Source organism: Sceloporus occidentalis, unplaced genomic scaffold (genome assembly GCF_023333645.1).
Source record: "Sceloporus occidentalis isolate IW3139 unplaced genomic scaffold, rSceOcc1.0.p SCAF_5, whole genome shotgun sequence".
Lineage (NCBI taxonomy): Eukaryota > Metazoa > Chordata > Lepidosauria > Squamata > Phrynosomatidae > Sceloporus > Sceloporus occidentalis.
In genome coordinates, this window is record NW_028316985.1 from 139,343,076 (window position 1) to 139,415,164 (window position 72,089).

The 72,089-nt window shown below is 39.9% G+C and overlaps 1 protein-coding gene across 2 annotated transcripts; it reads right to left on the bottom strand.

The window, feature by feature from the left end:
• Positions 1-1,277: 1,277 nt before the first annotated feature.
• On the bottom strand, positions 1,278-49,001 carry GUCY1A1 (guanylate cyclase 1 soluble subunit alpha 1). Of its 2 annotated transcripts, XM_089525624.1 has the most exons (9): positions 48,889-49,001; positions 26,838-27,238; positions 20,954-21,015; positions 20,286-20,344; positions 17,056-17,765; positions 14,546-15,031; positions 10,516-10,659; positions 7,040-7,194; positions 1,278-5,204 (listed from the first exon to the last, which is right to left on the bottom strand). In XM_089525624.1, the coding sequence occupies exons 2-9, from the start codon at positions 27,081-27,083 to the stop codon at positions 5,003-5,005; spliced, it is 2,064 nt and encodes a 687-aa protein (XP_089381750.1). In that variant the 5' UTR covers positions 27,084-27,238; positions 48,889-49,001; the 3' UTR covers positions 1,278-5,002. The 2 variants fall into 2 exon arrangements, with proteins under 2 accessions (XP_089381750.1, XP_089381751.1); XM_089525625.1 differs by lacking the exon at positions 7,040-7,194 and having other exon boundaries at positions 5,063-5,204.
• Positions 49,002-72,089: the final 23,088 nt, after the last annotated feature.

Below are 72,089 nucleotides of genomic sequence, written 5' to 3' on the forward strand. Positions count from 1 at the left end.
CTATTGGAAGACTGATGGCTTTTGGAGCTTTCTGTGTCCTGTCATCCTCTGATCCTACACCCACAACAACGTAACTAGTATTATATCTGAAGTCTGATATAATTCCATAAATGCATCTGGATTGAAATCCATGAAAGCTCATGCTAAAATAAATCAGCCTTAAGAGTGCTGCTAGATTCCTCCTTCCCCTTCCTTTTTCAATTGTGTATGGCTCTTCTCACAGAAGTTTGCTGGCCATAGCTACAGAGCTTATATGGTTCGTAATTAATAAACAAGTATACAAAGGAAGTTAACAACAATAACAAATGTGATTGACAAGATAGATGGAGAAAGTGTTCACCTAGTTGGCCAAGACTATTGGCAAGTTACTATAATTGTTGGTCCCAAATAAAGGATGCCAATGGAATCAAAGAGAACTTGGAAAATCAACACTAGTGTATGTTCCATTAATTCACATGGGCTAACCCTTGAATTTAGGCTAGAATATGTGTGTGTGTCAGTGTCTACCAATACAACTTTTTTAAGGTAAAATTTAAGATTTGGAAGTCTCTCCTTTGGTAGAACCATGCCAGATCAACTGGACTTAGCAGACCACAAGCACAGTTTCACCAAAGTTGTAAGCCATGCTATGCAAATGTAGAAGCAGTCAATTTGGCCACAAATGATTTGCGCTGGATTCTGTGAAAAGCAGGATGCAGCAGTTTATCTAATCTTTGATACTCTAACATTAGATAAGCTGCTGAGTCCTGTTTTGCACAAATCTGACAGATGATTTGTGGCTAAAGCATTTACACCTTTTTAATTCAGAAGAAAGATGATGGAAGAAGGACTTTATTAAATTAAGAAGCTTCAGAAGCTGGGTTTCTTAATAGTATGCCCTAAGACTGCTGGATTTCTAATGTCTTCATGTACAACTTTGTGGAATTCCCAGAAGAATCTCATTAGACCTTGTGATAAACAGGATACTGGCATGCATGGACCTTTTGTATGATACTATATAGCCCCATATGTGTTCTTATCATTTTATGGTCTTGGCTACTGATAGTCTAGTCCAGAAAAACATAACTTTCTTACAGTCTGGCTGTGACAATGGAACGCACCACTGGGAGTTTTTTGACAGGGGGTCTACCGTTTTCTGAAATAGATAAGCATTATCATAACATGTACCACACATATCTTTACTCATACACAATCAGGATTGATGAAACCTCCAGAGTTCACAGAAGGTGGACAGGAATTACAAAGGATTTAGAGAAGTAGTAGGCTGTTGTTTTATGATTCATCCTTTAGTAGGACAGACCTTGTGTATGTAACTATTATACAAAATGTTCTGTACACCATTCTAGTGTATTTCCTTTTATTGACTTCACCATATATCAAAACACACCCACAGCACATCCAAAGCCTATATATACATATTTAATTTGTACCTCACCTCATTTCCTCTCTTTTGTGGTGAATGCTTAGAAATATTTAATACTGTGAATTGGTTTAGTTTACATCTTTTAATCTAAGCAATTAAAACTTAAATATAGCAACTATAAGAAAACATATATTGCTATAATACAGAATAGTCAAGATTTGGTCTTGAAATAAGATTTTTAACTCTAAGAATTAAGATGCTTTGAACATAGAGGCTTTGACATTGATTGTATATTTTACATATATTTAATTTATGAACAGTGAAAAAAGTTCAGGATGCAGTAAGTGGCATATTCTGTATACTAACACTGAAAACAACTGATAATTATGTATGCAGAACAATCCTATGTAGGTCTACTCAGAAATAAGTCCTACTAATTTCAGTGAGACCTATTGCCAAGGACAAGATTGCAGCCTAAGAGAATTGCTTAACCTCTTAACATCTCATTAACATCTTCTGATGCTGCCCTGACCAAACTACTCAGGGTGATTTTGATATGGAGAATGAATTTAGGAAGGGAGACATCTAAAGAAAGAATAGATAGAATAAATGTGTGTTCTGATTATGACAAAGATGTAAACATTTATAGATAGCCTAAATTACTGCAATAGAACAGTTGGTTATGGAACTTACAAAGAGAAACCAACCTTGGACTTAATCATAAGTTATGCCTAAAACATAAAGTGAAATGTAGATGTAGTTGAAGCCATTTGAAACCAGAGTTCCAGTGCTATCAACTGTGATTCATATGTAGGTGGGAAATTGCCACTGAAGTGCAAGCCAGTCACACTTCACTGCAAAAGTGGAAATGTCTTTTTAAAAGAAGAATATAGAGATTGGTTTTAAAAAAGTTGGAAGGAAAAGTCAGGAGGTTAAATATCTCCAGGACGGTTGGGAGTTACTCAGAAACATAACAGAAACTCAGCTAGAAGTTCTTCTTCAAAGACTTCTTTGCTCCCCAGGAGTCATGCGATAAGAGAGCCTGTTATGGACTGGTGATTGAACACAGAACAAGATGCAGGAACAGACAAAGAAGACATGTAAACAGATGCTGCCAATAATATGTGTTGCAGCTGCTGCTTTTTAAGTTAACATGTTTTACCTGGACATAGCGGTGACAGAGAGGCAGTTATATTTTCAAATATTCCAAATTATTTTGGATGGAGAACACATAGAGTTTCTAAAATCTGAGGAAAAGGGTATTAAAATGGCAAAAGTGTTCAAGAGAAGCAAGTTAAAGTGATGCACTCTGGAACAAAACAAAAAAACATCAACAACCCTAACTCACCTTGTCTGGTGCCCCTCAACACCAGTTGCTATGGGCAAAAATAAAATTAGCCAAGTCATTTTTGATGTAAGTGCAAATGCATGGGTTATCAAAGTGCATGCATGTACATTAAGACATTGGAACTGGGCCTAGATCTGAAGTGGTTTATGTGTGCATGCAATGTGAATGCTAACTACTGTGAATGTTTACTGCACTACCCCGTGAAAATCTGCCACAAATGAAAAGTGCATAGAGATCTAGTACTGGAAGAAACAGAGCTGAGATTAATCATTGCTTGGGGGAAAAAGTAAAACATTACAATGTGTTACCTTCATTTTCTGTGAATTCTGTTTAAATTTCTGTTTATAAATATGACTATAGCAATAACAGTCTACAAATGGACATTCTAAAAACATATAAAACCCTTATAAGAACCACTGCATCAGTCATTGAATCCATGGACTGAGGGTGCATGCTTTTGCCTCTGCAGATCCTGCTCCTTTATCCATCAACTCAATGTCTGCCTATCATCTCACTCCTCTGTTACCAGTGTCCATAAGTTCAATGTTCATCCAAGATTCCACTTTCACCTAAACCAGTAATTTCCAAGCTTGGGTTCCCAGATGTTGCTAGATGACAAATTCCAGTATCCATAGCCAATATGACATATAGTATAAAATTCTGGGAGTTCCAACAACCTATGGAGACTTAGATTTGGGAATCATTGTTCTAGACAAGCAGTGCATTCTCTTCACAACATATTCCATGTGTATCTTAATAAAGTATTTCAACAAAGTGAGCTCCCATTCCATCACAAATTGCTAGTTTGAACAAATAGCCACATAAGGGGAGAAACCAGGCCTAGTTGCCTTTCCAAAGTCTCCAGGAAAGCTGCTCACAAGAGACAAGGTGAGATAAAAAATGAACAGTGTAAAACAACCTGCAACTCATCCTTCCTAATGCATATGGGTTTCTCACTCTCAACATCATTTTTTCCCCTTTGCCTATTTATGGGGCAGGCTTCAGAATTAACTAAGACAGGGGTAGGCAACCTGCGGCCCGGCAAGGCCTTGGGACCGGCCCCAGCCCAGTCCTGCCGCCGATTGCCGCCGGGGCCTTTGGCCTCTCGCGCGCAGGTGCAAGAGAGGCAATTGTCTATAGACGCCTCAGAAACGTGCATTTATATTAACATTTTTTTAAGAATCAGCAAATTTTTTTGCGTGTCCTCCACTTTTTTTTAAAAAGTGTCCACCATTTGAAAAAGTTGTCTTACATCTGTCCCAGTTTATTTAGTTATTTAATTTTTTAAAAAAATATTTAATTATTTATTTTTTGGCTTCAGCCCCCCAGTTGTCTGAGGGACAGCAACCCGGCCCCCGGCTCAAAAAGGTTGCCTACCCCTGAACTAAGAGATGGTAACATATACTAGCAATAATTTGAAGTTGTTACCATCCATTAAAAATCATTAAGGAAACTTTCATTATAATAACCAACAACATTTTACTTACTCATAGTACAGGGCCTGACCATATAATTTGCATGCAAATAGCTGAGTTGTAGGTCTCACAAGGCAAGTGCATTGGCTCTGTGTAGATAGAATGCTGGAGAGTCCTGTTGCTTTCTTTGAAAGCTATTTCTAAATGCTGAACAGGGTGGAAAGATATAAAAAAAGATGCTCTGGTTCTGGGAAAAAGTGGGTCCCTATCAGACTAACTTTTGGCCAGGTAGCTTTTGGCTAGAGGGGAAGATTTTTATCTACTTCGATTTCTGTCATCTGTTGGAGCACTGCAGGCTCTGAATCCAAAGTGAGCCTTTCTGTGGTTCCGTATCATGCCTTCTGCCTTCCCTGGATGGCAACATCCCCTCCCCATTATTTGGTAATTTTCCAGTTTTTACATTTTCCTCTATTCTAAAAAGTTGAAATCCTTCTCCTATGGCTTAATTATTGGCAGTAAAAGCTATCAAGTAAACTATGCTAGTATTTTTGGTTCCACTCTCCATTGAGACACAGCACCAAATAACTTTTCTGAAACTGAATGTAACCTTCTGATTAAAAGACTTCTCTGCACTTGTGAGAGACTAATCTGTCTTGGTCCTGCTTTTTTCGTTCCCAAATTACTATACACAAAATGTATTTCCCATATAAAAGAAACATTACAAGCAGTATGTGACATGTTTGTTGTAATTTTAATACTGGCTTTTAGGTGTTAAGAAGCTAAAGTGCTGTCACATTTCATTTTTTTTAAAAAATCATTTTCATTAATACAAAAGTTGGAGCATATTTTATCCTCAGAAAAGCATGAAAACACCATTTAGTGTATGCTTGTGGGTGTCCCCAAGAAATTTGTTTTTCCATCTTCAGCATCTTCCTTTTGACACCAGGGCTTTGTATGTGTTCCTTGAAGATAAGTATCAAGAAAGTAGCAGATCCCAGGAATGTCACTTGGAAAGTTGGGAGGAAGATCATGTCTTGAACGTGGAGTAAATACAAAGCCCGGATAATCCTTCAGCAACCTGCAACAAGTATAAAAATGCTGTTATGAAATATAAAATAAATTTAAGTTATATATCATAGATAACAGATGAAAATGATTGTCAACTAAGCACAATAACATGTTTTAAACACTATGTGCTCGAGTGAACAACTCTCTTACCTGAACGGTATGGGTTACTAAAACATAAATGTTTATATATAACTCGGCAGATGAATTTCTGCACAGAGGTTCCTTTGAATATCTGCACAGGTCTGTCCCTGACCATGGAAATAATTAAGAGGCCTCTGTGGAGTTGTGCATATCCATCAATGGGTTCCCCCTGCCCCCCACTCACCAAACCAGAGCCAGTAAAAATAATGAAACTAATGGTATGTCTTAATTTACTTAGTTATGAGTAAAATTCTATTCTGCTCCTGAAAACTGCATATACATGGATGTGCTATATCTGTGATCAGTACAACAAACACTTAAAAAAAAACAAACTTTCATGTCCGCACCTCAGTTGTTCTGATATTTTACAAATAAGCTAAACTTTTAAACAGGTAAAGTTTTTGTGTTTTCTTTGATAAGACTATTCCAAATTGCTGCCCAGCATCCTCTTCAGAAAACACTTCAGAGTTAGACTGGTTAAGGATGATGAAAATCATCGTCTAACGAATCTGGAGGATGCCAGTTGAGAGAAGAATGGCTTACACTTATCTCTCCCTCCAAAGCCCACAGACAGAAAATAAATCAATAAATAAACAAACAAATAAATAAAATTACTGAGAACATGAGGTGTAAAGCTCAAAATAGATTGTTGGTCTAAAAACATGTAAGAAAACAAAAGATGATCTAAGATTGTGCTGAAATGGCAAAGTAAAAATATTTGAACTAACCACCCCAACTCAAATGAATAAGGGAATATATTGCACAAGTTATACGTTTATGTACAGTCTTCTTTCTTCACATTAAGAATAAGTATCTCAATACAGGCACCACATGTTTCATGTTTGTCAGATGAAATTCAGATCTAAAAGCAATTAATTGCAAATGCATAGCTCTCTTTCATGTCACTCACATCTAGGAACTATCAAATATATGACACTTGTTTTGAAATGCTACCACTTAATGTGAAAGAAAAGGTTCATTTATACTTATGGCACCAATTTTGTAACAGTTGCACAAGAAAAACTTTTTACTGGAATTTCTGTCAGAAGCTGATGAAAAGGGGAACCTCAGATTTTCTTCTATGTACTTGTGGCCTTGTTGGACTTTTAGTGTCAAGGGACCTAAGTACAACATATTTTCCAGGGCTTGGGGGCAATAATTTGTTGTCACTTAAGCCTTGTTCAGAATTACTCACTGTACTTTTCCTAAATATGAGAACAGGGGAGCACTTATCAGTACTCCATTGTCACTTTCTTCAGGTGGAAAGTTATACATCTCAAGGGCAAAAATGCTTGAAAATTATGGATTGTGCTTACATGGGAAGTCTTCACATGAAAAGGCATTTTTCTCTTCAGATGTGTCATTTTCCACATGACTAAAGCAATGATGGAGAGGGTGAGGCCAAGCCCTCCCCTATTCTTGTGTTTAGGAAATCATGGTGAGTAACAACTGAGCAGAGCTCTAGTTCATTCAACATCAAGATGGCTCACAGAAAGGAGGACACCACTTTTGTGAAAGAAGTTCAGCACTGAGATATGTAAGACACCAAAAGCCACACACAGGAAGACAGAAGGTCAAATCAGATGAGAGTCAAACAGAATGTGATGCAATACGGTCAAGCAGAAAAAGATGCAGATAACTGTGGAAATGATAAAAAGGCCATCACTAGCATAACATGAACCCCAGACATTTAAACTACTATACCTGTAGGTTGTTGGACTGACATTTATTTTCCTTGGTACACTGCAGGACTCAAATTTGTTGGCTAGTGTTACATTGTTTCCAAACAGACAATATCGTGGCATTTTAACACCCACAACACCAGCAAAGACTGAGCCAGAATGTAAGCCTATACGCATCTTAAAAAAAAAAAAAAACACAGAGTTTAAAAACAAACTATTATATTTGAGAAAAATGAAATCATTAATGGCACCTCATGTCATTCCTATCATAATGGAGTGTAATCCTAAATAAGTGGTGCAATATGGAAAACAATACTCAGTAAAAGAAGAGAATCCTTTCAGTGGTTCATTTCCATAACAATTAATGAAAACAAAGCATATTTATGCAGAAATAAGAGTGAGTATAGTCCAACAGGTATTACTGATGCATCATAACAATTTAAAGAAAGAATGTGTGGGTCTTTTGAATGAACCCTGTTGAAATAAATGGGAGATAAGCTTACAAACTAGAAGTGTTTTGTTGAGCCTTCTGAAAATCTCAGCCCACTTAGGGCAGCAGCTGATTTCCTGAGACTGAAGAGGGCTATAAGTTACCAGACTTGCCACCTTACCTTTTAAATGAAAGTACTTCATGCGCTTGTGAATGAATGGTGATAACCTTCACATAACTTGATTTCAAGCAGTTATAACATGGCTAGTCTTAAGTGAACAAGCTGCTCCCTGAAAACCAGGAACTCCTTTTATCAAACATACACTTATCACAAATCATCTTGCCCTTCCGCCCAAAAGAAAGCACTGTTTTCAATGTTCTGATGCCACCATTACATTTAAATGGTAAATGCATTACAGCCTGTTTATTCTTTTTTTATCCAACAAAATATTTTGCTGCATGTTGTCTGTTTCCAGTGAGAAAAGTCAGCTATTTGTATTGTAACCTCAAAAACAGATGCCATGTTTAAATATGCACTGCACATCCCTAAGGTTTCTGCATGAACAATGACATGTTGCTTAATAAAAGATTATGCTCAAACTTGAAATCAGAGTACTATGACCTCAAAAAAATCCTGGAGAAACCTCATACACCTCACTGTGACAGAGACTATGGCCCTGTACAGACCAGCAGTTTGGGCAAGCCTGGGGGTGGAGTTGGGGCATAGCATCTACACAACACACCCCCAGGATGTCATGGCACTGTCCGCCACACAGCACAGTGTCATGGTGCTCTTCTGGCACTGTATCCACACGACGCAGCACCAAAGGAGCGCCTTCAAGCTGTGGTGCTGTGGCTATCGCACCCTTTCCAGGATGCAAAAAGGAGCTTCTTTTTGCACCCTGGAAAACCAGATTGGGCACATCTGAAAGCGGCTGCAGGCTGCCCCTTAGGACCCCAATGATATGATTTAGAGATGCAAAGTTTTATATTGAAAACAAAGAAACCTATTCAAGAAACTGAAATTATACAGGAAATGTGAGAAAATGCTGAATCGGAGATAGAGATAAATAGATGATGATGATGATGATGATGATGATGATGAAGATGATGATGATGAAAATGACAAACAGAGAGACAGACAATGCAAAAGAAAATGACACAATTTTGACGTATTTGATCCCTCCGGTGCATACATTCCATCAGTTTAGTGGCTGATCTGCAATAGTCAGAGCTGCAGTGATTTCAGTGAGTTCTCTCCCCCCCCCCCCCATGTGTATGTGTGTGTGTGTGTCTGTTGTTGTGTGATGGAAGAAAGCACAAAGACTATAAGATGAGCTCAGCACACCAGTAGCTGCTCTTTTGAGTTTTATTATTGTCCACTTGGTGATTCATATTCACATGCTGCCTGGGCTGAAAATAAACTATCCACATTTAATTGTTTCTGTGGAGGCATTCATCTTTTTTCTGGAGGTTTGCATTTGGTTCAGTGTTGAAATCTGCATGTAAAAATTTCTTGGCCCTTACTGTCCTCTCCAGAGTTGCCAGGTGAAAATGTTGAACCCAGAAGTGCCAAAAATGTTTCTATCAAAGCTAACTCCAGATTACCCTCCCACAGCCTGAGCCTTTCCATGTGTCTTGGATGACAACTGTACCTTCCTTTTCTACCCTCCTGTGCAGTTAAGAGCAGTTTTAATGGAAAGGGATTATTTAGAGTAAAGAAATGCAGAGAAGGGTGTAAAAAAAGTAAAACTCCTCCAATACTACTTCCCTATCCAAATTATGACCTAATATGGCTTTTATTTTCAAAAATGTAAGCAATCTGATTACACATCTCCCATGTTACATTTCATTTGGCCCTGATGCTGCACTGAAAAGCACTAGTTATTATGGAACACTGTTCACAACAACTGGTTTAATTCATGGGTGAAAGAAAAACATTTTAAGGTGCTAGAATTCAAAGACATAGCCATGTTAGTCTATTATATCAATATGCAAGGGGATCTTGTAGCATCCTTGAGACTAACTGTGTGGGAAAAAAGTTGTAGCATGATCTTGGTCTATTTCCTCAGATGCATGTAGTAAACCGTTGCCCAGGAAGGATATTTATATTCTGACTATATGAATAGCCATAGAAATGCAAAACTTTTGAGTATGGTGACAAGTTCCATTTTAACTAAGGTCACCGATGAACAAAGACAGGAGTAAAGATGTTGCCTAAGGCCAGGGTGGGTGGATGACCATGTAATGGTGGAGGGAGGTTTGGAACCATATTTTATGCAGGCTAGGAATCAGAAAGGAGATATAAACTGGGTAAGAGTGTCCTGTACTATAATGAGACATATCTCCTTTCTATTTCCCAGGCTGCACATACCACGTTCCAAACCTCCCTTCACTATTCATATGGTCATCCACCCACCCTGGTCTTAGGCAATATCTTCCTCCTACCTTTGTCCCTCAACATCCATAGTTAAAACCTCATCACCACCTAAGTTTTGCATTTCTATGAGGATTCATACAGTCTACAAAGGTCCTTCCCGGGCACTAGTTCACTCCATGGATTTGAGGAAGTAGACTAAGGCCTTATTCAGACAGGCAGAAACTGCCGGCCTGTGGGCGGAGTGAGGGTGCAATGTCCTCATTCTGGATGCCCTAATTCTACCCCTATGGTACCATTTGGGCACCCACCAGTCCTCACGGCATGCACCATCATGATGCACCTCTCGTGCTGCATCCACATGATGCAGTACTGAAGAAGCATCATAAAGCCGCACCACCACGGCTATGGCACCCCTTGAAGGGTGCAGAAAGGAGCTGGATCGGGGCTGCAGTGTGAGCTTGCTGCAGCCCTGATCTGGCCAGGAAAGGGGCAGCATGCAGCTGAATATCCCCATAGTCTACAAAAGCTCATGCTACAACTTTTGTACAGCTAGTCTCAAAGGGACTGCAAGATTCCTTTGCATTTTAAAGTGCTATTTTACAAAACAACAAAAATAAGAGGTATTTTCAACATAATGAAGGCAGTGAAAAGCATCAATAGTTGAAGGATTTTGAGGTATCTTTCTAACCTTGATGAGTTCTCCATGTGGAGACATCACTTCATTGGACAGCTCCATCATCTTCAATGCCATCAGTGCAATCTGCATAGCATGGGTCTCACTTTCTTTGTGCAAGCCTCCGGCCACACAGTATGCATCCCCAATAGTTTCAACCTAAAAAAAGTAAAATGCAAATATTATAAAGCAAGTCAAATTAAGAAAGTACAGAAGGGCTTTTAAAGGTCTCTCATTGATACTGTTCACTCTAATATCCAACAAGTTCCTTTACTAAAAGTACATGCAAATTGAAGTGGAAGTGTCATGCGTATTTGTCAACTGCTGAAGGAGATTATTCTGAATTGTAAGGTCTGATTTGTGGTGGATATTCATTATTACAGTGCAATAGTGTTAAAATGTTTATTTTACCATTTATCTATTTACCATTTACGAGGTTCTACAAGTATTTCTTGAAAAAATACTTGTTGGTAATGATGCTTAATATCTATCTCGTCTTCCAGTCACCCTGTTAACCTGAAAGAACCAAGAATCGTCCCAAACATACTACAGACCCTTACCTTGCTCCTATGCAATGCCAGGTCAGTGAGAAACAAATCTCATGTTATATACGATCTACTGGATGAACATGATGCTGACCTGGCATGCATCACGGAAACCTGGCTGGGAGAGGATAGCTGTGTGACCTGGGCTAAAGCCCTCCCAGCTGGGTATACAGTAAAGGAGCGGGTTAGGGAAAGTGGACGAGGGGGAGGTGTGGCTATAGTCCATAAAAACCATATTACCTTGACCAGGAATCCGGTTCCAAAACTGAGACACATCGAGTGTGTTTACCTGACTCTGAAGGCCAAGGACAGTCTGGGGATTCTGTTGGTCTACCGTCCACCCCGTAACCTAACAGACTCCCTGGCTGAGCTGACACAGCTGGTCTCGGAGCTGGTGCTGGAGTCCCCCAGGCTTATAGTCTCGGGGGACCTCAACATCCCCTTCAAGGCCGGCGTATCAGATCCAACAGGTGCGGCTCGGTTGTTCATGGATTCAAGGACAGCCATGGGCCTGTCCCAATTGGTCTCAGGCCCTACACATTGTGTTGGTAACACACTCGATGTAGTCTTCAGTACGGACCGAGAACATCCATGGGTGGATATAAATGATATCTCCCCCCTGTCATGGATGGATCATTTCCTGATCAAGGTAGGACTAAAAGTCATGATCCAAAAACCTCTCGGGGGTGGAGGGCCTATTAGAATGGTCTGCTCTCGAAAGCTGATGGAACCTAAAAGGTTCCAAGAAGCCTTAGAGGGTGTTTTGTTTGGGAACGATGGCAATTCTATTGACACCCTGGTCGATAATTGGAACAGGAATCTTACCGGGGTAATAGACAGTATCGCTCCCGAGCATCCTTGCCAGCTTGCTTCAAATAAAAGACCCTGGTACACAAAAGATCTTCGCCAGATGAAGCGGGCTGCGCAATGACTAGAGCGCTACTGGCGGAAACATGGGAACTTATCTGATAAGACACTCCATGAGAACATGTTACGTTCCTATGGAGTGGCAATTGATGCAGCAAAGAACTCGTTCTGTGCTGCACAGATTGCATCAGCAGAGTCCCGTCCAGCAGAGCTGTTCAGGGTGGTTAGGGAATTAACACAACCCCCGGCCACGCTGAACCCTTTATTAGAACCAACTATAGCTTGCTGTGATGCTTTTAATGACTTCTTTGCTGATAAAATTTCTCAGATAAGGGCCGATCTTGACGCCAGTCTTTTGACAGGCATCCAGTGATTCTGGAAACAAGGTTATTCTGGATCGCTTTGAGTTTGTTAGTACCGAGGACATGGACAAACTCCTTGGTCAGGTGAAAAGGACGACTTGTCCTCTCGACCCTTGTCCTTCTTGGTTGACCGTTCAGGGGGGAGATGCTATAAAAACTGCATTACATCTTATAGTAAATACATCTCTTCGGGAAGGTGTGTTTCCACAGCCCTTGAAACAGGCAGTGGCGAGACCTCTTTTGAAGAAACCCTCCCTTGATCCTCTGTTAATGAGTAATTACAGACTGGTCTCCCTATTACCATTCTTGGGCAAGGTGATTGAGAGGGCAGTCGCCTTTCAGCTCCAAGCAGTCTTGGATGAAGCCGATTATCTAGACCCATTTCAAACTGGCTTCCGGGCAGGACACGGAGTCGAGACAGCCATGGTCGCCTTAGTCGATGATCTCTGTCTGGGCATTGACAGGGGAAATGTAACCCTGTTAGTGCTTTTGGACATCTCAGCGGCCTTCGATACCATCGACCATGGTATCCTTCTGGAACGCCTGGGAGAGTTGGGTATCGGAGGCACTGTGCTCCAATGGTTCTGGTCCTACCTCTCGGGTAGGTTCCAGTCGGTGAGGCTGGGGGATAGCTGCTCCCATAAAAGGGAGCTAACATCTGGCGTTCCTCAGGGCGCCATTCTATCCCCTACGCTATTTAACATTTACGTGAAGCCACTGGGAGGGATCATCCGGAAGCATGGAGCACCGTGTTATCAGTACGCTGATGACACTCAGATCTATCTCTCCATGTCTCCGTCTGATACAGTGACTAAGGATGGCACCTCCCCTCTGGATACCTGCCTGAAGTCAGTAATGGGCTGGATGAGGAAAAACAAACTCAAGCTGAATCCAGAGAAAACAGAGGTACTCGTGATAGGCACCCCAAGTCCAGATAGGGAAATTTGTCACCCTATCCTTGATGGGGTTATGCTCCCCCTAAAGGATAAAGCTTGCAGTTTGGGAGTACTCCTGGATTCATCCCTACAGTTATCATCTCAAGTATATGCAATGGCCAAGGGTGCTTGGTATCAGCTTCGGCTGATAAGCCAACTGCGTCCCTGTCTGGATCGAAAGGACCTTGAAACCGTAGTACATGCACTGGTAACCTCTCACTTGGATTTCTGTAATGTGCTCTACATGGGGCTACTTTTGTACCAAGTTCTGAAGCTTCAGTTAGTTCAGAACACTGCAGCCAGATTGGTCATGGGTACCCCAAGATCGGACCACATAACACCTATATTAAAATCTCTTCACTGGCTGCCTATTAGCTTCTGGGCGCAATACAAAGTGTTGGTTGTTACCTTTAAAGCCCTACATGGCTTGGGCCCGAGTTACTTAAGGGAACGCCTCTCCCTACATAATCCGCCCCACACCCTCAGAACATCGGGGACATATCTACTTGAATACCCCAGGGTGAAATTAGTAACAACCCATCAGAGAGCCTATATAGCAACAGCCCCCGCTCATTGGAATGCTCTTCCTGAAAAGATTTGATTGTATTCCACATTAGAAGCCTTTAAAAAGGCATTGAAAACTCATATTTTTCAGAAAGCATACCCTCCTGATTCTCTTTAAAGATGGAAAACTCCAATTAAGATTAGGATGTCCAACCACAACTGATAGTTTTTAATTTTTCTGTATATGGTATTAGATTTTTATTGAACTATGTAAAATTGCTGATGTAGCCGCTGATGTAATGTATTGCTGATTGTAATGTATTCTGTGTTATATTGCTTTGTATTGTGATATATGTTTATATAAGTGATACTATGTGAACCGCTTTGATCAGAAGGAAAAGCGGTATATAAATAAAAGTTTTATTTATTATTATTTTATAAATTTACTAGTGACAGTGCCAATAAAGTCAATACACTTACTCTGTATTAATGTGTTGGGGACCGCAGTCCTAGACATATAATTTTCTGTATTCCAGGTCACATTCATTTTATTACAGACTTGCTAGCCTTGGCTGCTGCCAGAGTGCAGAAATTAAGCAGTTTGCCACCACTTTAACTGCCATGACTCAGTGGTATGGAATTCTGGGATTTGTAGTATTGTAATATATTTAGCCTTCTCTGTCGGCAAGGTCTGGTATCATAACAAACTACAAAACCTGCAATTCCATAGCACTGAGCCATGGAAGTTAATGTGGTGTCAAACTGCACTATTTCTGCAGTGTAGCTGCAGTCTAACTCCTAGAAGACCAAATTGCTGCAATAAATTTTCTACCTTATAGACATCCAGCTCTCCACACTGGTAATCAAAGCGAGTATAAAGCTCATTAAGCATGGTGATAACTTGCATAGGTGAGCACTGGGAACAAATTGCAGTGAATCCTACAATGTCAGAAAAAAGCATTGTGACATTATTAAACTTTTTCGCCTGTACAACATGTCCCTGCCACAACTGCTGTGCAACCTCTCCAGGGAAAATAGAACACAAAAGATCAACTGTCTTCTTTTTCTCCTCTTCAAGGGCTTGATGTGCCTGCTCAAGAGTAGCTTTAAGCTTCCCAAGCCTTTTCTTCAGTCCATCTTGAGCTCTGGCTTGTTCTCCTATTAAAACAACATCCCTAAGAGCGTTATGAATTGGGATATCTGAAAGGTAAAGGCCACGTCCTGTAAAATCTTCTAGTCTATCCACACAAGGAGATCCCAAGAACAAGATGGCACTTGACTCAAATATGTAGATCATCTGCCCTTTAAGGTCCATAACCTGAAACAGTGAGAGAAAGATACAGTGATATGAAAATTCTAGAAAGTCTACTATTCAACTTACTAGCCTGCTTTATCAACTCTCTACACATGATGTTCTAGGACTGGAGCCCCAGTAAACATCTATTGATTATTTCTACTACTAAGTCCTACCACCCTTACTCTCCACAAGGAGATGCTGGTCCACTAATTTGAAGAACCTAACAACTGTCCTTCACATTCAGCTATCAGATAAGTAAAGGCAGTCCACATTCATAAACTAGCTAAATGCAAAAACATGCATGACAAACAGCTGTCTTTTTCACCAGGTGGGGAAAATCACCTCTGCAAAGGTGACATCACTCATCCCTTGGTCTCCAGAGTCCCACATGGCTCTTGCCACATGGAGCTCTGAAGGCTCCTATGCCCCAGCAGCTGCCACTACTGAGGGGGACAATGCTCTAGATGTACCACCCCCTGGGGTGGCACCCAGTGCAGTCCACACCCCTGCACCCTCCTAATGATGCCACTGCTCTGCAAAACAAACAAATATAATAAACATATCTATTTTGACCCTATTAATTGAATAAAATTCCACTGTCCTCTGCTGAAACAAGATCAGTTTAGAGGTGGAAAGGATATTAAAAAATATTAATAAAATAGATTTTTTAAAAAGGTTTCCTCATCACTTAAAGCTTGACAAGCAGAATCCTGAACAGATGAAAATCTTTGCAGTTTGGACCTATGTATCATAAAAAATGTACATGATGTTTTTGAACAGAAAATGTTGCTTTTTACCCCCCCCCCCCAAATTCCACGTGTTCTTTGGTTTTGGGGTGTTGGTTTTTAGCAGAATAAGCCCCAATCAGCCAATAGTCCTTGCAAGCTATCAGGTTTTTTAAAGACTTTCTCGCAGCAAAGATAAAAATAGTATAATCATTATTTAGTCTTGCTCTTAAGAATGAAATGTGCTAAGATTTCCATTCCTAGTCCATTTAAAATGGCTTGGGTGGCATTTGATAGGAAGAATGAGAATCATGGAAAACATAAGCACCTCCACCAGCTCGCAAACACATCCCTTTTCTGTCCTTATATTAGCATTATAAAGGAAAGGAATGACAACCTCTTGGGTGGGAAATTTGCTTTACAGACCAATATTTAGAATGAAAACATAAAAGGTACAATTCTACTCTCTGATACACATCTGTAGCTTAGACTGAAAATCCTGCTCTAATGTGATATCAGCATGGGTTCAGAGCAGAGTGAATTCTGAATACCCAGTATAGATCTGAGCCTTAGATTAGCAAGACCAAATGTAGAAATGTAGAAGCAAGATTATAGCTAAATCCTTTTATCTATATTCATCATTTAGCTGTAAGCAGTTTTGTGGTAATCCAATACACATGGAACTTCAAAAGGGGGAAAAAAAGCCTTTAGAACAAAAGATTCACTAGATTTCTCCAGCACTGGGAATAGGACTAGAAATAATACAAGAGCCGGAGAGCTTTAGTGAATTGACATCTTTTTTAGGACCACAAAACTGAAATCTAGATACTGGGAGAGAGTTCTAATGTCTTCTCCCTGATTTGCTAAAAATCAATGGACAGGGATTCTTCCTTCCAAACACTCACACACATACTCAACTGCAGTCCTACTCAACACAGCTCAAAACAGTTTTAACAAGTGGTGAGCAGTCTGGCTCAAAGAGATCTTCCTTCCATTAACAAATACATAAAAAAAACCAGCTCACAATTCTACTTTGGGGCTTTAATTGGGAAAGAAATGGCATGAAATAATTGTGAACCTTTAATGCACGCAAGCTTTCTGCTATCGCTTCACCAATCCCACAACAAGCTTCTAATTGATGTTATTGTCACAGTAAAAAATAAATAAAAATAAATCAGTATATCTTATGTATCCACTCACTGGCTGTTCTAATAACATATAAATGTTATTACTATAGTCTTGTACCTGAATTAGAGTCATATGAATGGACAAAATAAGACAGGCAGGCAGACAGATATAATGTAATAATCCAGTTCTTACCCCAGTTGATTTTTTAAGAGCGTTGTCCCCTCGTTTCACCCTTATGGTAAATTGCATGTTCAGCATTGTCATGATCCCACTAAAGGTACAATTAATTTTAGGGGTCAGGATTTCAAACCACTCATCAAAATTTGGCTTTGCTTGAAATTCTCTCCTGTTGAGCAGTCTCCTGATACCATTGCCAACTTGCAAAATTGTCATATCCTTGTCAAACATGCAATGAAATGGAAAAGTCTTGCAGAATATAGAAGCAGGTATCACGAGAGAAGACTGAGGTTTACATGGTGATAAGGACGGCTTTGCACTTTTTACTTGTACAGAGTACAACAAATATGGCTGGTTAATAAACTCAGTGCTGTCCTTGCAGAAGCAGGGGGGCATGACTGTCACTTCCACCTCTGTCTCATACAGAATGTGAGCAGCTGCTTTAATGATGCCCGACAGGATAATACCAGTTGTTTTCTTGGGAAAGAAATAGTACACATTTAAGAAATCGGTGTCCTTTTCCAGGCATAGTATGGAAACTTCTTCAAGTCTACCCCTCTTTTCTGCTTCATGGCAATGGGTGCTCTGCTTCAACAGAGTACTAAAACTATTCAAAAAGTCTTTCAGAGTCCCTCCAACAACACCTAGGATGTGTTCGTCTTCTTCGTAACATATTTTGAACAGCTCTTCACCAAGGGATTCCTTAATAATGTTCACTGAGACTCCTGCAAACATAAAACATTACCATAAGAAGTATTCCTCTACTTCCTCCACAACCTCACATGCCTCTGATTTTCAATGTTATTTCTCTTCACTTTTCCCTTTATTCCAATCCTCTTTTCCATTACTACAGATATTCAGACTAATGTAGCCATTTCAGATCAGCATCTGAATGCTTCAGTTATCAATCTCTTGAGACTTGGATGGTAGGAACAAACTACTTGGGGAGCATCTGCACTGTAGAAATAATGCAGTTTCACACTACTTTAACTGCTATGGTTCCATCCCACAGAATCCTGGGATTTTGTAGTTTAGTGAGGCATTAGCATTCTTTGGCAGTGAAGGGTAAAGATCTTGTAAAACTACAAATTCCTGAATTCTATTGGATAGAGCTACAATACTTAAGGTGGTGTCCAACTGCATTATTTAGACAGTGGAGATACACCCAATAAATAGCAGATACCTAAATAGATAGCTATTTATACAGGACAAAAATCTGGTGGACATTTGCTACAGATGACTTTGAACAAGAGTCCTTCCAAATGGTCAAAGCAAGGCACTGTTTGACTACTCAGAACCAATAGCCATATTAAACAATTGGTAGGCAACAGACATCTGAGAACCTGAGTTGTCACTTCTTCATTTGAAAGCAACGCATGTAGTATATGCAGTTTTGGAAAAGTGACTTTTATCAGTAACTACAACTCTTATAATCCCCATGCAGCACAGCCAGGCCTGAGAGATGTAGTCCAACAAAGTAACTTTACCAAGCTTCAGGTATCTGCATAAATTGCAGAGGAGAAAAAGTAAGCAAGAAGCTGCTTAGCTGCTTGACCTTGCAGATGCCTTCTACCACCACAACTTTTCCTCACATGGCACGGAAAGAAAGGAAGAGCAAAGAAAGCAAGGTGGATTCCTGTGGAGATCTGTGCATGAAAGAAACATTATCAATTCCTCCATCTGCTGCAGCATCTCCCCTGCAAATTATTCCTGGTATTTTCATTAAAGTAGCAGCTGCATAGGTCCCAGATCCATGTTTGCAGCTTCACATATGATCTTCAGATTCTGCTAGGCTAGCTTTTGAAGGGATCTCCTAGGTACAGAGAGATGACACTGGAAAGATGTCCATCCCTGTGCTATACAGGGAAATGAATCAACTCATCAACATTTTTGTGGTTTAAAAAAGGCAAAGAAGAGTGAGCAGAACAGAAAAGCAATCAAGCCCATCAAACAAAACACTATTTGGCCCTCCAAATGTCTTCTGCTTTAATTCTCTTCCCCAACTGTAAGAGACCATGGAAATTGACGTAGTGGTTTGAGCATTGGACTATGACCCTGGAGACAAGGGTCTAAATCCATGCTTGGCTGTGGAAACCCACTGGAGTGGTCTTGAGCAAGTCACATCCTGTCAGCCTCTGAGAAAGGCAAAGGCAAATGCCCACTGAACCAATCCTCCATAGAAAACCCCATGACAGGTTTGCCTAGGGTAATCATAAGTAGGAAATGACTTCAAGGTACACAACAAACACATGTGAATTGTAGAACAACATGTATGGAGGACTAAAGAATCACCATTCTTGCTGTAAGAAAATGAGATACAAAAAACTAATATTTTTCATTTCACATATTAGGGGCTTATTTGAATGGTGCCCATGTGAGTTGTACAACCGTGAATGCACAACTCCTGCAGAATGTTTTTAAAAAGAACTGAAACAAAATGTTCCCCTAGTTATATTTTTAAAGGTTCTAAACAATATCTGTGTAATATAGTATTCTTGAATGTAATGTGATGAAGGACATCATAGAAATGTTTCAGTTAAAGAAATAAATTGCCAGCCACTAGATACAGGGAACATCTTCATAAGTCTTATTGTGACAAATGTGCCTGTTCATAATAAAGACAAAGCAATAACTGTCACAAGAAAAGAAAAAAGATCACATTTGCTTAGTGAGCAAATACTGTGTACCTAAAGCTAGAACAATGTGATTTTTCTACAACACAAGTATTTTCACATGTCAGGCAACAATTGAGCAAGAAAATATCTGTTGATACAGTAGACAAAAACAAGTTTGAATTAACACATCCTTTGTGTGAAACTACACTGTTGATGTTGAAGACAATCTCCCGCTGTGTTCTCAAAATATAAACTACTTAAATACAGCCATTTGTCTCTTCAATTGTATCCCTTCCTTTGTACTACAAGCCCTGTGAGAAGAGACTATATCAGTTCACCACATAAAGGAAAGCACCTGAGATGTTTAACAAACCATTAAGGAGATATAGATGGTGGTTTGAGTGTTGGACTGATTCTGGAGAATAGGGTTCAAATCCCTGATTGGGCATAAAAATCCACTGGGTGACCTTGGGCAACTCACACTCTCTCAGCCTTGGAGGATGGCAATGGCAACCGTCTCTGCCAAGAAAATCTTGCCAAGAAAATCTTATGATAGGGTTGCCATAAGTAAAAAATGACTTGGAGGTACACAATGACATCAACAAAGTAGTTGCAGTTGTTATTCATTACCTGCTATATTTGCATGATCTGTGATAAGCTTTTCAAAGTCTTCCCTTTCCCCAAAATTCCTATAAATGAGGCATAAGAGAAAATTAAAAATTTCTAGATCAACATATGAAAATAAAAAAATAAAGCCTATGATTGAATGGATCTAATTACTAACAGCACAGCCCTCCTCTCTGTCCCATCATTAGGAGCAATCTACCATGGGAACAAATGGGAGAGGACCTTCTCAATTGTGGCACCCCATTTTAAGAGGAGGATCGGGGCCATGGCAACTGCATGCTGCAGCCCTGATCCAGCCTTTTGAGGGCATGAAAAGGACCCTCGAAAAGGCGCCATAGCCACAGCATTGCAGCTATACGGTGCTTTTTTGGTGCTGCATCATATAAATTAATTTATTCTTTTTCAATTCATAATTTAACAGTGTAGATCTACTCTATCAAATCACTCTATCAAGAACAAAGGAAGAACAAAAAAATTACCATAGTCCACACATAGGGAAGGTAAAAAATAATCCCCATAAGTAACTTTAAAAAAATTGGTTTTATAAATTAAATGTAGGTATTAAATGACATGAAACTGGTAAATTGAGATGACAACTATCTTATGTCTTAGCTGTCAGGTACACGTATTGCCCTTATTGCATATATTTATTTCAAGCATGTGTAACTTACCGGATTTCTTTTATATTATTATTTGCTAGTGTCCTTTGAAATGCAAGGTACAACCTTTCAAACTGCAACGAGAAAGGTGGCATTTAATAATTTAGTTCAAGTGGCATTTAATAGCTCAGTACTAATATTGGTACTAAAAATATACTAATTTGATTTTTTGAACAACAGAATTAAAGATGGAAATAACCTGAGTATCATTCAGATGAACCCCAGCCCATTTCATCTAAATCAAACACACCACATATTAAGTAGAGGAAGATATTTAAATAGAAAGGCCCCAATCCAAGGATTCTTTGCACATGGCTGTGTACTTTATGTAAAACTTTAGTCAGATTTTGGACCAACTCAGCTTCTGCAGAATTTTCAAATGCAGTTTCACATAGAATAAAGTATTGTAAAATAATGTGGAAGTGACACAGAGATGAATGCCACATGTCAAATCCGGTTTCTTCAAGAAAGGGCACTCCTAGTCACTCCAGACACCTGGAATATCTAGGTGTTAATTCTCAGAAACATCCCCTAAGCTGCAAACCAAACATTTAAAATGGAGAATACACCCACTCAACAGTGACCTGGGTAGAGGGAGCTTATCTTATAATGACAGAATGAGGCACACATATATACCTGCTTGGACCATGCAGGCACTGATAGTCCAAAAGTACACTTATTCCTAGATCAACATCACCAAAAGTACATTTATTCCTCAAATCGGATTATTCCCAACTAACAATAACAATATCTGTTTTGAACATACTGAGATGTGATGCCTGTTTTCATTTATTGGGGTTCTATGTTAAAGGAGCTACACCTCCATAGTGATTAGGAAGATCACATAACAACTTTCTACACCAACACAATATACAGTTTTGGAACATCGCTGTTATGGAAATATAAACAATTCAGTCAACTAATATAGATTGTGCCAGTCCCAGATGTTACTATCCCAACAACTTTGTAATGATATTTTTAAACTGGGCTTATACTTACATATAATTGTGGGTTAAAGAAGATGCAATGTAAATTGTATCCACTGAATATACTGTATTACCCTTCATCCATCCCAACTCAGTAATTAATAATAGCTATAATGTAGTTCCTACACCCATCCTATATGCTGTCTATTCAGTTCCGTGAAGGAAGGCAATTTGTGTCTGCATTGGCTCTGTCAGTTGAAAAAAAAGCATAGATGGAACACACAAAACAGCAGAGCAAATGGAATCTTTCCATGTTAAAGTCTTTAAATAGAAGGAGAATATTGCAACATTTATTGTAATAATATTTAACATAAACCACTGAATTGCCTTATTGACATCCCTTATTGAACTGCCTTACAAACTTCCAGGAATGCATCATAAGTATGAGGAAGGTTTACTTTACCAGTTTAGCCATATGTCACAGCTGTTTGTGCTATTGTGTCAGTTGACAATCCTCCACACTTTCTTCAGGTCACAAACACATTTCTAATCTGTACTGCAGAAATAGTCCAGTTTGACACCACTTTAGCCGCCATGGTTCAAAGCTATGAAATTCTAGGATTTGTCATTTTATGAGCTATTTAACTTTCACTGTCAGAGAGCCCTGGTGTCAGAACAAACTACAAAACCCAGAATCCCATAGGATTGAATCATGGTGCAGATTAGAGCACAGAACTCAGGCCATTCTTTCCCACAGCATCTGTACTGTGTGCCAAAATCAAAGGATGGGACTTGGTGTGTGGACAACATGCCACCATCCGACTACTGTGTGGCTTCCCACTTGCTATTTCTGGGTCCTGCCCTTTGTGCTGCCAATGCCAGGAAAAGTGCTCTTCTCTCAAGAGGGGAAAAACACACTCCTGGAAGTCCCCAATGCAAGACCTTTCTCTAGTGCAATTTGACCTTTTTTAAGTTTTGCATTGAAGCAAAAGTGAATATCTAGATTTTCATGGCTAAAAAAAAAGTCATTTTAAAATGTTCTAAAATCACATTCTCAGTTGAAGTGTGGCCAAGGACAGGCCAACGACTCCAAACCCCAGGATTCTGTAGGATGGTCTCATGGCAGTTAAAGTGGAAATTGCCTCAACTGCCATGAGACCATCCTAAAGAATCCTGGGGTTTGGAGTTTGGATGAGGCATTGTCTTGGCCTAAGAATGCTAAATAACCACCCCCAAACTTCATCTTCCAGGATTCGATAGGATGGAATCATGGCAATGAAAAAGAATGCATAACACTGAAATTGTATAGTGTGAAAGGGACCAATGTTGTCCTTTCCTGGTACAGCCTAATCACCTGTCTGTGAAATGCACAGCTAGAGTATTCCCAATAGTCAGCTGTTTACACATCTAAGTATCAAAGTCAATATTTCTATAGTATATCTAACAGGAAAACTATAGATTCTTTTCTTTAAAAAAACAGTATTAAGTTTGGTCATCTATAGCACTTGGTAATTTGGTTTTAGCACCAAAGGTCAATTTTATTACATGATTTTAAAAAATTGCTATATAGCTGTTTAATAGAATGAAGAGAGGCAGAATGGAAGGTTATGTTGGGTCAAGGAAAGCTGTATTCTTGATGTAGGATGTGTTTTACATTTGATATAAAAAGAAATGTGCTAATGTTCTACCTTATTAAAACAAGATGTAATTAATTTTATATCTAAATGGAAACAGTATGTGAAAGACTTTCCAACTCCTTACATGACTCTACAGCATCTCTCTTTTTTTTTAACTCAAATGAATAAATGAGCAAACAAAACCCCACGTCCATTCACCAGTATCTTGAATTTCATCAAATACTATTTTGGGCCACACTGCAACATCCCCATGATCCTTACTCTCACTGACGTCAATGGAAGCAGCATGCATTGATCCAGGGCACGATAATGACCGTTTCGGTTTTGGAGTTTTCCATGTGGAAAATGGGTAACATAAGTTGATCTTGCCAGTTAGTCAGTGGAAAGAGATGCTAACTAAAGCTAAGACCATCTAAGGATATGGGTGCAATCAGGTGCCAATTTTTCCACATATGGTGTAAGCAGTTCCCACATGAGAATCTGGACCTTTGTAAGTAACGTTCTAACCCTTTGCCACCTGGTGTAACTTACAAAGCACAGAAAGTTCCACAGGTGCATCTGGACCTCAGTACTTCTATATGTATTTATAAAGGCCTAAAATGTCCGGCAGCCTTATACAGCTCTTCATCATTTTAGATATAAATACAAGATGCTTGTTCTAATCTATTTTTGTTTAAAAAAATAAAACTGACAGGAACATTTGTTCTCAAGTACTATAGATTTGGCATTTATCATTAGTCTGATTCAGAATTAGGATACTACCTGTCTCACTATGGAATGGTTTATTACCTACCATATGAGGCTTGTTTTGCCCTAATCTCACATAGATTTAAAGTTTTTTCTGAGATATGGTTATATTTCTTACAATTCCAAGAGGGGAAGGTTGAAAAATAATGATATTATTTTCAAAGTATGGGATGTTTCAGCCTCAAAACAAATTTAAAAATTTTAAAAAATGGACAGTTAGTAAAATCCCTTGCCCTTAACAGTGCTTTGACTTTTTGGACTGAAACTTAGTATTTTATAATCTATGAATTTACAGTTATTTCTTTTTTCCTCCAGTTTGTGAAAACTTTTATTATTGTTCAAAAAGACACTATAAACAATATGGCTTCAACAAGCATTGTTTATTTATTTATATAAAATACTTCCATATTGCTTCCTGTCTAAAGCAGTTAACAACAAATCATTCAGCAACAAATACTATCAAACAACAGTATAATAACTGCAATAATATTGACCAGTTAATACTTGGGGAAAATGAATTGAATTTTTTTAACTCATGCATGTCAAAGTGTATGTTATTTGCTGCCTGCCATAATGTGGAGCAGAGGTCATTCCAGAAGTTGTGTGCCACCACAAAAAGAACCCAGTCATGTGGCCACCAACATAAAAGTTTGAAGGATATGGAACATTCTAGAAGTCTTGCTGTGAAGATGTAGTGGCCTAAACTGATATGATTTTTGAAGCAACCTGTTCATAAGTTGTTAAGAGTTTATTTGTTCATTTTAAAAAAAAATTGTAACAGTACATTTTCAGCTGAACTTTTATTTTAAAGTTTGTAAGCCACCTTGGGTCTCTTGGCAGGAGAAACATAGGGTACACATGGAAAGAATCAGTAAATAATAATGATAATAGTACAGTGAACCTCGCTTGGTAGCAAATTAGCTGCTCTTTCAGTACAGTTGTTACATGTGTGCACCACAAGTCACAGGCATCTATGCAATGCTGAATGATTTATTAAGATTGTTTCAATTTTATATAAGATATAAATCTAGCTGATTGCAACGGGACATAATTACAGTGGGTTTTATCCTCAGCTGTTGTACTTAGGAAGTGAACTGCTGGAGGAGAGTTCTTCTCAAAGATGCATTCCTTCTGCTTGCAAAATAGTTTGTACTTTGTGAATACAAGCTCTTTTTGTGAATGGAATAAAATCTTTGGATAGAACCCAATATGCTTGGTTAAGACTAATCTTAAGAACTAGTGCCTAAGTGGCAACTTGAGAAAACCTGGGCATTCACCGTACTAGCACAGGTTGTGTTAGTACCACTAAGCAAGGAACAGCTCCAGACATGAAATAAAGACTGGTGCCAATATACCCAGGACGAAATTGAAAGGAAACTCACAGAAGCATTGACAGGATGAAAATGGGACTAGAGACCACCAGCCATCTGCACCAAAGATATTGTGGTCAGCACAAAGAATGCTCTTCTGGAACAAATCAACATGCCTAAAATGAAGCTGGTAATGGGGCTGCAAGTAACTGTCTTTCATGTATTGTCATAGCTTCTTCTATTCATTTTTTTTTTTTTTTGCCTTCTGAATATTAGGAAGCCTAAAAGCAAGAACCCCAGCAACTGTACAGATCCTTCTAGCCAGACTACAATAATGTCAGAAAGGCTGATCTTCTTTGAGACTGACCTCATGGCTCTGAGCTTCCAGACAGCGGCAGCCCTGCAGAAATGTCTGGAAGTGTCTCTCTTGAAGAGTGAGAGGTGGCATGATAAGTATCTTTGAATATTTCAAGGCATGTCATGTAGAAGATCAAATGAGTTGTTTTCTTTTGCTCTATAGACTAGAACATGAACCACTGGGTTCAATTATAGGAAATGAGATTCCATCTAAACATTAGGAAGAACTTTTTTACTGTAAGAGCTGTTAGACAGTGGACTAGACTGCCTAAGATGGTGGTGGACTCTCCTTCTTTCTAGACTTTAAACAAAAGTTGGAAAGATAGCCCCTGTGAGTGCTTTAATTGTGTGTTTTCACATGGCAGGGGGTTGTAGTCCCTTCCAATGCTATGATTATATTGTTGTATAAAACTGTATGATTTTTTTTTAAAAAGCCTTGACAAGTAGCAACACAGTCCATCCTGCTCCTCTAAGCTGCTTCTGTGATTCTACAGCACCAAGCATCATGTACAGTAAAGTAACCGTTGTATTAGTTTCCTTTTCTAGAACACAGAAGTAGTTAAGTACAATGATGCAGAAGGTTTCATGCAATAGAATTTGACATAAATGGGAATTCAAACAAAAACAAATGCTATCAAGAACACAAAGACAGAAAGGTGTGTTAGGATCAATATTTTCTTGCTTTTTAAATAATTTGTTACAGGGTATTATTTTACAAAAATGGATAGGGAACCTTTGGTCTTTCAGATGTTTTGGAGTACAACTTCCATATTCACTTACCATGGTTAGTAGGGCCAATGGAAATTGAAACTCAAAAGCATTAGATAGCCATAGCACCCCCAATCCCTATTTAAAAGAGTCTCCCTAAAGATCAGCTGGATGACTTTAATAAAAATATTGTTTTTTAAAATAAAATTACCTCTGGAGATATGAGTTTGCAGATGCTTTCAGCTAAAGTGTGCAGATACACTCTGCTCCTGCTGGTTTTCCTTTGTGGAAGGTCTCCTTGAGTATCCTTCTCTTTGCAGACTGGCAAAGGAGCCTTTGAGCTATTTGGCACTTCAACACATTCTTCCTCATGTTCACCAGAAATGCCACTTTGAGTCAGTAAGGAGAAAGGACACTCGCCAGTTATTTTCAGGTCTTTCAGTTTAGTACAGAACATACTGCACAAGTTCCTTGTTTGACAAAACTGTATCTTTATTTTGAGTTTAACATGTCTTCTCTCTTATCTGATGACAAAAAGCACTAAAGCAGGTGTTGTGCCAAATTATTGGTAACTACAAAATCAAGCACAGGAATCCTTGTAATTTTATATCCCTGCAAAAGAAGAAGAAAAAGAAAAATGAAGGAAACTTGAAGTCACAGTTTTGTATACTTACTAACTTCTTAACAATAACTTCGAGTCAGCAATCTCTGGTTTTGAACAAGTATAATTTCATAGTTAATGTTCAATGTCAACATTCAGGCATCACACAAAACCAGTTTTTCATGATGAGATCAACCTGCAACAAACTACAGGCTCATGGACATCCTACATTCTTGTTTCATCCACAGTAGTTGGAGAAAAGCAAATAGTTAGATTTCATTTTCAATTAACCATAATTTTGCATTGGACCCAAATCCTGTAGTGTGGTTAATGCTAACTGTGGTTTACCTGTAACTTGTCACTTGTTTTTTCAAAAAAACCAAAAAACAAACAAACCCCAAGACAAAACAGAAAAGAGTAATGCTTTATGCCTGGCAGTATGCCTGGTAGATGCAATCCTACTGGTGACTCTGTCAACCTCCATGATGATCACTGTTAGGTGGGAAAGGATCGGCAGAATCAAACTAGCTAGCACATCAACCAGCAGTAAAACCAGCACTATTACTGTAGTATCAAATAGCTAAAATGAGATAATAATGTTTAGTATATATAAAGTAAGATATTTTCCTATTAAGCAATATCTGTCTCCTCCAAAGTATCACTTTAATGATTTTGGAAAATCAAAAACAAAATTAACCCATTCTTTTCATCAATGTAACTAATGCTTAGATTTCTATAGCATATAAAATAATAAGCTAACTACCTACATTTCTTTTATATTTTTCGCACAAGATTATTCTGGGAACTAATGTATAATACCAATGCTAATATTAGGCTAGGGATGGTGGTATTTGACCTCCACATGTGTTATTAGACTACAGCTTCCCCTATCCTTTCTTACATGCTATGTTAGCTAGGAGTGATGGGAACTGCAGTCCAACAATATTTGTAGGGCTGGTATCAGCGACTTCATCAAAATCAGGGTAACACTTGGCCACAATTCTTATAATGTCACTGATAATGCAGCAATACATTTGAAACACAGAAAATTGGTATTATTTTATTAGTAACTTTATATGTATCTTTTTATTATAAAATCAGTTATAGCGAAATCATTTCCCTCAATTTTATTTATTCTTCAGCCTATACAAGTGGTTTCTGAGATGCCATGCATGATTTAAATAAACTAAACAACAAAATGCAATATATGTACATGCATTAATTTATTTTTTATTTAATTATTTTTTTCATTTTCACTCAATATTATTCTCTGCTTGGATAGATGCTAAGAAAATTAAACAACAATGAACTAAAGAGAAATGTAGTGCACATGGTGAAACGTATTATTTTGCTTGTTCTCTGTATAACACTGGAATAATCGCCCAAATGATATACAGAGAATAAGGCAAATAGCACAAGAACCCAACAGCAGGAGGAAGGCTCATGGTCTTAGATGTCTCTATACTAATGTACAGAGTGTGGAAAATAAACAGTATGAACTTGAACTCTTAGCACAGCAAAGCAAATACAATATAACAGTCACTACTGGAACCTGGTGGGATGAGTCTCATGACTGGAACGTGGTAGCAGAGCGGTATAACCTATTTCAAAGAAACAGACAAAACAGAAAGGGAGGTGGAGTAGCATTATATATTAAGGATGTGTATACCTGTGAACAGATCCATGACTTCAATCAAGTTGAAAGCATCTGGGTAAAAATTAAGGGGGACAGAAACAAGAACAGACCACTAAACCAAATTGAGGACTCGGATGATACCTTCCTGGAACAGATGGCCACAATTCAGAAAGGAGAGATGTAGTAGTAATGGGGGATTTTAACAATCCTGATACAGTCTGCCCTTTCTTTATGCGGGGGATCTGTTCTGGACTCCCCTGCATAAAGGAAATTCTGCCTATGCTCCAGCCCCATTTAAATGAATGGGGCTCACGCACGTGGTGGTGCAGTGGCAAGGGTGCATACCCCATTATTTCTTATGGGATGCGCCGCCCCTTCTCCCAGCATGGCTTTCAGTGTATGCTGAAAGCCACGTAAAGCACACCCGTGTATAACACAGGCGCGCTGTATTTGTTGGAAATCAAACTCTGTCAAAACATCCTTCTTGTTTCTGTCCCCCTTAATTTTTACCCAGATGCTTTCAACTTGGCTTCCATGACTGAAGTCATGGATCTGTTCACAGGTGTACACTTGCCTTGCGGTCAATTTCATTGCCATTAGATGGAAGAGACAATTCGAGAATCAGCTATTTTCAATCTGATCCTAACCAATAGTGGTGATCTGGTTAATAGGATGGACATTAATACCAGGAAAGATTCTATAGCAGGTCATTAAACAGACAGTCTTTAAACACTTAGAAAGGAATTCTGTGATTACTGAAAGTTAACATAGGTTTTTCAGAAAGGGGTCATGCCAAACTAATCTTATCTCGCTCTCTCTCTCTCTTTTTAAAGTCTCACAAGCTTGGAAGATGAAGGGAATATGTGAATGTAGACTAGAGTATCTTGATTTCAGTAAGGCCTTTGACAAAGTCCCCCATGATATCCTTACAAACAAGCCAGTAAAATGTGGGCTAGAGAGTGAGACTGCTAGATGGTCTTGTAATTAATTGACTGACCAAACCCAAAGGGTACTCAACAATGGCTCCTCTTCATCCTGGAGGAACAAGCCAGGTGCCACAGAGTTCTGTCCTTGGTTCAGTGCTATTCAACATCTTTATCAATGACTTGGATGGTAGAATAGAGGGTATGCTTATGAAATATGCAGATGACACTAAATTAGGAGGGATTACAAATACCCCAGAGGACAGAATCAGAATTCAAAATTACTTTAACAGTTTAGTAAGCTGGGCCAAAACTAACAAAATGAATTCCAACTGGAATCTAGGGTATTACACTTGGGCAGTAAAAATGAAATGCACAAATATAGGATGGGTGAAACCTGGCTTGATGGCAGTACATGCCAAAAGGGTCTAGGAGTCTTAGTGGATCACAGGCTGAACACGAGTCAGCAATGTGATACAGCAGCTAAGAAAGCCAATGCAATTCTAGGCTGCATCAATAAGAGTACAGTGTCTAAACTGAGTAAGTAATAGTGCCATTCTATTCTGTTTTGGTCAGACCACAGCTGGAATATTGTGTCCAGTTCTGGGCAACACAATTCAAAAAGGATGTTGAGAAGCTAGTGAACTAGAGGGGGGTGACCAAAATGGTGAAAGGTCTGGAAACCATGAGGAGCAATTTAGGAAGCTGGGAATGTTTAACCTAGAGAAGAGGAGGGTAAGGGGTGACATAATAACCGTGTCATATTGAAGATGGAGCAAGCTTTTTTTATGGTTCTCCAGAGACTAGAAGATGAAGCAACACATTTTAAGCTACATTGAAAAGAGATCTCATGTAAATATTAGGAAGAACTTCCTGATGGTAAGAGCTGAATTAGAGAGTGGAGGAGTCACCTTATTTGGAGCTTTTTACATAGAGGCTGGACAGCCTTCGGTTGGGAATGTTTTAATTGTCTCTTCCTGTATAGCAGGGGTTGGACTCTATGGCCCTTATGGTCTCTTCAAATTCTATTCTATGATTCCATGATTCTATGAAATGTAGTGTACACAGAATAACAGAAAAGTCTTTGGTCCAATCCTCTCTGCAAAGTTAATATCTTTTGTAATGAATACACTAGAAAGGTTAATTCACCTTGTCAGGTTTTGGTCTGCAACAAGTAAGAGCAAAAGCAAGCAAGGTGAATGTAAAACAGCATTTCCCACACAAGTCAGAGGTGAGCAACTGTGGCCTCCAGATGTTTATGGACTATAACTTCTATCACCCCTAGCCAACACAGTCAATTGTGAGGAATTATGGAAATGGCAGTCTTTGGAGATGACCCCTGAAATAAATAACAACTTCTCCTAAATGGAACTGAATCATTGTTGACTACCAAATTACCTTCCCAGTTCAACAAAAAAAGGGACAGCCCACAGAGACAAAATGTGCACTGTTCTTGTATCACAGAAATAAGTCTACTCTGAAAAAAGAAGCTAGTTGGTACATTGTGACTACTACCTCAAAAAAAAAAAAGTTCGCCAAAGGTTATTTTAGTTGCCAGGTAACTGAGAGTTATTCCTGGAACAATGAAGCAGAACCAAACTAGTTGAATCTTTCTGGGCAACAAGTATTACATAAACAGTCCAGAGGCCAGACAACTTTATTACAAAGATACATAGCCTGCAGTAACTTTTCCAAGTTCTGTTAAGGTGGGTGCAAGAAAAATTGTTGCATCTTCTTTTCAAAATTTATGGCTGGTATTTGTAACTGTTATGAGCCATGGTTTATTATTTTAGCTAGATATGGTTGGCACTCCATTAAAATAAATCACACATTAAAACACAGGATTTCCTTTGATGAAAATCTATCTTGCCTGTAACTGTCCCCATAGCTGCTAAGATAGTTGCACCTCTTGCAAGAATCACAGAATTGCAGAGTTGGAAGAGACCACAAGGGCCATCCAGTCCAACCCACTGCCATGCAATATTTTGCCTGTTTATTTTCATAAAGTGGCTGGAAAGCAATATATACAGTATTTGCGGCTGAGAGCAGCAAAATCTCATTGAGACAGAGAGCACATGAAAATGACAGAAGTGCAAACTTAATTAACTACCACTTTGCTACATGCAAATATCTATACAAATAAATATTCTGCATACCAGAGCCAGAAATATATGGTAGCTTTAATTAAATTGTATCTATAATATATTTGTAAGATAGGAAAGTTGGGTCTGAAATGCTAGGAATTTTCATAAAATTATAATATATTGAATTGGAATAAAGACTAGATGCAGCAATAAGAAATAGCACACTACCCAAGAGGTTGAGCAACTCTTCAATTATTAGCAAGAGGCAATGTTCTTTAATTCCTTTGGTTACATCAGAAAATACCACAAGACATAAATAACTCATAGACACTTGTTGTTAATTGCACTGTCAGGTTAACTTCCAAGACATCTGTTATTAGCCACCCTATTAAGATTTTGCAGATTCAGAGCTGTAGCTTCCTTGACAGAGGGGGTTGTGCAGGTTGTCCCTAAGGGACAGCCTGCAGCCACCCCTTTTAAAGCCATTTTGGGGGCATGGCAATCACATGTCATGGCCCCAATCTGGGCTTTGTAGGGTGCAAAAAGTGGTTCCTTTTTGTGCCCTACAAAGGGCATGATAGCTGCAGCGCTGCGGCTTTACAGAACTCCTTTGGTGCTGCATTGTGTAGACGCAGTCCCAGAGGAGCTCTGTGATGCTGAGCGCTGTGTGGTGTGGTGCACGGCGTCATGCCACCCTGGGGGCAGAACCGGGATGTGCATCATATTGACGCTATGCTCCAACTCCGCTCCCAAGCTAGCCTTTCCCCCTGGTGTGCACAGCCCTGGAGTCTAGCCACATGTAATGCAGTGTAGCAATGTTCCTCTTTTCCTTCTACTTTCCACCTTACCAAGCACTACCACCTTTTCTAATTGGTTGTATTGCTTCATGCCATGTCCAAACTATGATACCCTCAGTTTAATCCTTTTGGTTTTCTAGGGAGAGTTCACTAGTTTACCCATTTACTAGTCATTTCTAGTAAAACTCTACCCTAGCATCACATTTTGAATGAATTTATTTTCTTCTAGTCATAGATACAACATGGTATAATGTCACAAAAGAAAACAAAATGGCTGAAGAGCTGGAAGAAATGAAGCATGTGGCAAAGATTTGTTTCTGACTTAACATTTTGCAAGTCTGAATTCATCAAAAAAGTACTCCATGACATTATAGCATGAGTGTTTGTTTTAAATAATATGGCTTGTATTGTGCCCATGGCATTTACTGTTCCTACGTATCACTTCTCTATGTTGATGTTTTTTGTCACACCATTTTGCTTTGTAGTCATCAAATGCCTAAGCATAGAAACAAATTTTAGATCTCAGGCTCAGTACTTCTTTATTACAGTATGGCACAGCAAAGGCTTCCATCTGAACTATGTGTTTTCCTATTTAAATGCTATTAAGACACCAACGTAAAGAAACTTTCTACAAAAAAGACAAGATACCTCCAAAAATTAGAAGAGAAGCAAAATTCAAGACCTCTTAGAGACTCAGTTTTCATTGTGACCATTCTATTGATGCCACAATTTTTCCATATGGAACATGTCAAAACTATTTTTAATGGTTAACTGGAGGTTAATTTGCACTCTTAAAATTCAGTGACACAACATCCTCCTCATTTCATGCTTACTTAGTAGTTTTGCAATGTGAACAAGATATGTTCTGTAGGTACTTATTTAATTACATATTAGGAGGAAAATTAATTTCCAGAAATCTGGAGTCTGGGCTTACATGGTTATCATTGTCTGAAGATTATTATTTGATTACATGTCTCCAGGAATCACAGCAGAAACATGGATATATCCAGTGTCCTAAAGACCCAACTTCTGGTGCTCTGGGAGGAGACGGGTAAGGCAGTCCCTGTCCCACACCAGGTGACACCAACCTTAGTAATGTCACTGTCACAATCCAAATCAGAATAGAACAACAACAAAAACACCAGAATTTTTTTTTTAACAAAAAAGTATATCTGGTAATTCTGGATCTTGACAATTATTACATTTGGGGTTTGGGAATTTTTCTAGGGAAAAGGGGTGGGGAAGGAGAGGAAAACAGAGACAGATAGAAAGAAATGACACATCACACTGACTGAGCCTATCTGAACCTGCCTGCCTGCTTGAACTTGAGTCAGAACATGATGGATTTTAAAAACATATTTGCTATGCAATAATCCTTACTGAAATAAAGCAGACAATGTTTTTGCAAGTGCTGAGGGGCAATGGAGAAGTCATTGTTTCACAGAAAAAAATATTATTTCAAACTGTTTGAACAATTAGCTCCCACAACATGCTAGACAGAGAATTTTAAAATCCTGTTTATAGGCTACATGGCTTGCAGTGCATCAGTGTGACAACAGGAGAAGTTGCCAAAGCTGCACAATACTGTTTCATTAAAAAGACAAAATTCCACACATAACATTAGAGATGTGAGAGTGTTACTATTTGATTTAGGATGGCAAATATTTTCCACTGGCTTCCAATTACTCCTAAAATGAATCCATGGTGAAAAAGTATATAAATGTGCACACAGACACAAACACACAATCATTGTCTAGAATATTTGCATTTCAAGATGTGACGAATAAACTGGAGAACATATATTTCAGCATAAATCAACCAGTAATTCTGCAGTAAAATGTGCATTCCAAAATTTTATCTCATTCTAGCAGCTGAACCATACAGTGTAATAACACTGGTATTATAGATAATACTTTTGTCATATTAACAATGGTAGACAAAGGTAAATATAATTACCTGTAAAGGTAAATATAATTACTATAATATAAATATCCCAAGCAGAACACTTCACCAGTTGGAAGGGGAGGACTGAGACAAAATGGCACATGACTGCAGCAGATTTTTGATTAAATCTTCCAACATTTTCATTTTTAGTTCAAAGTAGTCACAGGGAGCTCTACATTGGCATAGACCAGCCTTTCTCAAATAGTGGGGCGGGCCCCCCAGGGGGGGCGCGAGGCTCCGTAAAGGGGTGCACGAGGCTCTGTTATGCAGAGGTGTACTTATAACAATTTTATAGACAAATGATACTATTTACAGTCGCGCAGGGGGCGCAAAATGTTTTCTTCTTCCTAGCGGGGGCATGACAGAAAATAATTGAGAAGCACTGGCATAGACCAACAGCACAGGGGAAGAAGGAAAAAAACTCTGCCAGATTAAAAGTACCAGGGGGTTAAAACAGCATGTGGGAGGGATTTAGCACTCCTCTCCCAGGGCCTCAGCTCCAATATAATTCAAACACAGCTACTGTTCATTAAAAATGAAAATTATGTTGAGATCCAATCACATCTCCAATTGTGTATGTGTTGTTTGGCATTTGGAGAATTTTGTAATAATTTAGAATAAGACTACGCTTGTGCATGCATTTTTGATACAAAGTCCTTGAGGCTAACATTTTGAGAACAGAGTAAGAATTAGTGACCCCTTCCCCTCTAGAACAAGAGGTATACATATACCTTTGTAACACAACTGTACAACAGTTCAACAGCTATGGTAGGTCCTTTGCCAGTATCAGCCACAGGAAGCATAAACAAAGTTTTACTGTGGGTTGCCAATTAGTTTCCCAGTTGCATACAAGGTGCTTGCACTTATCTTTAATGCCTCTATGGCCTGGTGTGCAGGTACTTGAAAGACCACCTTCTCCCACAATCTTATTTGTTTTGTCAAGCTAGTTAGCTATTCAGTTATGAGAGATAATATCCAGCTTCCAACTCAACTAGACTGGATGGAAAAATCTCAAAAAATTATGAATAAAACAATATTTAAAACAAATTACAAATACTAAATCAGGAGAAGACTTACAAGGAGTCAACAGCAATTTAGCATTCAAAACAAAAAACAAGGAAATCAGTTCCCCAATAAATGCTTAATGTACTTTTTTTGCTTGAAGAATATAAAAAGGCATCATTAGATGCCCTACATCTCCAGTGGCCTCAAATATATATATATTCTGTACACATTTCTGGTACAAGCAGTTGAGGGATGATATTGCACTTCCTCTCTCTTTTCACCAATCACATGGGTTTGTTTCATCACACCCATTTATGTGTTGCTAAGTCTTACACAGAGTAACAGTGTGTGTATAAATGTTACCGTAGACTAGGGATTCACCCAATCCACTTTGTTCGCACCACACTATCTTTTGTTCCTGTTTGTGTTGTACTGAAATTCTCAAATATATGAAAGCTACTTATGTTCTATCATGATTCAGTTATCTCCATCTGTGTAGTCATTGTATACTTGAGGTTTTAATTAATGGATACAGAAATATAAGACCACCATCTAAATCTTCCTCAGCCATCTTACATTGAACAATACTTGAACACTTTAGCATTGCAAAATATTTTCAGCAAAAGCGTGTGAGGAAGATCTTGCTAAATCAGACTGCATTTACACAGATATACAGCAATGCTCTTCTTTCCCAAAGGGCATATTATTAACTATATTAATCATCTGTAGTCAATGGAAGCCTTTGGCTTGGAAAGATATTATCTAATTACTATTTGCTTTGTCTAGGCCAGGAAGCAATCAATGTGTTTTAGATTCAGTGCATAGAATAATTCAAGTATGACTGTTTTTAAACTGCATCCCTCTATTTACTGCATACATGAGCAATCCTGATCATTTTAATTTTAGTTTTTTTTAAATCCATCTTTCTTTAAAAGCAGTGACATTATGATTGACACTGCACCTTCTATATGATCACTTAGCTTTGTTTCTATAGAAATATTATTTTGCAATATTGTCCTAAAGCTAAAGAAAATAAGGGCCAAATTATATGTCCCAGTGCCAGACAAAAGTTTATTTTTATCTCTCTGTCAGGTAGAGTCTACCCTATACACATACAATACTAAGGGCACTGTGTGTCACTCTAATAGTGAAAAAAGATGTTTGTGGCAAGGTTGAAAATTACCTCCAGTAACTCTCATTTACCAGTTTGCCTTGTTGTGCTTGTGTGCCTTCCAGTCATTTCCAACTTATAGCAATCCCAAGATGAACCTAACACAGGATTTTCTTGGCAAGAATGGTCCAGAGTGGGCTTTGCCTTCCTTTGAGACTGAGAGACTATGGCATGCCCAAGGTAACCCAGTGGGTTTCCATGGCCAAGTGGGGATTCAAACCCTGGTCTCCAGAGCCCATCACTCAAACCACTACACCAGCTTGCTAACAAAATCAAACTAGTAAGTATTATTGCCCGTCTTCCACATCCTCCTTTTACTGTTAACAAAACAAGCTGGGTTGGTATGTGAACAAGGCAATAGCCAGTGAGATAGCAGAGCCAAAGCTTGCAGATTCAAAACACCAAGCCATGTTGATTAGCAGAGGTGATACCATCATCTTCCATTCCCCTTAAGCTTCCTTCTTTCCTTTAATTTTAACTGCAATCCTCACAATAGCTAGAGAGACAATGGAATGTCCCACCAATTGTGAACTATCTTTGTCAGGTTGCAAACATGGCTTGGTCTTCAATGAACATTTCAAACCCATTACCTTTACAAAGGAGCTATTCCTGGTGCAGATGAAACTGCTAGAACGTGTTTGTTGATACAGGCCAAACTCTGCTTGCATTTTTGGACAGTTCTTTGGGGAGCTGCTATGGAACTGTCATGGTGAGCATCAGCATTTCAAAATTCACCACTATGACTGTCTTGTCATATTAGCGTGTCCTTAAGAGACTGGCTCAGATTTGGACATGTTGGTGTCTGAGAAATCGGGGAACCCAAACGATGTATTCAGAGTGCTGTGATCCCAGATCTTTCTTCCTCTTTGTCACCTCTCTCACACAAAAAAAATTCCTTGAGGCAAAAAAAGTTTCCCTTGGGCATAAATTGCAGAGTGGGAATTGCAAGCCAGGTTTAGCCACAGAAACCTGATATCCAAGTAAGTGCAAGAAAGAATTTTATGAAAGAAAATTGGCTATTTACAGAATATATAGAAATGAAAGGTTCAAATAAGAGAAAGGCTGTTGTTGTTTTGTGTGTTCAATCATTTCCGACCTATGGTAAGGCTATATATATTTCCTAAATTTTGAGGATTCTTACACATTGTAGGAATCTCTTCCCATACAAATGATTTTTAAGACATTACAGTGGGAGACTAGACAGTAGCAAGATAAAGGTCTTATGACTTTGGTCTGTTTTTAGTTATTATTTTTATTTCAACACTTTATTTCATAAAAACTAAATAATACTAACACAAATTGTTTAACACAAAAATCCAGGTATGTAAATATATAGGATGCTCAGGACAGAGGAGATTTGTATCACCTGATGATTTGGGATGCATTAGTATGGTCATGATTACTAATTTATACCTGTTATGTATTCCTTTTTTTAAAGAAAATAATGTTACTTTAAAATATCAACAAAATACCATCTGTGACACCACCCTAACAATATGCTGAGTTTCCAATTGATCCAGGTTAACTCATGGACATATTTAAGAAAGTGAACCACAGACTGAGATTCCTGCCTGCTTGCCTCCAATTAAATGTTACCTCTTTTGTTCTAAAAGATTTTTTTGTCCAGTGTTCTAGGTGTGGTGTAGTCTACAGCATCCAGCTCTGTAAAAAATTGATTACTGAATCCACCCTGCTATTTCTTTATTTCTGGTCAGTTTTAACATACCCCCCCCCCACAAATAAAAAAGATTGGAGGAGAATCTAGCATATCAACTATTAGGATCCATTAAGATGTCATGAAAAGAAACATTAGAATTATTAAAGAATTTTAGTTAGAGGTATATGTCAAATGAATAGGAATAGCAGTTCAACTGGAGAAAAAAAATCTAGTCAGGTTTGCCTCTAGGATTAAGCATTTCCATACTTTATACATACAATTTGATGTTTATGTAATTATTTTTTAAGATTACTGCTTTAAGTCAAGTCTTCTGACTAATTTTATACCTGTGTTTGACAACCAAGAATAGCCATATGAGCATATACTACTGTAGATACAAGAGAATGCAAATCCTTTCAGCTTGCTTTGGAATTGGGTCAGTGATTATAAGCATCAGTGGAAACCTCTAAAAAGCAAAAACAAAACAGACTCATCTTTTCAGAGAGGTCTAAACTGGCTAGTAATGTTTATGGCACCTCAACAAATTGCTTTAAAATTTCATAGCTTTCTACCCTACCAGTAACTGTTTGGCACCAATTTCAGCTCAGACAGATAGCTTCCAATTACTTTCCCCCCACAGACTCAGTCGTGGAATCAGACCTTGGGAATAAAGAGCTATACAGTCTGTGAAATTGCCTAACCAACTCTAGGAAACTACCCAACTCAAAACAATCTGTATCAAGTGCAGAGTTGGGTAGTTCATAAAAGTCACAGTATTAAGCAAAAACCTAAAAAAAAAAAAACCCCACTAAAATATAATTGTAATTATGTGAAACACTTCTTCATTACTTGGGAGATGCCATCAATTTTGTTCAAGAACTAACCTACTTGCATTATAAACAAATGGTTTTTAACAAAAAGGTTCTTTTAATGTAGTTGAAATACTGCCATTCTCTTGCACAGAATGCCTTTAAAAAAACAAAGAAAATTCACTGATTCTCTGAATATAAATATGTATTCATATTTAACACTGTTCTATATTCTCCAATTCTCCAAGCAATAAGATAAACCAGGCAGCATACAAACTTGTACTAGGTCAGTTATGTTATGAAGCCAAAGTACTACATAGGTGTTGTGCTTTTTAATGATGAGTTTATTTAAATACATGTAGTAATGGGATGGGTGAGGAGCAGGCATGTGAAGGAACACCAGTGGACAAAAGCAGCAGGACTTTCCAAAGACTTGGGCCTCATCTGCACTGCAGAAATAATGCAATTTGATACCACTTGGTCATGCCTCATTACTATGGAATTCTGGGTATTTTTAAATTTGTTGTGGCAAATCCCAGAATTCCACAGCACTGAGACATGGCAGTTAAAGCAGTGTCAAACTGCATTACTTCTGTAGTGCAGATGAGGCTTTAGCCTTTTAAGATATCAATTCCCAAACTCAAACTGGTTCTCTTGCTGCCTATATTCAAAACTGTCTCCTTTTCCCGTTTCTTGATACAGATTCTATGGGGTAATGGGTTTCAGATCCCCCCCCCCCCAATGAATAGCATTCTGTGAAAAACAAGTGTGTAGCTTAAATAAGGACCAGTAGTAGCCAAAGATATTCAAACCTTGTTCCATGCTACCATATCCATTACAATGCTATTAAATACCCTGAATTCATGGGAATGACAATAAAGACAAAGACAGTAACCTCTTCATAAATATTATTTTATAGCATTTAGGAAGTGTACTCTAAAAGCTTCTTTACTAAACTGGGCAAGTAGAATTTTTAACCCAAATTTTATCAACATAACAATTGCATCCTTAATTTCTTTCAGTGGACACATCAGAACAAGAGGACACTTTGTATCAGCAAAGAACTGTATATATGTACATAAATACACCCATGCATAAATACACAGAGCAATTTTTTCCCCTTTTAGGATCCGCCATGATAAAACTGAATTATTTTCTTCTGGAAGTACCTAGGAACTTTAGCATAACAGCTGATAGCAAAAGGTGAAGAAATAGCTGTAAATGTTTTGTTGCATATTTTTTTCAAAAACTGTCCATGATTACTATCCCCTGCTTTTCAAAATATGGAAGCATAATACAGTACTATTTTTCTCTTCACCTTTCATGTTCATCTTCATTGCTGCACACTCCTTTCTATTGTAATTCACATAAAAAAGAATTTGGCTGAATTGAATGGAACTTTGGCTGCAATTAAACCTGTTCAAAAATTTAAAGCATTCTATAACCCCTTTTATTTCATTGCCAAGAAGTTGTAACTACACCACTAGTTTATCTCTCATAAATTTACTTCAATAGTTATGAAGATTGTGTTTCGGAGGAGGGGGATCCACAATTGTACAAGAGTGAAAACTCAGAAGAATGATTTTATCATAGTTCATATAACACTTCAGCAGCTATCAAGTGTCTATGTTGCTATAAAAACACTTATAATTTCAAAACAAATATAGTTACTATTCTTTAGGAAGGAACACAACCCTGTACTTTGATTTACTGTCTCTGGACACAGACGGCACAAATGTCTTATCTATATTCATGAAATATTTTGGTTTTTTTTAATTTAATTGCTTCGATTCATACTCAGTTATGATTAACTTGCTCCTGCAGAGAAAATGTCAGAAACATACTTACTTGAAAGAAAATAAATATAACATACTGATTTGATCTACATATGTTTATTTGCCTCAGCCTATAGGTTCTAAAACATGGCTGGGTGGGTAAATTATCATTCCCTTTCATGCACAGCATGGTACAGGATGTGAAGCATGCTTTCATATAAAGATTCATACATATATACTTACAAAATGAACTGCAGCAGGGAGAAATAGCTAACACCCCAGGACAGGATCAAAATTCAAAATGACCTGAATAGACTAGAAAGCTGGGCCAAAGCTAACAAAATGAACTTCGACAGGGAGAAATGTAAGGTACTGCACTTAGGGCAGAAAAATGAAATGTATAGCTATAGGATGGGGGACACCTGGCTTAACAAGACTACATGTAAAAGGGATCTAGGAGTCCTAGTAGACCAAAAGTTGAACATGAGTCAACAGTCTGATGTGATAGCTAAAAAGGCCAATGAAATTCTAGGCTGCATCAACAGAAGTATAGTGTCTAGATCAAGGGAAGTAATAGTAGCACTCTATTCTTCTTTGGTCATGCCCCCCTGGAATACTGTGTCCAGTTCTGGCACCACAATTCAAAAAGGATGTTGAGAAACTGGAGTGTGTCCAAAGGAGGACGATTAAAATGGTGATGGTCTGGAAACCATGCCCTATAAGAAATGACTTAGAGAGCTGGGGATGTTTAGCGTGGAGAAGGTTAAGAGGTGAGATGATAGCCCTGTTTAAGTGTTTGAAGGGGTGTCACACTGACGATGGAGCAAGCTTGTTTTCTGCTGCTCCAGGAAATAGAACATGGAACAGTGGGTTCAAACTAAAGGAAAAGAGATTCCACCTAAACATTAGGAAGAACGTCCTTACAGCAAGGGCTGTTTGACAGAGGAAGACACTCCCTTGGAGTGTGGTGGAGTCTCCTTCTTTGGAGGTTTTTAAGCAGAGACTGGATGGCCATCTGTCAGGGATGCTTTGATTTTAAGTTCCTGCATGACAGGGGATTGGACTAGGTGGCACTTGCAGTCTCTTTCAATTCTATGGTTCTATGATTCTATTATATGTTCTATAAACAAGATTCTTTCTGTATGCTACTGAGAGGTGTGTGCATGTCTGTATGCCTTCAAGTCACCTATCAACTTATGGTAACACCAGGAATTTTACAGGATTTTCTTAGACAAGGAATACTCAGAGGCAGTTTACCAGCTATTTCCTCTGAAATGTAACCTACAGTACCTAGTATACATTGGTAGTATCCCATTCAAGTACTAATCAGGGCTGACCCTGCTTAGATTCCAAAATCAGAAGGCATCTGGTACCTTTAGGGTATTTAAGCCTTTGCCACTGAAAGAACTGGATGGATAATATGGATGAGGTAAATATGTTGTGATGCAATGCTGCATCTATTTTGGGATGGCCCATCAGCCCAAAACTCATTCCAAAATCCCACTATGAACTGAATTTATATACTGGTATCAAAAGGCCCTAAGGCCTTTTAATTTCAATGATATCAACTCCCAACCATGCAGATTTGGGACTGGTGTGAAGATAGAATTTTACAGCTTTGAGATTCCAAGCAATGTCTTCTGAAACACTGTAAAGAGGCTTTAATAAAGCCAGAGATCACTAGGGCCCAAAACACACGGCAGAAACAATCCAATTTGGGACTGCTTTAACTGCCCTGGCTCTATGCTAGGAAACTCTGGAAACTGTAGTTTTGTGAGACATTTAGCCTTCTCTGTCAGAGAGCTCTGGTGCCAAAATAAACTACAATCCAGGATTCCCTAGCACTGAGCCAGGGCAGTTAAAGCGGTCTCAAATTGAATTATTTTTGCAGTGTGTTTTGGACCTTGGTTTCTGCATCAGTTGTACAAGAATTATTTGAGGTTACATCAAACAGGGGTCAATATGAAAAGGGGCTAAGAGAAACAGGAAGAAGTGAGTGGACTTTGTGTCTTTAAATACCATTGCAATGAATTATTGTGATGTAGGAGAAGCATGGTTTCTCATGGATTGTCTCCCAGCTAATGCCATTGACATTGAATAAAATAAAACAATATTTTTATTAAAGAGGAAAAGGCCTCAAACAATTGTTAATTATAAGCCATTGCAAGTCCACTCAGCTGCATTATATCCTGATATTTTTTTCATTATTGCACAACCATTACTTGCATATTCTACTATCATATGAATTAAACCACAAAGAATCATCATGATATAATCATCCAATGACCCCTTTCCACTTTCGTGTCTCTTTTCCTTCCCTCCTGGGACTGTAGATTGAAAGGATTTCTTTGGTTACTCTGCTCTTAAAAATAATGATCAACTCAGCTGTTAGAGCATCTCATCCTATCTTTCATTAGCAGTCTTTCTGGTCTTCTCATGATTGACAAGAACATGATCTCAGGGCCTGAAGCTCCAGAATCAATGCATACAATTTGGAGGAATAAAGTTAAATAGTGGCTGTGGGGGGGGGGGGGGGAGGGAGAGTTAAAATAACTTTGAAAAATTAGAAATATAATGTATAGCTATCGAATCATTAGATAGATAGTAGATATGAAAATAGATATTACAATTTCTTGAAGACATTTTATTTATTTGTTTTTTAAAATGTTTTATCTTAGTCCATCTGAAACAGCAGCTTATATAAGAAGCCATGTTTGCAGAAGCTTTTATCTCTACAAGAGCTGTTGGCATCAGTTTACAAAACATAAAATGAGGCAGCACCATTTGGTTTAAGTCATTTGTCCCACTCCTCTATATTTTCTACATTTTTATAGCTACTCATGAAAACCACTACTGACCATTTTGGTTACAAAAATAATTAATGACCCATTTCCCATTCTGAATTCACAATGCTGAATTCTACAGACAGACAATAAAATCTGAAACATTCCAAGCTTGATCTTCATTATTCTAACTAAACAACAGTAGAAGGGTTGCTGTGTGGGAGCTAAAAGTGTTGTTGATGCAAAAAAGAGAAAGAAAGAAATAAGAAAGAAAGAAAGAAAGAAAGAAAGAAAGAAAGAAAGAATCAAGAGATCAGGCAGCTGTTAGCATGGTGATCCTACTGAAGAAATAAATCAGAACTGGTGATGTCTCTTCTATGAATACAGACAGCTAGGAAAATAATATCAGCCATAACACCTTTATCGCACATGGATATTAATTGTTCTTATTTTTTGTTTTAAAAAAAACCCCTGAAACAACTTGACTTGTTCCTTCCATGAATTAGGGAGTTACAGACATTACAATGTTACTTTGCTGGTCCTTTAAAATTTCTCACGAATATTTCTTATTAGCATAATTCTATGCCACATTGTTCTGATTTTACAAAGCAGAGTATTTTAAGGCAAAAAGCTTTGTTCTCTCTATGAACATTACAGTGCCTGTCAAAACGTAAAATAACACACATGCAAAAGCCAGCAAATGGCAGCCCGCAAAGACGGTATAACAAAGTCACAAAGGTTTTATGCTGGCATCTTAATATTCATAGAAAGCATTGTACTAAAGCTTTTGTGGACCGAACCCACTCTGTCAGATGCACATGATAAGGAAGGCTCAGGAATGTTTTTACTATAAATGTATTGGTCCACAGTGTCTTTCACATATATAATCACTCAATAATGTTGACAGAAAATTAACAGCAAACCATATTAAAGGAACATTAAGAATGGTTTCATACTGAATTAAAAATGGGTAGAATCAGCTGAGAAGGGAAGGAACTTTTAGCTTACTCTTGAAACCTTTGTCACTTTCACCTTAGGAACAACTACGGCCTGAAAAGGCAAAGACAGCATTAGAACCATTAGCTCCCCACCCCACTCCATAGCAACTGTGAATTCAAATAGCCAGTACAACACCAGAAACAATAGAGAAGTCCTTCCTAAGCCTGAATTCTGGCCACCCATCCAGCAATCCATTGACACACTAAGCAACTGAGAAAGTAATATATTCCTAACTCCTTGCTTTCACTCTGCCACTAATACATCTTTCCAAAGACAACAGCATACTAAAGGAGAGGAGAGATATAATACACCAATTGGGGTTGGGTTCAATACAAACTCTTTGTCTTGGCTCGCTGAAAACACCACTGCAACAGGATATAAAATCACAGTTGAAAACATGCAGCATTTTGCCAAGTACAACTCTTCTTGTCTAGATTGCACACTACATTTCAAGGTTTAGAGAACAATTATGGCATTTCTTGACATTACGAAAAGGGGAATTGAGTACTAATGCTTGGAATTCACCTGTATGTTGGATGTTTAATGATGCAGCCTGAATAAAAGATATATTTCAGAGCCAAGTGCAGAATTCAGAGGAGGAAGGACTGGTAGGGAGGGTTTTCCTAAACTTGTTCTGTGCCTTTTCTCAGCTGGTAAATTGCACTCTCAGCTAGAGCTGCGGACTAATCAGAAATAAACCAGGCTTGCCTTATTCTAACACTTTTAACAGCTTTCTGATGCATAAATATCTGAAGGCGAAGCTTTTCACAACTCTGAACTGTGGACTTCCTTTTCCCTGGAGAAAAGGACAGCACGTTTTTACCCTTCTACACCGAGGGGAGAGGAGACCTTATTTTAGAGTGTTGTGCTTTCTCCTTTTCATTTCCCTTTATTATTAAGAGCACTTGAGAATGTGCCCTTTTTCCCTGCTCCATTTCTCTTTTGAATGGCTAGTTCTGATTTATAACTGCTTCTTTCACGTGATATCACTTTAAATTGTTGCTTGATCACAATGCTTGATCACAGTATGGTGTTGTGGTTAGGAATCCCAAATTTAAGACTGGAGATTGAAATTCCTGCCCATCCAGGAATCTCACTGGGCCAGTCTCTGGGTCAGTCTCTTTGACCCTCACTCACCTCACAAGGTCGTGTGTGTGTGTGTGTGTGTGTGTGTGTGTGTGTAGTGCTGTAGGCTCAGAGTCAAGGAAGGAACTGGTAGAGTCATCTCTGAGTAACTAAGCAGGGTAAGTCCTGGTTAGCACTTGGATGGGAGACAACCAATGAAATATCAGGTGCTGTAGGCTTCATTTCAGATGAAGCCCTATGAAATCCATGGGGTTGCAAGAAGTTGGCAGGTGACTTGAAGGCACGTACGCACTGTTGTTGGGTGCTTTCAGTCATGGTGTTTTCTTGGTAAGTTTCTTCAGAGGGGAATTGCCATTGCCATCCTCTGAGACTGAGAGACTGTGACTTGCCTAAAGTCACCCAGTGGGTTTCATGGCTCAGCCGGTATTCAAACCCTGGTCTCCAGAGTTGTAGTCCAATACTCAAACCATGACAATAAGGCCATATATATTATCCAATACATGGTGTATTAGAGTATATACGGTGTATACTCTCCAGTATGCGGTGTAGTGGTTTGAGTGTTGGACTAGGACTCTGGAGATCAGGGTTCGAATCCATGTTCAGCCATTGAAACCCACTGGGTGACCTTGGGCAAGTGACACTGTCTCAGCCTCAGAGGAAGATGGTAAGGGCAAACCTCCCCTGAACAAATACTGCCAAGAAAACCCCAGGATAGGGTCACCGTAAGCCAGGCCTGACTTGAAGGCTAATAATAATAATAATAATAATAACAATAATAGTAATAATAATAGTAATAATTTTATTTCTTTCCCACCTCTCCTCAGGGCTGGAGGCAGTTGTAGCATGTTAAAACACACACACACACACACACACAATTAAAAACCCATGAACCCATTTGAATTATAGCTATTCTACTCATTGGAGATAGATTGAGGCTCTTCCATCTCTTTATTCCCTTTTAATCTCGTCCCATACTCTCATATAATTGTTCCCCAATAACTGACGGTTGTTTGAAGCTATAGTTATATCTCAATATTTTATTCTCTTGACCATTTCAAAACCCATTCTTCTTTTCAGTTCTTCTTTCTCTTCTCTTGTCGTAGTTTTGGTTAATAGTTTAGGCTTATCTACCTTTATTTGAAAGCCTGCAAAATTCTCCATATTCTTTCTCACACACACACACACACACACACACACACACACACACAGAGTGTGTGTGTGTGTGTGTGTGTATATATATTGCACAACAGCTTCTACACTTACCAAGAGCTCATCCAGTATAATCACAATATCATCCGCAAATGATTTTACTCTTCCCTTTCCTCACTTTTAGTCCTCTCATTTTACTTTCCACACTCATTTAAAAATACAAATGACAATTTGCTGAATTCCCATAAATATGGAACCATGGCAGTTAAAAGTGCTGCCAAATCAGATTGCTTGTCCAGTGTGGACACTCTGGGGTGCATTTCTGACTGGGAACTGGAGGCCCAGCAGAAGGACATGGCGGGAAGGGTCCGTCCGTCTGTCCGTCCTTCCTTCCTTCCGAAAGGTGGAAGCCCCTGACTGAGGAGAAAAGGACCACCCAGCCCTCTCCAATTCCAGACTCTGGAGTCAGCCTTGAGGAAATCCACCTTGGAGGGTCTTTGGTGGAGGTTCCAGAAACCACCCAGGAAAAGGGAGTTGGGTTGAGGAACTTGTCAAGGTGTTGAGAAGGTGGAAGCAAATCAAGGGGCTTTCTATCAGTCCTCCAGGTGGAATATGACCAGTGGGAAAGGGATGCACTGGGTGAAACCAGTCAGGACCCCAGAAGTAGGGAGGGGCACAAAACCATGAAGGGGAGAAGAGGGGGGGATACACACAGGTTTAGGCTAAAAAGAGAGAGAAGAGACAAATAGGCAGAGATAGTACCACTATTGCGGAGGTGGGTGGGATTGGTGTGCATCAAGTGTGAGTCAACCTGAATCCCTCCCATTCCCCTTTGCTCCACCTTGTGCTGTCTAGGGTCCCCTTTTGCCCCAGCTGGCTGGAATAATAATAATAATAATAATAGTTATTTAATAATATTATAACAGGTCCAAGGTCCCCAATTGCCCCAGCCGGCTGGAATAATAATAATAATAATAATAGTTATTTAATAATATTATAACAGGTCCAAGGTCCCCAATTGCCCCAGCCGGCTGGAATAATAATAATAATAATAATAGTGGTTGTCGTGGTTGTTGTTTAATAATATTATAATATGTCTAGGGTCCCCTTTTGCCACAGCTGAATAGAATAATAATAATAATAAAATATTATAATATGTCCATGGTCCCCATTTGCCCCAGCTGCCTGGAATAATAATAATAATAGTTGATGTTGTTAGTATTATTATTATTTAATAATATTATAATATGTCCAGTGTCCTCCTTTGCCCCAGCTGGCTGGAATAATAATAATAATAATAAGATGATGATGATGATGTTGATAGAAAGCCAGTGGCGATGGTTTGAGTGTTGGACTAGGACCCTGGAGCCCTGGATTCGAGTCCCAGCTCGGCCACAGAAACCCCCTGGGGTGACCTTGGGCGACCGAGTCACACTCTCTCAGCCTCAGGAGAAGAAGGAGGCAAAGGGGCAAACCTCCCCTGAACAAACCTTGCCAAGGAAAAGCCCCAGGATAGCGTCACCCTAAGACTTGAAGGCACACAATAATAATAATAATAATAATAATAATACTAGAAGGCTGGAGGTGGGATGCAGCATGTTGAAGAGACCACACAAATAGACACACAGACACACAATTAAAACCCCCATGAACCCACTGTTAAAATGCATTCTCCAAAGAGAGGGCATGCAATGGCTACAGAAGGGCGGGGGCAGAGCCCTTTTCTCTGAGACCAGACTCAGCCGGGGAAAGGGGGAGGTTTCCCCTAAGGAAGGCAGCCTGCTGCCAAGCCCTCCCCCCGGCCCCCAAGGCCCTCCTGGGGGCACCCTGGGCTCCCACTCACCCGCAGCCTGCCTTTGCCAATCTCCAGCACGAAAGGCACCCTGGCTGGGCTGCTGCTGCTGCTGCCTCTGGCTAGTCTCGCCCGCTCCCAGCTCTCCTCCTCCTCCTCCTCCTCCTCCTCCTCCTCCTCCTCCTCCTTCTGCTGCTGCTCTTCTTCTTCTTCCTGGGGAGCTACTCCTGGTGGGAACGTGCCTTTGGAGAGCTGGCTCCAGCCGCTGCTTCTCTGGCCCCGCCTCAGCCCTAACAGACCAGGAGGCCCGCCTTCCTTCCCTGGGAGCCCAGGAGAGGAAGAGGAGGAAAGAGAAGAGGGGGGAAAGGAGGGGGAAGAGGGGGAGGAAGAGGAGGAGGAGGAAGAAGAGAATAAGGAAAAGAGGAGGAGGAGGAGGAGGAAAGAGGAAAAGGAAATGGAAAAAGAGGGAAAGGAAGTTAAAAGAGTAGGGGAAAGAAGAAGAGGAGGAGGAGGAAGAGGAGATGCTCAGAAGAGGAAAGGCTGAGGAGAGAGCTGGGCAGAGCAAGGGAGAAAGGCTTGGGCTCAGTCAGGAGAATCCCCGGAGCTGCATCCACATTGCAGAAATAATCTGGTATAACTCCACTTTAACTGCCATGCTTCAGTGCTGTGGAATTCTGGGAACTGCTCTCTATGGTGGCAGCAGAGCTTTCCTTGTTAAGGAGAGACCGCCAAGGGGCCCTGCTCAGGTTCTGCAGACTCAGGGCCCTGGGTGCCTTGACTGAGGCTGGTGTGCAGCCTTCCTGTCTCCCTCCCTGCTGCCTGCCACCTTTTCCAGCATTCTTGGTTTTGCCACTGAGTCAGGTCTTCTCCTGATGTGGCTGAAGTAGGACAGCCTCTCTTTAGTAAACCTGGCTTCTAGGGAGAGTTCAGACTTGATTTGATCCAGGACCCATTTGTTTGTCTTGTTAGCCATCCCAGGTGTCCACAGAATTGTTTTCCAGCACCACATTTCAAATAAGTTTGTTCTCTTTTCACCATCCAGCCCATTCATAGTGATGGGAAATATGGTGGCATGGACAATCCTAGCTTTCGTGTTCAGTGTTCTATCTTTGCACTTCAGGATCTTGTCTAGTTCTTTCATAGCTGCCCTTCCCAGTCCTAGTCTTCTTCTGATTTCTTGAGTGCAATGCCCATTCTGATCAATGACTGATTGAAGATCATTTGGATCTTTAACTATTTCTATTTCCTTGTCATCTACACTGAATTCATGTAAATCCTCTCTGATCTTCATTTTTGTTTTCTTAATGTTCAGCTGTAAGCCTGTCTTAGTAGTTGCTCCAAATCTATGTTGTGTTCTTCTAGCAGCATAGTGTCATCTGCATATTTTAGATTGTTGATGCACAAGTTGAACAAACAGGTGATAGCATGCATCCTTGCCTGACCCTCTTTCTGATTGGGGACTACTCTGTTTCTCCTTATTCTGTTCTGAGGGTAGCCTTTTGACCTGAGTCCTTCATCTGTTTTTTTACTTGGCACAAAATGATACCTAAGTATACAAATTATCTAGTCATTCAAAAAGAACCATGGAAATCCCAAAATTTGGTAAGATGTTTTTAAGTTAGAGTGAGTAACTCCAAAGGTCACAGCAGGCCAAATTGGAAATAATAATAATAATAATTAGCAAGTGGAACATTAATTCTGGTTTTGATTTCTGGCCCAACAACAACAACAACTGGGGTTTGAGGTACTGGGGTGCAAGAGGATCAAAGTTGTCAAATGGTGGTTTAAATATTTTGGCCCAAAACATTGAATCAGAGTTTGAAGAGACCTCAAGGGCCATCAAATCTAGATCTCTGCCATGCAGGAATACACAGTCAAATACCCCCGACAGATGACCATCCAGCCTCTGTTTAAAAAATGCCAAAAAAGGAGACTTCATTGGTGGGAGTTTCAGGGCCAACAAAATGAGACACACACCCCCAATTTAAGCCCTGAATGCTCCCTTCCCACAATTGTCGAAAGCCCTCTTTTAAACTGTGAGGTTTAGAGTGATCACAATCCAGTTCCAAGCAATGGAATCCAGTGGCTCCCATGTCAGTGCAGTGGTGAACCTGCTGTAGGTTTTAGTTCAAACTATAAAGAAGCTATTCAAGATGCTGAGCTCTATCTTTCAAATAGTGGATTCACTGGCCTAGTGGCATGGCAGATGACAGCTGCTACAGGTCCCAAGATACAGGCTTAATGTATCCTTGGTAGGTATGCAGGTCTCACATAACATCCACCAATGTTGGTGGAGACAAAACGGTGGGGTCTTGTGTTTGGAAACACAAAACCATTAACAGCCAAGACACCTCTCTTTTGCCTTAAGGCAACACCCTAAGTAATTGCATATTTTAAACATTGAATTATCTGAAGGGCCAGCTTGAATACGTTTTGCCTCATTCTCATATGTTCTCTGTGCCCCAAGCAGATATATGCAAACCCTTCTTATCCTCCAGTTTGAGCCCAGTGTTTGCAAGACTGTGATATTATGTCATCTGACAAAGGGATGACTTTCAGACATAAATGAAAACAAATTTGTGATCAAGCGGATATGCTGATCTGCCACTTAAATATGTACGGGAACTTCTTGGAAAGTTTCCTTTTTCAGCATTTCTTTCCTTCAGGAATCCCTTGAACTGCTGTTTCAAATCAAAATTAGCTGTTCAGTGCTGATTATAAACAGATCTCCTGGCACTACAATATCGTGGTGCCAATGATATCCTTATTGGATAAAAGATCAGTTTGTAGCTAAGTAAAATGTATTAGGATGTGTATACATACTTTCATCAGAACCATTCAAATAGTGTTGATTCCTATTTACTTTGGTGCACAGCTTGTTCAGTACCACAATACCATGGTATATCAATTTTTAAATAATATTAGTAAACAAAGTTTGTGTCCTGTTTTATGTTTCTCATTGCAGCAGGAAGTGCTTTCTCACACACACTCTTCCAAATCCATGCCCTGAGAATCAATGGAGCTCCCATATAATATTCTATTTGTAGCTGAGCTTGCCTTGCTCTGTACTGGAATGCTGTCTTCTGTGTGACCCAACTTTTGACCATTAGGTGAAAAAATGGCTCATTTTAGACTTTGCTAGTTATGCAGCTTGGCTTGTATGAATGCCCCAAATTCCAGTTTTCTTGGTGGTTTGTATATGCTTTAATGATGTGTAGTTGCAATTCAACTCACCATCTTGAGCCCTTTTTTCAGATCCACCCCACATCATAATTAAGTTGTTAAACCTACCTGAATGGAAACTATCCTACCAGGCTCAAGTCTACAAGAGATCATGCTGCCAAATTCTTCCTTTCAGCACTCAAAAGTGCTACAAGATCTTTTTGCATACTGATGTTCCACGCTAGCATGGCTATGTCTTTGAATTCTACCAGAGACAGGGAATTACTAAGCAGGGTTATTATTATCCAAAGTAAAACACATTTAATGCCTATTGGTTTTACAGAAAGGTAAGCATGTAATTAAATAATCTCTTCCACTGAATGTACACATCTCCTTTCCTTTGTAAAGCCTATTGGGCTCACTTCTAGCCCATTCTTGCTGTGACAGAATAAGGCTGTTTTTGTTCAATGGAAGCTTCCCATGTGCCTTGCTTCCAAAGCATTTGGCATCTCATCCTTTCCCAGGCACCTGGAATACTGACTATTTTCAGGAGAACCACAAAACAGAGTCATATATCAGAGCCTGTGGAAAAATAAGCTATTAGATATTCTAGCTGAGGGGTGAGCAGAAGAAACCCTGATCCCGTTGCAGATTCCTGCTTAATTTGCAGTATGTTAGCAGGGGTTTCTGATTCCCAATTTTAAAATAGGCCCATTAGGACTGTGAGCTCCATTCAGTTCTGGCGCTTCCAATTCTTCAAAACATATTATTTGCAACCAGGCTCAGATTGATGGACCTCTGGGTTCCATATCTAAGTCGATATCACCAGACTCAAGTCTGCCCAGAACATTTCTAGAGATGGGCTTTATTGTTATGATTGTCGTTGCAGGTATACCTCAGTTAACAAAACAGATGTGTTCCTGGGCATTACTACTTTAACAGAAAATTTGCTACCAACGGCATCAAGGAATAGATATTAGGTCCTGCATCACAAAAAAGAAGATCAGTTCAGCATGTTTCAATATCATCACCATCATAGCATTTGGGGCCTCGCTCACTTTTATTTACTTACTTACTTACTTACTTACTTATTTATTATACCTTTTTAAATGATGTTTCAATGTCTTTTTATTCAAAACTAACAATATGCACATGTGAAATGGAACAACTAATTCAGGTAAGCCTTGCAAAACTAAACAAAAACATTTTGAAACTTCTAGACTTGAAAGCTTTTCCCAAAATGCATCCAGGACTTATTTCCTTCATAAGATCCATTGTTCATATGATTTTCATTTTGATGGCCAGATCTATGCTTTTAAAAAAAATGCTAGCAGGTACCTGGTAAGGCAGTCTTATCTATTTTCCCCATTTCTCTCTATTTTGCTATTCACATATACTCAGTAAAGTATTCTGGAGGCAGTGGCTGTTTAACTTGTCTGTCGTAGACAGACACACACTGCTACAGTAGGAGCAATTAGAGTAGAATCCCATTCTTTCCTAGCTTCGGCTTTATTGCGTTGTTTACTCCAGAAACACTGCTACAATCCGATACAAAATGTTTCTCAGTCCTTCACCATCATCCCAGTGTCAATGCTGCTAAAAAGCTTCCAGCAAAACAGGACAAAGAGGAAAAGGGGACTTGTCTGATGTAAAAAGGCTTTGTAAACAAGAAGCTTCTTTGTCAGAGGCTCTGTTAACAGAGATGTGCTTGTATTTCTATCCCACCTGTTCCCCAAAATAGGACTTATAAATAGAATCAAATACAGCCTTTTAAAAAAAAAATACAGAAGATCAAAATTAAAATAGAATTAAATTATTTAACAATACTAAAGTGTGAAAGATACAATAACAAAAGTGAAAAGCAGTTTTTGTTGTTGCTTTAAAAGGTGTACTAAGAGACACTAAGAGGCTGATTGTTAGCGTTGGCACATAAGGGTAACCAAATTTAACAAGGGACTTTGGATGCTATCAATAAAATTTACTCCCAGTAGAAGTAATACTTCGGTTTTTAAAATAATGTGGAGGATCTTGGAAACATTCATGCATGATGTAATGAAGAAAATAATTAGCCACATTAATTATATTCTATGCAGTTTGGATGAAGATTACTTATTCTGGGCACATGGAAGGGATGAACATAGGAGATGAATCTAACCAAAAAGAAAACATCTGCTTAATAAAATTTTTCCCATGTGGTTTCTCTTTTTGGGGATTTTCCTTAAGCCTCTATTTCAAACATGTTTATTTGGACACATGTCCTTGAAATAAATGTGATTTATGTCCAAGTGACTATATACAGAATTGAAGTGGCAGCTGCTGCTACTGCTGCCAGTATTGCTGCTACTGGAATTGCCCATTTTCCAGCGATGGAGAGAAGGCATCCTTGATGTATGGGTTAGACCCTGTGGCTCGCTCTAGGTCAGGCAGGAAGTAGACAAAACTTTAGAGGCGTGTCCACAGGATAGGACTAACCCCCAAAGCAAGTTTCAGTTTCGTTTCTGCCTCTGCTCTGGTCAGACGCTTTCAGATCAGCTCTGCTGCTTTTCCTACCGGAGCTCTCCTCCATAATTGCTTCCCTCATCTCCTTCCAAGCTGCAGCTTTATCTGGCCAACAGCCCTGTCCTGCAGCCCTTCCCCTCTCTCTGGGGATGACTGCCACCATTTCAGACCACAGGAGACAGCCTCGCTCCTCCCTGGATTCCATCCCTCCCTCTGAAAGGGGAAAATTCACCCCCAGAAAAACTGCCCTCAAGCCTCCCAAAAAGGGCGGGAAAAGTCTCCCGGGCTCCTCTGCAGCTGCTGCTAAGACAAAAACTAAGCGACAGGGCATCAATAAACTTCTCAAGGTGTTGGCTTTTTCTTCTGATGCTTCTCTTGACATCATGCAACTAAGTGCCAGGGCTCAAGCAGCATCTGTCCCAGTAAGGAGACAGATTTGGCTAAAAAATTGGACGGTTGATGCCAAGTCCAAACAAAACCTCACCATGGCCCCCTTCAGCGGACAAAAACTATTTGGAGACGCACTCGAACCCGTCCTCATAGAAACCAAGGACAAGAAAAAAGCCTTACCTTCACTACCCAAAAGAGATGAAAAGCGATCCTTTCGCCAGGGACAGGGTTCCTTTCGCTCATACAAAAACAATCAATCTTCCTTTCGTTCCAGAGACCCTAGGTCCAACAAAAATCAGTGGTCTGACCGAAAGCCATATGGCCGACAACAATACCACTCCCGAGGATTCGGAAGGCCTAACAACTCTTCCAACCAACAACGGGGGCCATCTATCTCCAAACAAAACCGTAATTCCCCCAGAGAATGACTGGCCGCCACACCTAGTGGGCGGCAGACTTCTACACTTCGCCCACATTTGGGAAGCCTCAACTGCAGACAAATGGGTTCTCACCACACTGAGACACGGTTATCTGATAGACTTTTACAACCTTCCTCACGACCACTTTGTTCCATCACCGATGTCTCAACGTCACAAAAAACACAAGTTGATGTTACAAGCCATAGATCACCTACTACAAATTGGAGCGATAGAACAAGTTCCATCTTCAGAAATTTACAAAGGTTGCTACTCTATTTTGTTCATTGTGCCAAAAAAGGACGGGTCATGGAGGGCTGTACTGGACCTAAAATGGGTCAACAAATTTGTCAGAAAACGTCGTTTCCGTATGGAAACTCTAAAGACCATCCTAGAGGCCATCAGACCTCACAACTTTCTTTGTTCCCTAGATTTAACTCAAGCCTACCTTCATGTTCCTGTTCACCCTCTCCACCGCCGATTTCTGAGATTCTCCTACCACCACAACCATTACCAATACAAGGCCCTTCCATTTGGCCTCTCATCAGCTCCTCGGGTTTTTACAAAGATCATGATATCGCTGGTGGCCCATTGGAGACTACAGGGAATCCACGTCCATCCTTATTTGGACGACATCTTAATTCGCTCACCATCACTCCAACAAGGCCGTCAGGATGTCCATCTGGTCCTATCCTCATTGACAAGACATGGTTTTCTGGTCAATCGTGGGAAGAGCCACCTAGAGCCTTGCCAACATATTCTCCACCTCGGGGCGATCATCGATACCCTACACGGCAAGGTATACCTCTCACCAGAAAGAATAAACAAACTTCGTCAGACCATCAACCTCGTGTCCCGCTCTCACTCGACAAACCTTTTACTCCTGGCGAGATTACAAGGCTTAATGATATCAACGATAGACTGCACACCCTGGGCCCGATTTCACTCAAGGCCTCTTCAGTGGTTTCTCCTTCCTCACCAAAAACACATATCCTCAAAGGTCAACAAACGACTGATACTTCCTCACAGAGTCAGACACTCCCTCCTTTGGTGGACTTCTCCCAATCTCAAAACAGGTCGGCCACTCTGGCCTCCTCAAGAACTACAACTGACGACAGATGCCAGTCTGCGGGGCTGGGGAGCCACACTCAACAACTCCTATACACAGGGAAGATGGTCCGTCCAAGAACAAAGCCACAACATAAATCTCCTAGAACTCAGAGCGGTGCGCCTGGCTCTTCTACAATTCTCATCCCTGGTCAAAGGACAACCAGTGTTGATTCGGACAGACAACATGTCAACAAAAGCCCACATAAATCGACAAGGAGGCACAAGATCAAAGTCTCTAATGAGCGAGACAGAGCTTCTTTTCAAGTGGTCACAAACAAATCTCCTCTCGATAAGATCAGAACACATCAAGGGGACTCTAAATACGAGAGCCGACTGGCTCAGCAGACAGGACATAGACCAGTCAGAGTGGCAGCTACATCCCCAAGTCTTTCACATGGTGACACACAAGCTCGGAACGCCCCTGGTAGATCTCTTCGCATCGCCCATAAACAATCAACTGCCACGCTTCTTCTCTCGGTTCCTAACTCAAGGAGCGGAACAAATGGACGCTCTACATGCCCCATGGCCAGACGGGATTCTATATGCCTTCCCTCCAACGTCCATGATCAACAAGTGCCTAAAAAAGGCAAGAAAAGAAAGAGCGACAATAATTCTAATAGCCCCATACTGGCCAAGAAGACCATGGTTCTCAGAGATCCTGACAATGGCTCAAGAGTCTCTCAAGCTCCCGCTTCGCCCAGACCTTCTATCCCAGGGTCAGTTTCACCATCCAGATCCAGCCTGGCTCAACCTTCACGCTTGGAGGTTGAACGCCGAAATATGATAAAAGAAGGGCTCACGTCTAGGGTGATAGACACCATCATCAATGCTAGACGACCTTCCACCAGACGAATATACGAATATTCTTTCAGATCATTTGCCCGTTGGTGTAAGCTAAACAAACTTAACCCACTCAAGGCATCTGTGAGCTCTCTACTTTCTTACCTCCAAGAAGGACTTGATAAAGGTCTTAAGCCCAACACTCTCAAAAGACAGGTCTCTGCCATCACGTCTGCTTTTCCTCAAAAACACGCTAACAAACTGTCCAACAACTACTATGTCAGAAGGTTTCTTCGAGCAGCCACTCTCATCCGACCTCCCACACTACACAGATACCCTAACTGGGACCTACACAAGGTACTTTCGGCTCTTACCAAAGCTCCGTTTGAACCACTAAAAGACATAGACTTAAAATTCCTTACCTGGAAGGTTCTATTCCTCACAGCCATCACCTCGGCCAAGAGAGTCTCAGAACTTGGCGCCCTGTCCATACGCAAAGAGCTCTGCGTGTTCAGAGAAGACTCTGTGTTGCTAAGACTAGATCCAACGTTTATAACCAAGATAAACTCTACATTCCACAGGTCCCAAGATATCATCCTACCTTCTTTTTGCCCTCAACCCAAAAAAGACTTGGAAAAGACCTGGCATACACTGGATGTTCGGAGGGCTCTCCGCACTTATATTAATAGAACTAAAAGGTTCCGTTTGACTGACAGCCTTTTTATCTCGTTCCACAAAAATTCCATGGGAAAAAAGGTGTCCGTTTCTACACTTTCTCGATGGATCAGGTCCTGCATATCCATGTGTTATACAGATTCTACAAAGCCTCTTCCTGGAACTGTTTTCGCTCATTCTACACGTAGTGCTTCAACCTCGCAAGCACTCTCCACTAATGCCTCTCTAGAAGAGATCTGCAGGGCAGCTACATGGTCCTCGACATCTACCTTTGTCCGACATTACCGCCTGGACTCCTTCCAGTCATCTGAGGCGGCTTTTGGAAGAAGGGTACTACAGGCTGTAGTACCTCATTAACTCAATCTTCTTCTACCCACCCTTATTTTTGGGGAGCTATGCCATATCCCATACATCAAGGATGCCTTCTCTCCATCGCTGGAAAAATAAACATTGGCTTACCTGGTGAGATGTTTGTTTTAAGCGATGGAGACGAAGGCATCCTCCCCTCCCTCTGATTGGTCTTGATCTCCTGGCACCCAGTTTTTGAGGTCAACCATTAGTGTTTTTTCTCGTCACATTGGACGTTTACAGTTTTTTGGTTACTGGGTCTTTTTCAGATGCCCTAAAATTTGGTTCTTAGTTGTTTGAGAGTTCTTAGAAACTTTCCTTCTCTAGGCTGTTACATTAACTGAAACTTGCTTTGGGGGTTAGTCCTATCCTGTGGACACGCCTCTAAAGTTTTGTCTACTTCCTGCCTGACCTAGAGCGAGCCACAGGGTCTAACCCATACATCAAGGATGCCTTCGTCTCCATCGCTTAAAACAAACATCTCACCAGGTAAGCCAATGTTTATTTTAGGATTGTCTCTGGCCCCAAACTTTCCAGGCTAAAATTTAAGGACAGTCTCTGGTGATATCATTAAGCATTATGCATTTAAGTATTGCAGTTGCTTACAGCTTGTCATTCAAACATACACACACACACAAACCCCAAACATATTTTCCTATTTTCCTGTTTGGAAATTAAATCGTAGCTAAAGGGGCTGATCCCAGATCAAGATGAAATGAGGGGATTATTTGTTCTCACATAGAAGATAGGATAAGTAACATTTAATCTAGTCTATTTGCTTCTAGTCAGAATGTGGCTGCAGAGCATAACAAAAGGTGAGTCTTGATACCACATTCACTGGGAGGGAAAGTAGAAGCTAACATAGTAAATACAAGAGGAAGCTAACATAGGGGTGAAACAGATCGCCCCTGAGAGAGCCAGGTTGGGGCCACGGCAACCATGCACCATGGCACCAGTCCAGCTTTTGCTTTTCTCTCCCCATTGCTCCTGCAGTGTACGGTGTGGACAGCCTGGCGGCTTCCAGGAATCTTTGGGTTGGCGTTGGGGTGTGCGTTGTGCATATGCCATGCCTGTAAACTGCCAGGAAGCTGGTGTTTTGAACCAGTCTGTTTCAGCTCTTAGTGAATACACCTCCCCACTGGAGAGTGTTTGCAAGTTGCAGCAACATATGAATGAAGCATTGCGAATTGTAACAAACTGGCTGCTGTTCTCCAAACTGAGCTGGATATCTAGCTTCTCCCTTTGCACCTGGTCATTTTAGGGGTAGCGACTAAGCAGCCAGTTTAGCAGTGGCCAAGAAGCCTCTTGCCTGCACCAGCCTTATGGCAACAGCTGGCACAAGCAAGAGGCTTCTTGGTCACTGCATGACCAGCTGCTCAGTTGCTGCTCCCTTTGTACCCCGTCACCCTGACCAAGAGATCTCTCAGCTGTGCCAGACATGTGGCAAAGACCAGCACAGACTAGAGGCTGCTCAGTTGCAGCTCCCTTTACACCTGTTCACCCTGGGAGCAACACCCCAGAATGGGTGCAAAAGGATTTTAATATGGCAATTTGTATTTTGTGACTTTTTAATGCAGTGTAACTCGGCAAAAGCCCCATATGAATAAACAAATACATGCATGTTACCCTGGGAGCAGTGACCGAGAAGCCTCTTGCTCAGCCAGCCTTGCGGCTAAGGCTAGCATGGACAAGAGGCTTCTTGGTCACTGCTCAACCAGCTGCTCAGTTGCTGCTCCCAAGATGACTGGGTGCAAAGGGAGAATTTTCTCCTCAGTGAGGAAAGACTCTCAAGGTGAAGGACTCTTTCTAAGGATCAACCCTGCATAGCCCTCTTTCCCCAAAGATGTAGTTTCCCCACACAGTTTAAAATCATTTCCACCCCAACAAACATTTTCCTTTGCTACCTTTTCTCTTGGCTTGTCTGACAAAAGAAAGCAGGAGCAGGAGCACAGATTAAACCTGCCAGCCAATTTCCAGCAAAGCTCACTAAGCTTAATCAGAATCCCAATTATAAAAGCTGCTTTTTGCTGCCATTTCTTCCCTGCCACCATATCCTCCAATTCCTCATCCTCACCATGGTTGTAAAGGCTGCTGGCTCGCCTTGTCCTTCTTGCATGCCAATACTTCGACTGCTATCCCATTTTTCCTCACCGTCCCTCACTGTCCCCCCTTTTCCTCACTGCCCTTCTGGATCTTTCCACTGCCCCTATGAGAGTGGTATGGCCCACTTTGGAAATCACTGCTTGATACCAATGCATGAGCTTTAATTTTCCTCTGGATTTTAATATGGTAATTTGTATTTTAATGTGTTATGACTTGGCAAAAGCCCCATATGAATAAACAAATACATGTACAGTATTCCTGAAGCTGATGATAAAATGTCTCCTTTTCAAAAACATCTGGATCCACTCTTCACTTTATGGGAAAATCCTCTGTGTGTGCTGTATTCCAAAAATCATGCAGTGTAAAAAAATATATCCCACACACAATTGAACACAGATGAAATCTTTCTCATTCAAGAGGCTGAATCATTAATTGGACTAACATTTGACTGACTGTAGTTTTGCAATTACTCTGGTTTAGACAAATGAAAAGTCTTAAGTTCTTAAGTGGTAATAAATGCCAGAAACATTTTCACATCATTATTATAAAAATGGCCTCTCATGTTATTTACATTTGCTTTTGGACTAGATTTTCTCAGCTCATTTCCTATAATGTAACCACTGAATGTATTATTGTTTATCACATGCATGATCATTTTTAATTTATTAAATGGTTTATCATTCCTCTCGTTTGCAAGAACCATGTGAGAGATTTTGCCTGAATCCACACCAGCAAAATAATCCTGATTGCCCAGATTTCACCCTGTTTATGCCATGCTGGCTCATAAAAATCTGGACTCAAATTGTACTGATGACCACACATTTCTCGCAGGTAAATTTAAATTGGTAAAAAGGGGCGTTTGTTCTCATGTGCTTTTCCCCTCTTCCCAACGTATATAAACCCAATCAATAGCCTTTCTTGGTTTCCTATCAATCTTACCATCCACTTTGCAGTCCCATCCAATCCACTTCCTTGCTTCATGGCCAATGAGTAAAACCCTATACAGAATGGCATTAGATGCCAGCGTAGGAGTGGCATGGGGTGTGGCATATGCACACCAGCCACACCCATGCTGCCTCCACATTGGCATCATGCTACATGCCTAACTGCCCGGCAGGGGACATCATGGCACACTGTTGTCACAGTGTTTAAATGCGCTGTGCCAAAGGAGAGCCAAAAAGCTGCCGTGGTGGCAGCTAGGGCACCCCTACCACTGCATGAAAAGGAGCCACTAGCTTCTTTTTGCACTGCAGAAAGACCAGATCAGGGTTGCACCATGTAGTAGCCACAGCCCTGATCTGGTGAAGAAAAGGGCAGCCACAGGCCACTCCAAAGGGGTGGTCTGTGGAGCCCCTAAGTGGGTAAACTTGACACAGGTAGCCCGGAGGAGAAGGACAAAATAAAATGTTTCTTTCCTCACTTCCCTTTCCACTCTGAATCCTTAATTGAATTAAGATTGGCATCTACAGAACAAGCTCCTTCTTGTCTGAGATATTTGGCTGGTGCTGCTTCTCCTATCCCATCTGGTCTCTGCCACCACCACCTCCTTTCCAAGTGCTTCCAACAGACAGGACTTTTCCGAATCAGGGAAAGCAACCTCTGGGCTTTGATGTCAGGTGGAAACAAATTTTTGATTTAAATCCATGCCTGTAGGACAGTGGTTTGCAAATTTTGGTCCTCCATGTTAAACTTCAGCTCTCAGAGTTTCTGACTGATTGCCAAAGTGGCTAAGACCTCTGGGAGTTTAAATCTGGACTATGACTAATGAGTCTGGAGACCAGGGTTTGATTCCCTGCTCAACCATGAAACCTACTGGCTGACCTTGGGCAATTCACATGCTCTCAACCTCAGGGAAAGGCAATGGCAAACCTCCTCCGATCAAATCTTGCCAGGTAAACTCCAAGATAGGTTCACCTTTGTAACACCATATGTTGGAAATGACTTGAAGGCACATAACAACAGCAACAAGAATTCCAGAGTCATAGTCCAGTGCTCAAACTCCTACACAACACTGGCTCACAAATACCAGTGGTTAAAAATTAAAACTAATATTAAAAAGATTTTCTTGGCATGAAGTTTGAAATCCATTAAGTGTTAGTTTCCAAGTCCCAGACTCAACACTTTTAACTGTGACTCACTGGTTTAGTGGAAAGGGAATATCACTATAAACATTTTACAGAACAAAATGTTGCTCTTATCAGAGCATTTGCCCTGGGCTGGATGTTCTTCCAAGAGTGGATAATTTTAGTTCTACAACTAAAAAATCAAGAGGAGGCTGTTTTAATGGTGAGTATGAAATAAATGATTATAGTCACTGGACCTGTATAATCCAGCTGCCATCACATTTTCACATATGAGAACAATGCCAGTGTCAAATATGGACTAACATCTTAAAAATAAATGACATTTTAATGTTAAACATACCTGGGCCAGATGCAAAAATCTCTGAATCACCCAACAATTTCTATTAATAATAGAAATTACATTTTTTTCTCTTTGATTACAAAAACACCTTAAAGTTCTGATGGTAGATGCAGGTATACAGAATCTGCATGCCAGTAGGCATAGAGCACCAAGGATTCTTGTACTTAGGTAGATTTTGATTTGCATGCATCTCAGCTCTCTGGTGACTTCAAAGGCCCAAAAATGGAAACAGGGTAAATGGGTTTCAAATTGTCACCGATCTCAAGATAATTAGAACTTGGTACCCATTGTAACAGGTTGGAAAAAACATATCTGGTTAATACAAAGAGGGAGTATTACAATGCTTCATACTTAACCAAGGGAGCATTTCAATATCCTAACAAGATGTGAGCAAAATCAGCACTCAGTTCTAAGAGAGGGGACCCTGATTTTTCATTTGAATGTCTGCAGAAATTTTGGATCTCTTCCAGAATCTATCTACCTTTCTTGCTATTCTAGCTTTTTGCTATTCTTCCATCATTTATCAGAATATGGCTTGTTTTGTGTGTGTGCGTGTGTCGGGGTCTTAGTGCTTCTGGAGGATGTGAGTAGCAATGGGATACAGACACTTTTTTCCTGTTCTAGAAAAAAAAACTTTCAGGATATAAGTATTTTTCCCATACAGATTCATGCATTTGTGTCTCTGAGGATGCATCTGCACTGCAGAAATAATCCAGGTTGACACCATTTTAACTGCCATGGCTCAATGCTATGGAATTCTGGGCACTGTAATTTTGTGATACATTTAGCCTTCTCTGTCAGAGCTCTAGTGCAACAACAAACTACAATTTCCAGAATTCCATGGCATTGGGCCATGGCAGTAAAAATGATGTCAACCTGGATTATTCCTGCTGTGCAGATGCAGCCTTTGAGCAAGAAAGGTAACAGTTTGCCTACAATCATGCAATTATAAAGAATTACAAGGAATTTAAAGTGTGAAGGTCCTAACATTTCATTCTATAGCCATTTTCAGTCTGTTCTCTGATTTTGCCCATACATATCAACTACATAACAGTGAGTAACAATATGTTTGTTATTCCTTTTGCAACACTACTGTAGCTAAGTTTTGTATGAATCACTATCAAAAACTGTTGTATTGCAATGGTTGGAAGATGCAAGGCTGTAATGAACTTTACCTTAAATGTCTCTGACATATTATTTGGCATGGCTTGTGCCACTATTACCCATGGTATTTAATGGGCCAAATTCCATTTTTAGAAGAACAATGAGAGAGCTAGAACTGATGTTGTATGACTATCTGCTTCCCTTCCTGTTATTTCCACTTTACACTTTCAGAGATTTTATTTTAAAAATAGGCTTAAGTTCAGTTTCACAGTTCACCTATGAGATATTTTGTCTTACCCAGCTCTCCCTGTCTGCTCTATGGAGACATGGGAAGAATGTTTCTTTTCTTTAAAATGACCCTATTGGTTTGGGGCAACTAAGATGGGTAGGTGTACTTTACTCAGTCCAAAAGGTCAGGGTTTCTTAAAAGCAATAAGCCAGATGAAGCTGTCTTCTGTTCTGGTTCCAGGGACGTAGCTAGGATTTTAGGAAGGGGGGGGGGGTTTCCAGACTAAGTGCCACCATTATAATGGGGCTTGGGTGCGGCGGCGCAGCAGCACACACCATTCATTTTTCTAATGGGGGGGTCCGGACCCCAAGAATCCCCCCTCAGCTATGTTCCTGCTGGCTCTTACACTCTCCTGCCAGAACTGGTAGATTGTTTCAGGCTCAAAAACCTGCAGAGCATGCAGCCAAATGGGCTCAGGACATTTCAGAATTCATGTACATTTGGTGGCCCTGTTTGCTCATTCTTCCTCACTCAAGTAATGAAATAGCACATGGACCAAAGTAATCCAGTATTTTGTTATTTTAATGCCTTTTCCCTGCTTACTTTCTAGTACACCCTAAAGGTTAGCTCGCAATGTACAGCCCAAATATAGCTGTTGTTAGACCGCTGCTTGTGGAAACATTCGTCTTCATTGTAGGAAGATCACCTTCAGCATCATCTGGCGGGCCCATGCCTACCTCTGCTCACTTTTATTTAATTGGATCCCGCCTTGTACCAATGATAATGATGGTGGTGGTGGTGGCCGTGGTGATAATGATGATGAATGAAGGTTCGTGTCTACACTACAGTTAGATGCCCAGTTGCATGCCCAGATCATCCCAGGTCAATGTTAGGAAAAGTAAAATGGTAAGGCAATTTACTGTGTAGAAATAATGAATAAAGGGAGGGGGGATCACAGTCCTTCAAAACTCAAGAACTTTGCCAGGATTATCCAATTAAGTTGATTAGGTAGCAGGCTGAGGATGAACAAGGCAACTCTTCATACCAATTAGCCTATGGAGTTCACTGATGGGGTGGTGCTATGTGCATGGATATTTTTTTAAAAATAATTAAAATGTTTAATATAGTTATCCGGTCTGGTAGCAACCAGTCCAGCCTTCTTCAAACATATTATCACTGTCTGTCAGGTATTAGGAAAAGACAACATGGGATTCCAGGGCTAGTTATGAGTATCCCAAAGATAATTTGCTGGCAATTAATGAAAAGAAGTGGTTGGCCTGGATTCAATAGTCTTTAATTTTCAGTCTTGGCCATTTTAGGATTCCTTAGCCTAAATTCAGTTGCCAGTCCCAGCTAGAATAGACTCACTGAATCAATGGAATATATATAAATGTTAAGGAAAATGCAACATGGGATATACAGTGAATGAAATAAAACTTGTATGTGAGAGTCAGGGTGACTCAGCAGAAGCAATTAGAAGCCACACAGGTGTAGAAGGTAATGTAATTAACAAGTCCTGAATGCCAAGGACAGAAATGCAAAGTAGATAATTGAACACACCTGAGAATTGTTAAGTGGTCAAGGCTGAGATGATGAAATCATTAATTCTGGGTAGAAACAAGAGAACCAATGAGAGTGGATGTACACGCCCACTGGGTGGATACTGACAAGAGTGGGTGGTATGATCCAAGGACTATAATAATGGCTATGAATCCTAATGTATTTTGTGGGTAGTAGTTGGGTAGTAGTAGTGAGGAGTATTGGAGTTGTGTTGGATAGTTTTGGAGCTGTATATAGTAGAATAAAGTAGATCTTTTATATAAGACTACTGAGTTGTCTGGTGTCTTGGGTGAAGATACAAGAGCCAGCTGGATCCTGAAGAAGTGGGAAGACTTCTGTGGAAGCAAGAGTGAGAAGGCTTGGAGAGTTTGTCAGGGTCTTCAGCCTATTCTCTGTAACTCTGCTGCTTTAGAGCAAAGCTTTAACCACTGACCAAAACTGGTCAGCGCCGGTGCGTAACAAGGTGGTGAGTTTGAGCCAGAGGTGAAGAGCTACAACTCCCATCATCCCTGACAATAAAGGCATTAATTAACCATTCAGCAATTGATTCAGTGGGTATGCTCCAGCTGGAATTAATGTTTGGATGTACAACTGTGTGTTAGCACATACAGGTAAGGAATATAACCCAATATGAAATGAAGAATTAGAAAGCAAACATATTGCTTTTAGACTTATAGCAATCTGCCATAGCACTTGAATAGATTTCTGCATTGTTTTGCACTGTGGGATATTCCATCCTTAGAACAGAAGGAAAACCTTCTAGATGACTTCAAAATCAACAGTTTGACAAAATGTGTAAATGGATGGCTCACTATGGCAATAGAGAAGCAAGCTAGGGGAAGTGAGATAAAGTTGCAGGAAGAAAGATAAGTGTAAGAGAGAGTTTTCTAAACATAAAAATATTTAGGAAGTGGAACAAATTACAGGGGAAGTTGTAAAGTCCCCATCACTACAAGTGGACTCCTTTAAAAATAGCTCATGAGATAAACATATGTCAGAATGTTGCTTTCCACAGTGTAAATGATCTAGATGACCTGCTATGGCACTGACTGCTGTTTCTGAGGCTGTGCTTCAATTATTTTACATTTTTGTAACTCAAAATAAAATCCAATACTTGATGTAATGTCATAATTCCATACAGAGCCCACCTGCAACCTCTCCTAACAAACCCCTGTAGATACAATTGGGGAAACTATCTCTGAAATGGACATAGATAATTCAGATAGGTCGATGTTTAACTGGGTTAAACACACACTGGAATGAATCAGATGGGAAAAATAAAGCAGTTTCCAGCTGCTTTGAAGGCAGGGCGTTTAGATGACGCACATCTGGAAACCGGACTGAAGCCATGCTCTGGGGCTAAAAAATGGAGCAAAAAGCTGGAACAGTCTGACTCAAGGCGGAAAATGCACTTCTTTGCACCTGCACATAAATGCCCCAAAACGAGCAAAAAAATGAAAGTGCGACAACTCCACTGAATGTAATTACAATAAACACAAACCAGACAATCCAACAGAGGGGCATGGGGTGAGGTGGGGTGAAGGGGGCATATATGACGGGGCCTCCATGATTGTGCTTTGCCAATGTATCACTCGCACACTGATCCACTGATGCCATGTACTCTTGGAGCATTGCATGTGTGGCCAATCAAAGGGGCAGCCATACAATGGGGTGGCATCTGGGCAGACCTGGGAGGTACTTGGAGGTCACAGATGGTGCATTTGTGCAATGGTGCACATGTATGGTGAGCAGGCAAAAATTATTTTTTACCTAGTGATGTGGCTTGATACTATACTGTGTGACTGGGCCATGCTGCTCCAGAGACTAGGATCTGGAGCAATGGATGCAAGCAACAGGAAAAGAGATTCTACCTCAACATTAGGAGGAACTTTCTGACAGTAAGGGCTGTTTGACAGCGGAACACACTCCCTCGGAGTGTAGTAAAGTCTCCTTCCTCAGAGGTCTTTAAGCAGAGGCTGGATGGCCATCTGTCGGGGATGCTTTGATTTAGATTTCCTGCATGGCAGGGGGTTGGATTGGATGGCCCTTGTGGTCTCTTCCAACTCTATGATTCTATGATTCATATTCTGACCACCTTAGGAGTGGGTCATATGGGCAGCAGGATTTCAACTCACTTTGGGAAAAGACAGGATTGAGCTGCTTTTTCCTGCCCTTGGCTCTGGCCCATTGTGATGCAGTGGCAGCTGGTGACAATGGTGTCTTTAGGGTTAGCATCACCCGGTGTGGTAACTTATGGTGTCACCCCCCCACTGACCTCCTCCCATACCACATCATATGAATTTTTAGTAATTTGTTTTTACTAAAGTTTCTCATAAATTATAATTCTTGTAATCACTGAACGTAATGGCAATATTTCTGACATAAATAACTATCAAAATTAAAATTATGCATTTAAATTACAATATTATATGTACAGCCTAAATGTATTTACATGTTCATAGTTTCATGTGGTTAAAGTGAAAAGTGGTAAGATGTGATGTTTTAAAATAATTTTAAAAGGAATTTTAAAATTGAATTTAAAAATAAAATAAAATATTGAAATTGAAAATTTAATTTTTAAAATAAAATTAAAACTTGGGGCCTCTCCTTTCTCCTCCCACTGAGCCTCATGCCACTCAATGATCTCTTAAGCATTTTAAAGGACACAGGTGAATGCCACAGCCTGTCAAAAGGCAGATATTTGGGGAGCGTTGGTATCACTCCCACATTAGGGTTTCACCTGGTGTGGTCCGCATCCCCCATACCACATAGTCATGCCCCTGAGTCAATCCACTCCTTTTAATCCAAGCTTTAAAAGAATTATCCAAGGTGCTGAAACCTATCTCCCAAAATAGGTTGAGACCCTTGGAATGCTACATTGAAACTATCTAAAATCTGCACCAGATTCACTACACCCTTGATATGGAAGCCAACAGCCTCCACTAGTGATATATTTCATAGTAACTGTCCTAAAGCCTCATCACTTTGACACTTTCTTGATCTGGTGCATGAAATGTTGGTTAAAAAACAAAACAAAATAAAAGCAGGACTTGGGATAGGCACCCACTCAAAATGACTAGGGTTGCTTGTCTGCCTTTGTATGTATTCGTTCACACACATATATTGCCCTTCCTGTATCTACATGCCACCCACAGTAGGTAACAGCAGTTCAAAGCAATAAAATATAAAAATACAAAATATAATAAAAAGATATAGATATTATAAATGTAACATTAGATAACACTCCAGAAGGAAATGTTCACCATGACAGAATGATCTTTGCCCAAATGCACTTCAAAGATAATGCCAGTCTGGCCTTTGGGGGCAAGAAATTCCAAAATTTTGGTGCAACCCTTTCTCTTCTTTCCATCTCCAATGCCTCTATCATGTCTGCAATAAAGAGAAGGGCTTCTCCATCAACAATGTTAGGATGTAGTTCTTAAGATGTTTTGGACCATGGCCAATCAGAGCTTTACCACATTTTAAAGTAAGTGAAGCAATATGTATTACCATATAAAAAAGAAACCCTGTTAAATCCTTTGGGCCAGAGTCAAAGATTTCCAAAGTGTACCACTAAGAGCTGGTTTAGGCTAACCACTGTATGTTTTTGTCTTCTCTTATAGAGAAATAAAAGAGGGCATTTACTTAATGTGTGGGTCTTCTGGTATTTTCTTTTTGAATAGCAGGACTTCCTGCCATATCCCAACCTAAGTCTTTCCACCATGTAGCATGGAGGGATTGTTGTTCAAGAAGCACAGATCCAAATCTCTCTTCAGATTACAGAACCAGTTCTGTGGTTCCTTGTATCCTGTTTGATACAATCAAAGGTTTAACATTGAACTAGCAGTCAACTTCAGCCAAGTCAGGTCTTCCTTCTCCTTCCACACTACACTCACCTGAAATATACCACTCAGGATACTCCGTGGCATAGAACTAGGCCAACCATGTTCTGTGACACTGTGTAAATGATATCCCCAAATTTCAGCCACTTACCATTTAGTTTTTGCCTTCAAAAATTGTCCCACAAAACCTTCTGTTTTTTGTCCTTCAAGAGACTTTCTTGTTCCCCCAGTATATTGGAGCAAGAATATACTGGGATTTAAAAAAAATCCATATTTGTTCTTGGTGAACCATTATAGAGTAAATCTGATACAACATATACTGGTTCAGTAGTTTGCAAATGAACCAGAGTATATTTTGAAGTATGATGAACATTGGAATGACCCTTAGGAGAGGAAATATAAGAAGTGTACTCTGCACTCTAACCACAACCTGGACTTGAGTGCTCAATTTTTTGGAATTTCCATGGAGACACAAATTAACTCACAGCTTGCTGAATGAAAGTTGCTTTTTCCTAGTGAATATAGATTAAGACTTGAATTAGCAGTTAAAAATAATAAAACATAAAAATAAATGGCAGGCCTAGTTCTGTGTGGATGCTGAAGCAAAACATGACTCTGCAGCCCATTGCAAAGTGTGATCCAGTAGTTTACCCTACTGTTTCAAGAAGTTAAATAGCCTTAGGCTAGTTAGAACCCCTGCAAATATAAATTAGATTCTAGTCATGTTAGAATGTATCTTTTCAAGCTTGTTTTTGTGGAGTTTTTCTTATTATGAGGAAACTAGAGGTGCTATTCAAGTTCTAGCCTATTCTGGTCTCTTATACTCTGTAAACTTATTTATAGACCCTGAAAGTACATAACCAAACATGGATAAAGCTATTTCCAGGGAAACAGTGTGCATGTTTAATCCCCCCTCTCCTATTTTGAAGAAATAATCTAGAAGAAATGCTGGAATCAGAAATTATTTTGTTGTATTGTGTACAGTGTTCTGGGAAAGATGCAGAGTGGAATGCCGTATCGACCTCCTTTGTGTGGGATACCATTTTTCAAAATCTGTTTTTATGTGATGTCACCTCAACTGGTTTATTGTTATTTATAGCGTTTCAGTGTTAGCATTAAAACATAGCTTCATGTAATCACAGGAAGATCTGAAACCCATTTCAATGGAAAATAGAAAATAACACCACCACCCCCCCCCCCCAAAAAAAAAAGTTGGAATGACTTCTCTAGTCTTCTCATGCAGAAAAAAGTGATTGGAATGTCCTTATCAAACTTGGCATGTTCCTTGATCTCATATCATAGTCCAAATTAGGCATGCATTTTCTTTGGGGCGAGAAGTGTTGTCACAGAAATTAGATACTAGAGATTCGCTCTGCTACTTTCAACATGCAAAAGCAGTGACAACATCTGCAGGTCTATCACTCCCATCTGTCTCCCTGGTGTCAAAATAATCTGCTGACCTTTCAGCCTCTCCCACCAGCTGTAGTAAGCAAGACTTGAGCTTTGTGTCACAGCATACAGAAGAGAATCACAGGTAGAGGGATACTTGGAGAAGCACAGTGAGAAGCAACGTCGCTGCCTATCCTGCTGATTTACCCATTCCTTTAAAGTGGCAGGCTTCGGTTTTTGTGTTGTATCAGTGCCTTATCACACACACAGGATAATTTTCTCTAGAATATTTACTGTCTCTAAAATTTTTATAGCCACTCTCCTCCATTCCTGTGGAGCACAAAAATGCATTAGACAGCCTTTGCTAGCTTTGTGTTGAACCCCAACTCCCATCATCCCAACATCAATAGTAATGATGGATGTCACAGTACAATATGATTTTATGAGATCAGAAATATGAAATGAAATGAAATATGTAGAGATATGTATCTAATTCAAGGCCACTGACCTGAAGCATACATTCTGGATAAAGAATGGGTCCAGCAGCTTTTCACACAATTTTCAAGACCATATATCCCTTTTCTTCCCTGGGTAGCTGACAAACCAGTTTAACATTTTAGCAAAATGAAACAATTAGGTGGAATATTCCCCCCCCCCCCAACAAATGGGATTGAGGTAGGCCTGCTCCCTTCTCTCCCAATGTAAACTATAATGTGTTTTGTAAACAGCTGATTAGATTTCTGTACACTGCCCAGAAAGCTGAAATCCTTTCTGCCCATTTAGTTTCGTTCTAAATGCCTGTTCAGCCATGGCTGCAAATGTAATCAGTGGAATTTGCAGTAATAAGTGTGCATTCTCAAAAGGACAAAATGCTTGTAAGATTTCATTTAGAAGGTAAAAAGTACACCACCTGTATAATACATCTTCATTAATTTTGACTGCAGTTTCTTTACATTTCAAACACTATTAATATGTATGATAACTATGATAGCTTTGATTGCATTTTGTTGGCTGAAGGTCACCTTACTGCAGGACGGAGTAATCAGCTTCTGTTGAAAAGGACTGGATTTATTCCAGTGTTTTCTCTCTCTCCCTGGCACACTGATAATCATTCCTGTAAGCTGTTGTCTAAGTTTTACTATGATAGTATTCTTATTTTACACCAGCTGCTGCCTTTTGTCACAGTTTATAAAGCACTAGGTGGAGGAGGTGCATTTTTTT

Bases quoted from the DNA above. Each gene is read 5' to 3' on its own strand.
- GUCY1A1 (XM_089525624.1), bottom strand. From the start codon at position 27,083: ATGTTCTGTACTAAACTGAAAGACCTGAAAATAACTGGCGAGTGTCCT. The intron at 20,345-20,953 runs GTAAGTTACACA...CCTCATTTATAG, and splicing joins AATAATATAAAAGAAATCCG to GAATTTTGGGGAAAGGGAAG. The intron at 5,205-7,039 runs GTATAGTAGTTT...TACTTGTTGCAG, and splicing joins GTCAGTCCAACAACCTACAG to GTTGCTGAAGGATTATCCGG.